The 60892-nt window shown below is 45.0% G+C and overlaps 2 protein-coding genes across 4 annotated transcripts; one reads left to right on the forward strand and one right to left on the reverse strand.

The window, feature by feature from the left end:
• Window positions 1–588: 588 nt before the first annotated feature.
• Window positions 589–32635, reverse strand: Nlrp4 (NLR family pyrin domain containing 4). Of its 3 annotated transcripts, none has more exons than XM_048426918.3 (11): window positions 32498–32635; window positions 32150–32261; window positions 19217–19517; window positions 15585–17157; window positions 12792–12950; window positions 12252–12419; window positions 10816–10983; window positions 8452–8622; window positions 6607–6777; window positions 4989–5159; window positions 589–1293 (listed from the first exon to the last, which is right to left on the reverse strand). In XM_048426918.3, exons 3-11 carry the CDS (start codon window positions 19491–19493, stop codon window positions 1155–1157), a joined length of 2997 nt encoding a protein of 998 aa, XP_048282875.1. In that variant the 5' UTR covers window positions 19494–19517; window positions 32150–32261; window positions 32498–32635; the 3' UTR covers window positions 589–1154. The 3 variants fall into 3 exon arrangements, with proteins under 3 accessions (XP_048282875.1, XP_085548416.1, XP_085548420.1); XM_085692290.2 differs by lacking the exon at window positions 32498–32635 and adding an exon at window positions 32426–32496; XM_085692294.2 differs by lacking the exons at window positions 589–1293; window positions 4989–5159; window positions 6607–6777; window positions 8452–8622; window positions 10816–10983 and having other exon boundaries at window positions 12248–12419.
• An 11443-nt stretch (window positions 32636–44078) lies between these two features.
• Window positions 44079–59681, forward strand: LOC125395460 (sulfotransferase 2A6-like). Its single transcript, XM_087909299.1, has 6 exons — window positions 44079–44536; window positions 49940–50148; window positions 53686–53812; window positions 55107–55201; window positions 58074–58257; window positions 59365–59681. The coding sequence occupies exons 1-6, from the start codon at window positions 44404–44406 to the stop codon at window positions 59484–59486; spliced, it is 870 nt and encodes a 289-aa protein (XP_087765425.1). The 5' UTR covers window positions 44079–44403; the 3' UTR covers window positions 59487–59681.
• Window positions 59682–60892: the final 1211 nt, after the last annotated feature.

A 60892-nucleotide genomic window follows, 5' to 3' on the forward strand; every position in this document is an offset into this window, starting at 1 on the left:
GAAGAATCAAGTCAGATCAGCGTTTCTCGGGCTCTCAGCGTGGCCAGCATCTTTGTAAGACAGACGAGAGACTAGAGATGGCCCAGCTATTACACTCAGGCACTGCTCATGATGGTTTGAAAGAAAATGGCCCCAAAGGGAGTGGCACTATTAGTTGTGGTCTTGTTGGAGGAACTGTGCCACCATGGAGGCTGGCTTTGAGGTCTCATATATGCTCAAGTCACGCTCAGTGAGAAAGAACACTTACTGTTGCCTACAGAAGATTTAAGAACCCTCAGTTCCTTCTCCAGCTCCATGTCTGTCTGCACGCCACCACGTGTCACCATGATAATGGAGTGAATCTCTGAACTATAAAACCAGTCATGCCAACAAAATGCTTTCCTTTCTAAGAGCTGCCATGGTCATAGTTTCTCTTCATAGCACTAGAAACCCTAAGACATTGCTCTTCCAGAGGACATAAGTTCAATTCCCAGCACCATATGGGACAGTTCCTAACTCACGAGCACTTAGCCACACAGGCATATGCAACTAAGAAAACACTTGCATGTCAGCAAACTGGAATATGTAGATCAAATTCAGCTCTTAGCCTGCTTTTGTAAATAATTTTTTATTGCAACACACACAAATATTTGTAAAACAGTAAAAAAAAACATGACTATGTATGCATTAACATATGAAACTAGAAGTCAGTAGATTTGGAAAACGCCTAAATTATTATTTAACACAAAACAGAAAAAAAGCAACTGTTTCCATTAGCTGACTGTCTGGTCTAGGCCCTCTGCCAAAGGTTTCTCATGCGTAGCCAATTAAAATTTCCCCAACAACTCTCTAGGGTACCATTACTGCCTACGTAACATACCAGTGCTCCAGTAACCCAACAGGAAAATCTCATTGTGAGAGATTTCTAAAGCATTCAAAGGTAAAACACTTTATTGGGTGCTTAACATACCAGTGTGAGAAAAATGTCATTGTAAGGTAGCCATTTTAGCATGTAGCTCTTTGAATGACCTGCAAATAAAACACATCTGTCTTATGAAACACCTGGGCAGGGCGGGGCAAAGAAATCCTATCTCATTGGAATGTTAGTGATCTATTAATTTTTGTATAGAAGTGGGCCAAAAGAAGGGCCTCACTCTTTTGGAGGTTTTTTGGGGTCAGAATACATCCATGTTTCTTCTACGGAAATGATCACTCTTGACTTCCTCTTCGCTTATGATGATCAAGTAGGGATTTTTCTCCTCCTCGGCAATCAGAAACTTTTGGGTTTCCTTATCAAAGTCAGTAATTCGCAGCCTAGAAAGATACACAAAATTGACAGCTCTAATTCACTCTTAAGGTTTTCTTGTCTAGGTATATGTGTGACGAGTTTATGTACACCATTTGTGTGCAGGTACCTGTGGAGATCAGAAGAGGTCATCGGGCCCTCTGGACAGCAGTTGTGAGCTGCCATGTTGGGTGCTGGGGAACTGAAGTTGAGACCTCTGGATGAGCAGCAAATGCCCTTAACTGAGGAGTCATTCCTCAGCCCCTCACGCTTCCTTTATGTGCTTTCCAACATTTCTTTTTCCCTTCATAATTTTTCTTTTCCAAGATCATGTTCAGGCGACCTTGATGTTGCCTCTACATGGGGAGACATACCCATGATATCCAGATTTCTTCCATACAAACTGATTGGGGACTGGAGAGGTGGCTCAGTAGTTAAGAGCACTGGCTGCTGTTGTAGAGGTTCTGGGTTCAGTTCCGCACATGGCGGCCAACAACTACCTGTAACTCCATTTCCAGGGGACCTGAGACTATCTTCTGGCCTCCAAGGCTACTACATGCATGCGGTACATACACATACATGCAGGCAAAATACCCACACACATAAAGAATTTTAATTGACTTGTTGCCCATGTTTGTGTGTGCATGCATGCACCAGCCAGAGGTCAATGTCAGGTGTCTTCAATTGTTTACCACCATAGTTTTTGGAGACAGGGTCTCTTGCTAAACCTGCCAGTCATGGACTTCAGAGAGGTCCCTATCTCCACCCTTCTCTCAGCAGCAGGGCTACAGCATGAGACCACAGTCAACTTCTGAATGTATCGGAACTCAGGTCCTCATGTTTCTGCTGAGAGTACCTTACTTGACTGAGCTGCCCTTTAGTTCTCACTTGGACCGTTTCTGTGGGATGAATTCTTCAACCCAACTGTGGCCTATTTCAGTTTGATGTCAACCCCCAGAACAGTGACAGGAAGCACGGATTCCATCTAAGCCTTAGGATTTTGGATAGAAGACATGGAAAAGGCTTAGGAGCTTTCTCCCCCTTCAAGGCTCAAACAACTCCACGATTTGAGTGTCTGGTTTTAGCCCTCTGGCTGTTTGTTATGCATGTGCACACACCTACAATCACAGTCACACAGACACCACAGAGGAAAACACACACAGATGCACGCGCGTGCACGTACACACACGTACACACACACACACACACACACACACACACACACCCACCCACCCACCCACCCACCCACCCTGGTTTTGGTCTCTGTCTTGGTTCTGTGTTAATTGCTTTTCTATTATTGTTATAAAACACCATGACCAAGGCAACTCACAGCAGGAAGGGTCTATTTGGGCTTACAGTTCCAGAGGGATAAGAAGCTACCATTGTGGCAGGGAGAGTGGCGGCAGCAGCAGCAGGAAGCTGAGTACATGCCTTGGACCATAAGCAGAGAGCAGAGAAAGCACACTGGGAATGGTACAAAGCTTTGCAAGTTTAGAACCCGCAGGAGTGACGCACTTCCTCAAGCAACGCCACACCTCCTAAACCTACCCAAACAGCACAATCAACTGGGGACCAAGTACTCAAACATCCTTGCCCACGGGAGGCATTTTCATTCAAACCATCACATTTGCATATTTTATGTTCCAAGTACCTCTGTAGGAAACAGTCATGTTCCTAGGGCATATAGTAACTGCAGTACAAGTCTCTCTGAGACTTTCCAAGGTGGTGTAGAAGGACAAAAAGAAACAGCAACAATGAAAACTTACTTGGTTTTGTAATATTTACTACATTATCGGACACCTGTATATATTTGAATTTCTTGTGTCAAATAATGACTCCTACTTTGCAGATCAAAGCCTGATAATCAGAGGGACTGATACCTTGCCCTGGGGTGCAGCATAAACTTAGCTGAATTGGAATCAAATGCAGAGCTGGATGGCTCAGAACTTGATGGACAACTTACCTCTTTCTACCTCACACATTCACTCCAGCCGGGGCCACATGCAGCCAAGGACAGCTAGGAAAAGGTCTAGCACAAAATTACAAACTTACTCAAAACTGAAGATTGTTTTGTACACCAGCTGCACAGGTTTGAGTGTGAACGGTGTTTGGCCATGTTGTGACGTCAAAAGCTTGGACACTCCATAAGGGTTTGATTTTTCCAGAAAAGAGGGCCCTAACCTACCTAAAATGACCCTGATCTTGGAGTCTAGGGAAGAGTGCTCTCTCAGTGAAGGGTTTGCTACACAAACCTGAGGACCTGGGATAAACCCTCAACGCCCACATAAAAAGCAGGGACCAGCGGCACACGTCTGCGGTTCAAGAACCCAGGAAGCAGAGATTTGGCGGGTTCCTAGCGCTTGCTGGCCAGTCAGTCTAACAGAACTGGTTAGCCCCAAGTCCCAGTTATTCAAAACTAATGGAGGCAGATGGCATCTGAGGGTGGATGGCGGTGGAGGCTGTCCTCTGGCCTCCACACTCACATGTAATCCGCACACACATGTAACCTGAACTCACTTATATGCTTTTACAAGTTACCTTGATCTACATGGGTTCGAAGACCATAGGGGGGAAATGAATCACAAAGATAAATGCTGAGGGTTATGAAAATAATATACAATACATTTACAAACATCATATGCTAATATAAAGTAGTCTGAATATATTTTTGATATACATTTATGTGTTTGTCATATATTTGTATGATAATTATATAATACAAATCTTTATCTAGCAGATCATCCTAGCTTGCTTAGTCTATCTTAAATATTCTCAGAGCAGCCACATTAGGCCCCAGGTGGGCAAAAAAAATCAAATTACCTATCACAAAGCCCATCCTATATGAAAATGTTGATCTCTCATGTAACTATTGACTACTGTGTTGTAATGGCTGTAAGGGTATGCCTTCATATTGCAGAGTCGAATGATGATAAATCAGGGCTGCCTGTATACACGTAAGTTATGTTTACAAGTATATTTATATATTATTGTTAGAGCAATGATAGTACCAAATGTCACCAGTACTTGGGCACTCACTAGTCACAGGAAAAGGAAGGTTTTACACTTAATCTAATACTCTTGCAACAGCCCCCAAGTGAGAAAATATATTACTTGAATTTATTTTTAATTCAAAATTTTAAAATATTTTATGGCATCTCCTCCCCAAATGCCAATTAACTACCCAAAGTCCCTCAATTGAGACTCCTATCTGAACAATCAAGAATGATCTGAGGTTGACACCTGTCCTCAATGAGGGGCGAGATTTCACAAGATATGCCTATTGCTACAGCAGCGGCATGGTTACTATTGGTGCAACCAACTGCCTTATTATTGAACTGTTTGCGTGCGCACACACGTGCATGTGTGTGTGTAAGCATGCAGAGGACAGAGGTCAACATCAGATTATCATTCTTGATTTTTGAGACGGGGGTCCCCTCATCTGGCCTGGAACTCACTGATATGACTAGACGGGCTGGCCACTGAGCATTAAGGATCCTCCTTCCTGTTTTTACCTCTCCAGGACTGAGATTACAAGTGTAAAACTCACGTTTTTTTTCATGTACTTTCTGGGTATCAAACCCTGGTCCTCATGCTTGTGTGGCAAGGACTCTACGGACTGAGTCCTCTCCCCAGCCCTTAATTCTATATTAAATTATTATGTTATGTTATTAGAGGCATACTTCAGATCTCAGTTAAACACTTCTTAGCCCTAAGGCCAGCTCACCCAAGTATACGCTCGATATTCCTGTGCTGTTGCAGCGCCTCACACAGCATGGCCAGCCCACTGCGGTTCAAGGCATTCTCTGCCAGGTCGACTGCCCGCAGGGTCTGACTGTGGGTAAAAGTAGAAGCCAGGTCCTCACAACAGGCATCGCTTAGCTCACAGGCTTGCAACCTGCAACAAAGAAGAGCTCCATGTCAGAGTTGGAAGGCAGACGACGGACAAGAAGTGACTTGGTTGTTTAGCCTACACTTACTCCATAGCCTTTCATGTCCCTTTTAAGGACAGTCTCTTAAAAAGCCCAGTGTTCATGATGTCGCATTGTCCCGTTTGTCAGATGTGACCACAACTGCCCATTCTCTGTATCCATGTCTGTAATGAATGAACTTGCCCTCTCCACTCAACAGTCTGCTGTCCCAGCCCTTGAACCTGGGGTGAAATTTTACCCGGCACTGGGTAATACGGTGGGGGTTGGTGAGTTCTGAGCCTACACCTCAGGCGCCATGATACCTTTTGATCTGAACCCTTGAAGATTCATTTTCTATGAACTAAACTATGTCCCCTCAAAATTCATATGTTGAAGTTCAAATTCCCTGTGCCTCATGGGACTGGACCTTGAGACACAGGTTTTAGAGAGGAAACTAAGTTATAATGAGGACACTAGGGTGGGAACTAATCTTGTATAACTGAATACACAGGGAGAAGACAGCCATTTTCAGGTCAATGAGCAAAGCCTAGACTGCATGCCCTGCCTTGGTCCTCTAATGGAACCCTGCTGACAGCAAGCTCTCACTTCTAGCCTCTACAACAGCATCATCAATAAATCTCTGGTGCAAGAGTCATTCAGTCTATGTTTGTCACGGTAGCCAAAACAGTTGCCAAATCAGTTAGTCCAGACAAAAAAGTCAATGAGATGTGGGCTAGCCACACTTGTCATCGCCAGTGGACGTCCATCTGTGCATCCACATATGCACCCATCCATAAAACAGCTACCTATCACATGATTCAATCCATTAATACCATATATCTATGCCTGCAACCTTCATTCACCCATCCATTCACCCCCACCCAGGCATCCATCCAATCATCTATATACTCATCCAACCAAACATGCATCCATCCTTGTAATAACCATCCATCCCATGCATGCAACAATCAATCATCCACCCATCCTGGCGTCCACTCACCCATCCTGGCATCCACTCACCCATCCTGGCGTCCACTCACCCATCCTGGCGTCCACTCACCCATCCTGGCGTCCACCCACCCATCCTGGCGTCCACCCACCCATCCTGGCGTCCACCCACCCACCCTGGCATCCATTTACCCATCCTGGCGTCCATTTGTGTATCCATGTATCTATCCACCCATGCCCGCACCATCCACTTCTCCTGTCTCCATTCTCAACAGTGAGGTTGTCCCATTATCACAGTTCCCTAGATGATCAAGTGTTGCTGGTATGCCCAGTTGAGGTAAATCATACCTGGCTAGACTAGCGATGAGCCAGTAGTAAGGCTAACTGCTATGTTGTCCCTACGGAATTTTGATTTCTCTTTCCGCACATTAATCTCCTACCTTTTGTCACCCTCAAGGACACAGCTATGACCTCGATGACACCCACCCGAGAATCTCTAAGTGGCAGCTGGGCTGTTTGATAGCATCACACAGAACCTTCACGCCAGCGTCTTCTATCTTATTGTTGGAAATCTGAAGGCTTTTCAGGTTCTGGTTGTTGCTGAGGACTTCCGACAGATCTTGGCAGCTGCTAGCGGTGATGAGACAACGTCTCAAACTGCAGGGGAAAAATCACAATATGGTGGTTACTCCCTGTTACACAAGACTCAGTGATACCCGAAACTGCAGACAGCACTGAGCCCTTCAGATCATCTTCTCAATGGTCCACAGAGGACAAAGAAGACCAGGCACACTAAGATATTAATGATGGCGGAGCACACCAAATACAATGCGCCGTAATAAAAGTTAAAGCGGGACTGGAGAGATGGCTCAGAGGTTAAGAGCACACTGCTCTTGGAGAGGACCCAGGTTTGGCTGTCGGAACCCATGGCAGGAAGCTCACCACCTATAACTACTGTTCCAGGGGATCTTCCTGCCTCCTTGGGTACTTGCACGCCTGTGATACACACACATACACTCAGAAGCACAAACACATAAAATGAGGTAAATAAATCTTTAAAAGTTGAAACAAGCTGGGCGGTGGTGGTACACGCCTTTAATCCCAGCACTCAGGAGGCAGAGGCAGGTGATCTCAATTCTAGGCCAGCCTGGTCTACAGAGTAAGTTCCAGGACAGCCAGGGCTACACAGAGAAATTCTGCATTGAAAAAAAATTGGAACAATTATTATATTAAATTAATGCTTCTGAGCAATAATTGACTATGGGTGACCCTATGAAAATGGAGTAGGGGGTACTGACCCAAACCGTGGATAAGGCAGGAGTGGGAGCAGCTACCGTGCAGTGTGCAAGGAGACTACACTTGGCAGCAAAGAAAGATGGCGTGATGTTACAGCCTTTGCCACCCACACGGAAGAGTAGCTGACTGGGAACGCTTGAAGCCCACTCTTTTCCTGAACTATCTTCGATCCACTTGATTTTATGAAACACCAGCAGGCGAGCTTGTTTCTGAGGAGCTCATTTCTGATTTCTCAAATTCCTGTTCCCAAAGTAGAATTTTCATGCACATAAACTAAACCACACACATTTTTGAATCTTCTCGTCTATGTATTACTCTTCCTTTGGGTTTGAAATGTCTCCCTGTAGGTTGATGCATTTAAACACTTAGTCCCCAGACAGGAATACTGTTTGGGGAGGTTGTGGGACCTCTAGAATATTGGGTCTGACAGGCAGATGTGGGTCACTGGGTGTTATATCCTTATCTCTGCACTTTTGGTTCCACTCTGCTTCCTAACCCACAAAAATGTGAAGAATTTCACACACACACTGCCACCCTGAGGTGTGTAAAGTTTCACAGGCACGCATGCGCCATGAGGTACGCATGTACCATGAGGCCACGCTACCATTTCTTCCTCCACCAGCAGTAACTAGAGTATCCCATACCATAACCTACACTGAACCCCGACTCTCTTAAGCCCCCCTGTCAGGTGTTTCATCACAGTCACAGCGATAAGAACAATTACGATACCCTTCGATCCCGAATTTGGGGTTCAGTTTTTCATCTCTTGATATCTACTCACTGTCCAGTATCTACTCCAAACGTCTTAACCATTAAGACCCAAGTCATAATTCCCTTCTTTCAGTCCCTTGTGTATATTCTGAGAGGCTGCCCCGCCACATACCAACACTGCGACTCAGAGGGCAAGGTACAGGTTTGTTCTTGGGAACAGCTCATCAGCAACCTGACGTGAGTAACCCTAACCTCCGTATTCTCAGGTATAGATATTAAGGATTCCTAGGCAGGGCCTCCAAAGCCAAGTTGACAGAAACCTACTGTAGTGTCTGCAGGATACTGTTTGGAAGGCTCAGAGGCTTACAGAGAACCTTCAGTCCTTCATCCTTCAGGTCATTGGAGCTGATGTCTAGGTGTTCCAGGGTTTTGTTCTGCTTGAGAACATCAGAAAGGTAGTCCCAACACTGCTCACTGAGGGAGCAGTTAGCCAACCTGTGGACGGGAAAGAATCATGAGAATGGGAGTGTAGCATTTCCGCAATGCCACACACAGTAACAAAAGATTCAAGCAAGACAAGGAAATGCTGGCTTATCGTTTCTTCCGACTCACGTCAGTTCCAGTATCCAAACTGAATAAAATTCACTGAAAATACTTATGCTTCGAAGATCTTCCCCAATGCTAACTGAAATCATCTATATTAACAATGACTCCATCACCTGGCTTTATGATACTTTTTATAGCTACATGGTTACTGTCATGGAGACAACCACATCCACGGTGTCTTATATAACGAAGGATATGTGCTTCCATTTCGTTTCTGTTGCTGTGACAAACATATCCTCACAGAAAGCAACTCTGGGAGCCAGGCAGTGGTGGCACATACTTAATCCCAGCACCTGGGAGGCAGAGGCAAACAGATCTGTGAGTTCAAGGCCACCCTGGGTTAGTGAAACAGTTTAAAAGAGAAACAGCCAGGCGGTGGTGGCTCACACCTTCTATCCCAGTATTTAGGAATCACATGCCTTTAATCCCAGCACTGAGGAGGTGGAGACAGGAAGGGATATGACTGGGCAGAGACATGAATATCAGGTGGGAAGAGACAGGAACTTAGAGCCTTCTGTCTAGGATTCGTAGAAACAGGATCTCGGCACTTTAGGCTGAGCATTCCGAGAGGTGTAACACTAGTGGCTGGCTGCTTTGCTTCTCTGATCATTTCAGCTTTCAACCCCTAATATCTGACTCCAGGTTTTTATTAAGACTAATTAGGATTGCCTTACACCCCCCAAAGCACCAATCCGTCTGTTTTCTCCTCTGCGTCTAAAGACCCTAGTTTCCTTTCGTGTTAGCCTACCCACTTACTCTATCCATGATCACAAGAGAGGATCATTCTGTGTGGAATGAGGCTCTGGGGCTCACGGGCATTCTGCTCAGACTGTCCCAGCTTAGAGCCCACGCTGCGTGCCAGAAACAAGTTACCAACACAGGTCTCTGTCTGTTTCAGGCACTGTAATGGAACCTAACAGCTTTTGAAGTTTAGTACATTAATCCTTTGGTATTTATGGGTAGCAGGGGTGCGTATGGGAAGGCAAGAGGGCAGATTCACTGTGGATGCAAAATCACACAGGTGCTGAAGAGCTGTATGCACAGTGGTTCAGGGTGTGTCCAGACGCCGTCCACACTCTCCCGTGCACCAGCTCCAACCACCTCCAGACTTCTCACAATATGCAATACAATATAAACACCCACTGCTACGCCATGCTGACAAGGGAATAACTAGAAAAATAATCTGCAGATATTCAGGTCAAACCCAATGAAAAATTTAAACGTTCTTGTGTGTTTGTGCCATCTACGATGTGTGCGGGCGCATACCACAGTATGTGTGAGGTCACAGAACAACTTTATGGAGTTGTGTCTATGTTTTAAATCACGCGTGTGTCATGAGTGGGTTTGTCTGTCTGAGCGAGGGTGCCTGTGGAGGCCAGCAGAGGCTGTGTGATTCCTCGGGCTGGGGACAAGTGGCCTGCGTGTTCTTACGCCGCCTCTCCAAGGCCTCTCAGCTTGCCTGCGAATCTTAGGTTTAGGCTTAGAAATTTCTGCTATGGGGCTCTTTCAATGGGCAGATATTAGAACTAATTACTTTCTCCATGTGGGGTGTGAGGGGATGCCTTAGTCACCAGGCAGGACTCTGGAGAGTGGGAAAGCACAGGAAGGTACGGAGGAAAGAATGTGGGCCTGTCAAATCACCTCATGGCTGCATCCTAAACCCAAAGGGAGCTGTCCTGGCTCCTTACGGATGTAAGCACCACCCCCACCCCACTCCTGGGAAGAGTCACAGCTACCCACACAGGCGCCCGTTTTCCCACAGGAGACTGTCTGTCAAGATTAGGCTCCAGCTTCTTTCTCTACCGCCTGCCTCTCTGTGCTGACTCAGGAATCTAACAGCGTGTGCGCTGTCTGGTGGCCCTGTGGAGGCCAGCGGCTCTCGCTGCATGTCTTCCTCTGTCTCATCTGTCACCAATATGGCCGGTCCTTGAGTTTTAGGACCCACCTGTCTTCACCTCTCAGCTCTGAGGTTCAGACAGTGCACACCGTTGTCAACACGGCAGTACTCTTCCCCACTGAGCCATTTCCCAGTCACGGTTTCTCCACAGTGCCGCCACCCCCCCCCCCAGCATGGTCACTTACACTAAGTACTTGAGAACACAGTCTGGGTGGCACAGAGCCTTGCACAGTGAGGACACTCCTTTGTCCAAGCTGTTGGATGCGATATTAAGATGATCCAGCGTCTTGCTGTTGGTCAGGACGGAGGCAAGGAGCTTGCAGTCCTCAGGGGAAAGCTGGCAGCCTGCCACCCTGCAGGAGAAGAAGGTGGTCATATTTTTCTCTGGCTTCACAACACGTCCCCTTGCTAATCCCATGAAGGTTTGGGACTTCTCAGACCTTGACACTGTTCTTCAAACAAACGATGATTTGGAATGTGTATGAGTGTTTGCCTGCATGTATATATGCATGCCACATGTGTACTGACAGAGACCAGAAGGGGGCATCATATCCCTTAGAACTAGAATTGTAGGTGCTGGGACTTCAGTATGGGTTCTCTGCGCATGATCAGCAAATACTCTTAACTGCTGAGTCATCTTTCCAGCTCAGTTTTTAAAATCACATTTATTTACTGGGGTGCGTGTGTGTGCCCTTGAGCTACCAGCTGTGGTACACGCCATATTGGTAAACCGTGACGTGCCATCTGTTGAAACCGGACTGTGGGAGTGAGGAGGGTTTTCCTGCCCCAGAGTCTAGTATCTTATTGCAAATATCCTCTAAGACGCCTCCTTGTCCAGGGATGGGCTGGCCCCTCTGGGCCTGTAGGGAGAGGGGAGAGCACTCAGTGTAGAAACACTGTGTTCCCGGAACAGCTGGACCCGCTGACCCATCCTGCTGGTTAGCTGTGATCAGTGTATAAGGTGACTGAGTTTGCACAGGAACGGTAGAAAGACAAATTCAAAACTGTAGTCCTCCTGTGACAAGGTGGCTTTTTTTTTTTTGTCTTTTTAAGACCGGGTTTTTCTGAGTAACAGTCCTGGCTGGCCTGGAATTTACTTTTGCAGACCAGGCTGACCCCAAACTCACTGAGATCCACCTGTCTCTGCCCTCCCACGTGCTGGGATTAAGGCATGAGCCAGCACCACCCAGCCCTCCTGTGAGTTTTAATCGTCAACAAGACACAATCTACGATCACACAGAAAGGCATCTCAACCAGGGGTTCTCTAGATAGGGATGGCCCGTGGGCATGGCTACGGGCGGTGGTAAAACCTGTCCACCTTGGGGGGGGCACCATTCCTCGGGAAGGACAGTCCTGAGCTCTGTGCATGCAGGGAAAGTGAGCTGAGCCCTAGCAAGCACCCATTCATCTACTCTCTTTGCTCTCGACTGTGGACTGATGGGACTCTCTGCTGCCCCGACCTCCACAGCAGAGCCCTGTAAGCTGGAATTTTGAATGCAATATCCTTTTACTCTGACGTTGCTTATGCCAAGACATTTTTTTTTTTTAAATCACAGCCAGATGGACCGAACTTCGATGCCTCCTCTGCGAGGCGTGCGAGCTGGCGGACACAGGGACTCACAGCAGCTTCTCCACATTGCACTCTTCCCGGTTCAGCACCTCACACAACAGTTTCACATCGCTGTGGGAGAGGGTCGTGAGGCTGAGGTTCAAGTACCGCAGGTTTCGGTTCTGTGCCAACAGCTCAAAGAACATGTAGTTATTGCACAGGAAGGACACGTTATTTACCCTGCAGAACAAAGAGACCATCAATTCCCATCCAGCCCGACCATCTCCTCCTATGTCCCGCAATGACTGGGTATTCTAATTTTGTGACCCAGTGATACAGCTCATTGGTTCTCAAACTGGGTGATTTTCCTCCTCTCCGTGGAACTCTGAGAAATGTCTGCAAGCAAGGCTGGCTTTCAGAAGAGGGAGCACCTAGAAAGAGGAGCCCACACACACTCTCGTCATCCTCCAATCCACAGGACACCCCCAGTGAAGAATGGTCAGGAACAGACTAGACTGTAAGCCTTCATCTGTGCAGTTAGCGGGAAGGTGGCAGGGAGCTTAGTCCTTTACTTCCATGATAGGACCCGATCAAAGTTGACCTTTAACTTACTCGAGTATTTGAGGGGTACAGCTGGGATGCTTGAGATGATTATACAAAACCAAAAAGGCCGACTCGCCCAGATTCGTGTCTTTCACCTGGAGTTCCTGGACTTGCTCGCTGCTCACCAGCGTGGAACATACATCTTGCCAACAGATGAGTAGCTTTTCCCTGTAGCAGAGGAGAAAGGAATACATTCTGTTGTTGAAAAGTTAACTCAAGGGGCTGGAGAGATGGCTTGGTGGTTCAGAGCCTTTGTTGTTCTTACAGAGAACCTGAGTTCAACTTCCCAGACCTGACATGGTGACTCACAACCAACCCTAACTCCAATTCCAGGGTAATGACTCCCTCTTCTGGCCACCACGGGTACTGTATGCACACGATGGGCGTGCACACATGTAGGCAAAACATTCATACACACAAAACAAAAAATAAATGATAAAAACTGTCAGGGCTTTCAGTTCTACTCATTTGCAAAATAGTTAAGGCAAGACATCCACAGCACACAAACACAGCAAAGCGACTCCCCGAACAGTGTGAGGGTAGCCAGCTAAGTTCATGCCTGCAGTTTTTAGCCAGACACAGGGCAAGGTCTGAGTATGAGTCCATTTATAACACGTTTTTGTGTATAAATGTTTGTGAGTGCATGCACACACATGCATGTGAGTGCATGCACACATGCATGTGTGTGCATGTATGTGCTTGCATGTCTCTGCCTCCCTAGTGCTGCCCTTTTTTTAAAAATGTGGATCCTGGGGATAAAACTAGAGTTCTCATATTTGTGCAGCAACTGAGTTAACCCCACACTCCCTATAGCATTTCTCTTTGATGGTTTTTCAAGACAGGGTTTCTCTACTTAACAGTCCTAGATATTCTGAAACTCACTCTGTAGACCAGGCTGGCCTCAAACTTAAAGATCCACCTGTCTCTGTCTCCCGAGTGCTTGGATTAAAGGCGTGTGCCGCCGCCGCCACCACCACCTGGCAACATTTAACGTTTAAAAGGCCGTTTGTAGTTAGGAGATCAAGAAAGTCCGAGGAGGAGGGGAGAGGAGAACCGGAGTGCGATGCTCGTATCTTAAGAGGGGCGGGAAACGGGTCAGGGGCCATCACACTCCATCCTCACAAAACAGTGGGTTAATAGACTGCTGCTTTGATAACGAGGCCACTGTCCCCGAGGAAAGCAAAGTCCCAAGGATAAATTCCAGAGCCCCTACACAGTCAACCCAGACTGCTTACTGCTGCAGAAGGAGCAGCTCCAGGGCAGCCTGGAGAACACGATGGACGCAAGGCTAGATCACGTCTCAGAAAAGCAAGCTGGAGCCACAGTTCCTGGCAAAGTGCTAGCCCTGGATTCTAACCTCAGGATAGAAAAAAGAGCCAAGAGATTCCAAATTATACACACGTATTTCTACTGCTTTTTGTGTGTGTGTGAGGAAGACAGGATCTCACTCTTTAGATCAGACTGACCTGGAAGCCATTATGTATGTAGTCCAGATGAGTTTAAAATGCTCAGAGGTCCTCTTACCTCAGTTTCCCGAGTGCTGGGGCTACAAATATGAGACGTGGCTCAGCTTGGCTAATATTTTTTATTCTTTAGATATTATCTTATGTATTCTAGGCTTACCTAGAATACCTGTACTTACTATATAACCAAGGATCAGCCTGAGTTTCTGACTGACCTCCACTACCTGAGTGGCTTGGATTACAGGCATGCACCACTATACTCAGGTTTTATATGATGCTGGGGAGCAAATCCAGGGCCTGCACATTATCATAGGCACTATCAGCCCCGTATGTCAGAACTGATACACTACTGTTACTCTAGAACTATGCACAACTAGTTAACAAAAAGGCACAGCAGCACATGCCTGCAGTCCAGTGCTCTGGAGATAGGCAGATCTGAGTACCAGGCTTGCCCTAGCTACTTGTCCAAAAAAAAATTAATAAAGTTGAATAGTAATAAAATCAAATAGCATATCTTTTAAAGAAGATTTATTACGTATACATGTATGCCTACACATCAGAAGAGGGCACCAGATCTCATTATAGATAATTGTGAGCCTCCATGTGGTTGCTGGGAATTGAACCCTGATCCTCTGGAAGAGCAGTCAGTGCTCTTAACCTCTGAGCCATCTCTTCAGCCCCCCAACTGGCATATCTTTAAGTGAGTCAATCCAGGACTTAAAATGGAGCCTATTGGACTGGAGAGAGTTCAGTGATTATTTAAGAAAGCTTATATTTCTTCAGAGAATAAGAATTTGAATCCCAGAACCCACATGAGGGTAGTTTACTAATCATCTATAATTCCAGCTCCAGGGGATCAGAAGCCCCCTTCTGGCCACAGAGATAATCTCCACATCCATGCATATCAACACAGTCACATGCACATAAAATTAAAATAAATCTTAAAAAAGTGCAAGCCATTGACAGGAAGTGAATTTTTGCATTTCTCCCCCTTTTTAAAATTTTGATTTTGTCTTAAAATTTATTTTTAAGATATAATTAAAATAGAATTCTATCACTTTCCCTTTCCCATTTGCCATGCCCCAACCCTCAAATTGGTAGCCTTTTTATTATATCTATGCATGCATGAACATATATATACACACACGTGTGTGTGTGTGTACATATATATATATGTACACAATATGCTGAGTCTGTTTTGATTGTGTGCATGTGACTTCTGGGCTGGACACTCAGCATTGGACAACAGGATGAGTTTTGAACCAGGAGTCTATGTAAATCGGCAACACACAGGGCAGAGTCTGAGGAGACAGAGAAGAGAGACAGTGAGTGGACTCACATATAGCTGTGTTCTTGTTCAAACTGCAGGACATCTTGCATTGAAAAGGAGAGTTTCTTCAGCGTAGAACAGTACTTTAAGCAGTAGGCAGCAACCATCAGATCTGAAAAATCCTTCACCACGAACTTCACCTGCTGCAGGAAGTTCATCACCTGTACCGCAAAGGCCTCGTCGTCCATCTCAAACAGACAGTAAAACAACTTCATGCTATCCACTTGTTCCTGAAGGTCCTCATTGGCACTGACTGTTTCCAGGCACCGGTACAACTTCTGCTTCACCTCCTGGGACAACTGGTAGCCAAAAAATGCCTCTAGCTTTTCTTGTTCGGATTGGTGTAAAAGGCCAAAGATAAAACAGCCCCCCAAAATCCACTGTACGTTGACTTTCTTTAGAAATGTAAACAGGAATGTCTCTATACACCGGACGTCTTTACTAGGGTGGTCGGTGTGGTTCCTCACCAGATAAAAGACTGCAGCACAGAACTCCTGGACGGACGGGTGGAGGAACGTGTAGAAATTCCTGAAGTCCCTGCTCTTCAGAAAGATCTTGATGTTCAGCAGCATGGGGATGTCCGAACTGACGATGCCATTTTTCCTGAGATCCTCCTCACTAAATGCAAACCTGTCTGTCCACATGCCCTCTGCGGCCAGGGAACACAGGCCCTGCAGCAGGTCTTGGCTTTTCTTACTTGGACTACGGGCGCTCTTGGGAATGAGCAGGTTTAAGATGTACGTGGTATACATGGAGGTGGTGCGTCGGCAGGCGGGAGCCGGGTCTCTTCCCTTGTCTATCTCGTTTTTCAGACACGTAGCCAGCACCCAGCAGAGCAAAGGGACCTGACACAGAGTGAACACCTGCTCGTTTTCTCTCACCAACCTGAAGGCTTCCTGGGCTCTGTTCTTATCCGGGAACAAGTCCCGGAAACACATTCTCCTGCTGCTCTCGTCGAATCCCAGCATGGCTTTCATTTCTGTGTAGTCGATCCTGTCCTCCAGCTTATCCAATGTCTCCAGGGTGCCTGTGATGAGGAGAGAGGACTCTGGGAGGATCTTCCTCCTGAGCAAACTGCTCAGCAGTATGTGCACCGGCCGCTTCTCGATCCAGTTATCACACAGCTCCAATTCCGGTTCAGTCAAATCACAATTCAGTCTTTCCAGGCTGTCAATGATAAACAGGAGTTTCTCAGGTTGGGATATTATCTCCATGATGGGAGCCGAGGGGCTGGGCCACTCTCTGGACATCAGTTCGGTCAGGCTTGCTGTCTTCAGCTGCGTCACTTCCTGACAGCAGAAGTAGAAGATGTAGGAGAATTTGTTCTGAAATATCAGGCCTTCTGACCAGGCCAGCATTAACCTTGCCAAAGTCAGTGTCTTGCCGATTCCTGCCATTCCTTTCAGGATCACCGTGTGTGGCTTCTTCTCGGCTGCCTTTGATATGAAAAGATGCTCGAATTGACTGTATTCATCCTGGCTGACTTTCTGCTTCACGAAATCCTGAATTGGGAAGTCAAATTTTCTGGACCAATCCTGGGTCAGCTTCTTCTTCAAATGAGCTTGATATAGTTTTGTGTATCCTGAGGTCAGTGAGCACAGGAGAAAAAAAATCCACAATGCATCAAAGTTAAGCATTCACTCATCTATGACCTGACCTTGATATTTTAATTCTCAGGAGGTACCCTTCAAAAAAACAATATTTTAAATTATGTGTGTGTTAGTGCACTCTCAGGGAGGTCAGAGGTGTGGAACCCCCACCTCCTGGAGCTGGAGTTACAGCTGGCCATGAGCCAGCCACATGGGTGCTGGGAATGGAGTGCTGGCAGCTGAACTCAGGTCCTCTCCAAGAGCAGGGCATGCTCGTAACCACGGAGCCATTTCTTTAGCCTGTTTATGATGGATGTCTTTAGGAATCGGTAAACTGTGGGCCAGTGTTAGCATCCAGGCACACTTGGCCCTGCCCTTGGGAACCTGGCACAGTATGTCACCCCTCTGTGCATGGCAACCCTTTCCTTGGCTGTAGTACACAGGCGCAAAGGTCTCTAGGAGACAAGTCTGCCTACTCCCTCTTCTCGCTGTTCTGAAGAGGCAAGCGGGTCTTTCCCTCTCTTCCCCCCTCCTTCTGTCTCTCTCCCTCTCTGCCCTCCTTTACCGTTCTCTCGGTAATTGCACCATGGGATGGGGCCCACTGGGGTCCACTTAAGGTCCCACCTCATGCTGTAACCATAACACCCAGAACAATATGCTGGTTAATGGGAGATTTTCACTGGTCCTTGAGCACAGCTTGCGTGTGTGCGTGTGTGTTGTGTGAATGTTATAGTGTCATGGGCTATTTCAGAGGCTGGCACCAGAAGTTCGGGGCTCCCTCTCCCCCATTTCAGCCCAAACTGGGTTTTAAAAAGATTCTTTAAAATGTTCAACAAGTACAACTTCCCACATATATGGCATAAATGCATGAAGGAGTCTATTTAGGGGATCAGAGGGAATTAGTGGGGGGGAGGGTCACAGTGGGGGAATACCATGAGCAAAGCACCATGACACACATACACAGGCGTGCGTGAAAATTTTAACTGAAACTCATTTTGTATGCCAAGTATAATAATTTTTAAACGGTGTTCAATAAAAGTAAAAGGCTGGACAATCAAGGCGGGGAGGGGACTGAGGATAACCAAGGCAAACTGCATTTTATAAAATGTCTTAAATTTAAAACTCAAAGGATGAGGGCCAGTGAGGCGCCCCAGGAGGTAGAGACACTTGCCACTAAGCCTGATGAACTGAGTGTGGTCCCCAAGACTCAGATGACAGAAGCAGAATTAACTATCAAAAGTTGTCCTCTGATCTCTACTTGTGTACCATGGTGTGCAGGTGTATGTGCACATAGACAGAAATAATTATGTCAAAAGAAAAGCCAATAGGTGAACGTGTAGTTAATTAGGAGGAGCTAAAGAGGAAACGAAAGAATTAAGGACAGTTAGAAACAAAAGTTAACCGAAAGTACAAAAACAAAAAGACAGAGAGATACACACAAGACATCACATGAAGATCTTTAACACAAGGCTCAAGATATGGCTCAGTGGTTAAGACTTGGGTTCAGTTCCAAGCATCCACATGGCTGTCTAGTACCAGAAAATCTAAATGCCCTCTTATGGCTTCTGCTTCTTGAGTGTTATCTCATTTTTTGAGCTAAGTTTCTTTCCAGCTGTCTAGAACTTGCCACACTGAAGGGCCAGCTTGCTACAGTGCCTGGCTTTCATGTGGTTGCTGAAGTCAGATTCTCACGCTTACACAGAGGGAGCCGTCTCCCTGCCAACCGTGATGTGATCTATAAGCAGATGTTTTCAGTTGATGCTAGCCCAAATCCACGGAGCTACCACTTCTCTCTAGAGTTAAGTTCCCCAGTTTCGATGCGAGGGTAAATTATTGATGTCCTAGGTAGAAGTTTAACAATTTAGGCAGGTTAGAGCACAAAATCCTACACATTTGACGACACAGATCAGAGCTAACCTGCCTACATGAATCTGCCTCCTTCCTCAAGAAGAAAAACGTCCCCGACATCTGCTGGTCCATGATATGAGGAAGAGTCAAGTCATCAAAACCATGTCACCATCCTCACCAGAAAAGCAACTTAAACCAACTCACCAGCAATTTCTCTCGCTGCCCGCTCACTGAGATCCTTCCTATTGATCTTCTGGAAGATTCTGAAGGTCACATCCCAGGCTTTCTTCTCCTCGTAATATTTGACCAGTAAGTTGGCAAGGTCTTCCCGAGATGCCTTCTTCACTTCGGTCCAAGGAATCTGTTTCAGCCCACACTGCACAATGTCCTCCTTGAGGAGCTCTTTGAACTTCATGAATTCCTTCTTGTTCAGTTCTTCCAGGTACCACATAAGGCCATAGTCAGAAAAGAAAGACGCCATTCTGTCTTAAGAACAGATGGGAATCTGTGGGGAAATCAGGCAAGCAGCGAGTTATTAAAAAAAATGATATCAGTGACCTAGACCCTCTGAATGTGGGTGACAGTTATGTGGCTTGATCTGTTTTGGGGGGCCCTGGAAGTGGCACCAGGGCCTATCCCAGGTGTATGAACTGGCTTTTTGGAGTCCATTCCCTATGGTGGGATACCTTGCTCAGCCTCGATACATGGGGAAGGGCTTAGTCCTGTCTTAAGTTGGTATGCCAGACTTTGTTGACTTCCCAAGGAAGGTCCTAACCCCACTGAGGTGAGAGCTGAGGGGGGCAGACCAGGCTCTCCTAGAAGCCTGACAGAAATCTAAGCCTTGTTTCAGTTCACTATAATGGGACAGAGTTAAACAGACAGATCTCAGAAAAATCAGCCTTCTGCTGGCTTAGCAAGCCACCAAAGCCCCTTTGCTGTCTCAGCAGATCCCCCCCCCCATCTCCTGATAACTAAGGATATCTTTCCCTACCCTGCTGCTGGAAAGAAAGTCCCTAACCACTAGGATCTCCCACCAATCAGCCCCAGATTAATCCCTTCTCTCTGGAATTCCCCAACTCTGCTTTAAAGGAGCTTGCGACCGTCTTTGGGGTCACAAAGTGCCACCCCAGTGTTGAAATTAATAAAGTACTCTTTATTGCATATGTGGCTGTTGGTCTTCTTTGGGGACCTCTCTCAGACCCTAACAATTGGTGTGTTGTCCTGGAAGCCCCCCAGAGAGCCCCACCATGTTGAATGCCTGATAACCCAGCCAGCCAGTAAGTGAAGTGAATGCTCTTTGTCTTGGTCTGTGGTTTTCTTCCCCACTTGGAGGCTCAAGCTAACTGAATCTGGAGGCCAAGGTTTGCCTGGCAGACACACTAGAGGCATCTCCACCACATGGGCCAGGAGACATCTTTGATTCACCTGGTAGGGAAACTGGGTCCCATTGGCTGAACTGGGACAGAGGGTCCCTTTTGGTTGAAGGGGGAACACAGGTTGTGTCTGTTGCAAAATGGAACTCCCCAGGGAGACAAACCATTAGCCTGTTCTGGTTCCTGGTTTCTTTTTTGTGTGCCCTACTGGTACATTCCTGTCCGTGTTCTTTTCGGGTCTTCCTGTCTGCTGGTAATGTTACCTCATCACTTCTCTTCAGAACGGGGCCCGCCAAACTCAACTTCCTCCCTTGAGTCTTATTTTGGACCATTCCAAGGACTTTTAAACCCAAGCTGTTGACTTGCAGCTTATTGTCTGGAGGGTGGGGACACGCTTGATAATGACATGGCGGGACGTTGGGTACCTGGCAGAAAACCTGCAGCTGATCATTGTGGTGGCCTGTATGGGGAGTCTGACAATCTTTATTGTGTGCGTGTATGTGCAGGATACTGACTAGCTGCTGTACACCCAGTCCCTTCCTTCCTGAGCCCAATTCTTCACTGTGGACCAAGGTCCTTGCTGCCATTTCACCCTCCTTTCCTGTTCTGACACTGCCTAGGAAGAATTATGCTTTTGTTTCCACAAAAAGTGTGGTTTTTGTTCATTAATATCCAGTGGGCTATAAATATCTGCCATCATTTAGAGGGGTTGGTTACAAATTATCACTGGTTAGGGTAAGAGAAAAAAAAACTGCTGGTCTCAGGTGTCGCTGCAGGTTTTTATGTGGAGTTATTTCTGTTACAGTATCTGCATGTTTCTGTTCTTGTTTAAAGTGTTATAGGCACACAAGACTCGAGACTACTAAAGGAAACCACAGGAAGAACTTTGATAAAAGTTTTTACGTTGTCTGAAAAAAATGCAGGAGACTAAAATAAGGAAGAGAAGAGAAACGCGAAGGCTGTCTGAGTAAGAATGTCTGGCTGCAGCAGAGGGGCAGAGACAGGAACTGAGGAGTATAGCAAACTGTAGAAGGCCAGAGGAGGTAAGAGAGTTGATCATGCTATGCGAATTCTGGGTGGTTTTCTTCATTAAAAAGCAAAGCTGATGATTCCCTACAAAATGTTTGTGTTGGGAACAGGGTCGTTCTCTTTAAAGGAGAGGCCACCACCTACTGCACCCCTGTACTGTTTTTCCTTCTCCAGACGGGTTGGAGGACTTCTTTTCTGTCCCACCACCTTACCCCCAGGTGCCCCAGGATGAGAGGTCCTGGAGGGCAGAGGGGGAGGATGGAGGAGCCCCCCACATATGCATGCATTCTCGGAGGAAGGAGCTGTCAGCTGGGGCTCACTCCTTTGTGGGCTAACCTGATGCTGAGGGCAGGCAGCAGCTAGTCCATTGGTCCTTTGCTACTAGCAACCTTTAAAATTAGAAATTACAAAATTCTAAGTTTTCTGAGAAATCTGCAGGGCTAGTAGACCTGTTGGATTCTGTCCTTTTCACTCACCAGACCACATGGGATGATTGTTTCCAACTACCCCAGGTCCTCTTCACTACTGAGGAGAGGGACCGGATCGGAACAGACTTGGAAATTGGTTCCAGGCCCAGATGGAAGACTGGCCACCAATGTAGACCTCATAAACGTTGGATTTCCTGTGATGTGTCCCTATTGGGATTCTAACATGGAGAAAGGTAGGGAGGGGCTGAACATCTACCACCAGACCTAATTGGGGAGTTTCTGGGCTGCCGCGAGGTGGCCCACAAATTTGTCCAAAGTTAGTCAGATATACCAGGGGCCTGAAGAAACACCAGGAGCATTCCTAGAAAGGCTGATAGAAGCTTTTGAGACATACACACCCTCGAATCTAGAAGCACCAGAGAATTGATCTGCAGCTGGCCTGGCTTTTGTCAACCAGTCAGCACCAGCGATTGGCCTTAAGTTGCCGAGACTAGATGGTTTCAAAGGCAAGAGGCTGACTGAACTCATTGTGGTTGCTGAGAAAGTATTCAATCCCAGAAGACAGACTAAGGGGCTTACAACAGCTTTAAAAAGACAGATACATGGGGCTCACCAAAGTCCTTCTAGCTGTGTTAGGCATCCCAGAGGTTAGAAAACAGGCACTGGTCTTTGGACACTCACCACGTAAAGGGAAAAGCCCAAAGCAGGGACTGCACAATAGGCCTAGTCTGCAAAAAAAATCAAGGTGCCTATTGTAGGAAGTTGGGTCACTGAAAAATAAATGCTCTGACCAGGGCTCAAAAGTAAAGGTACTGAAAATAGGAGAAATAAGGGATTGAAGGGGGCAGGGCTCGGGGCCCCTCCCCGAGTCTTGAGTAACCCTAAAGGTGGAGGGGAAAGCCATAGATTTTCTGGGGGACACAGGAGCACAACACCCATTTTAAAACAACCCCTAGGCAAAACATCACCAAAGCAATCCAGGGTGCAAGGGGCTAAGGGATGAACTGGGACTCGTGAACTACTCGAAGATCAGTGGACATAGGAAAGGGCCGAGTAATCCACTCTTTTATGGCCATCCCTGATTGCCCACACCCACTGTTTGGAAGAGACTTATTAACTAAGATGGGGGCCCACATCCATTTTGAAAAAATGGTTTACAGACCCTCCAAACCAAAGCAGCAATAGAGACCTGCTTCAAAATTGACTCCAAGAAATTCCCCAAGTAGGGGAATCACTCCCCATATTAAGCGCCTCAGAGACCTGGGTATTTTGGTCCCTTGCCAGTCGGCCTGGAACACGCCCCGTTGATGTGGATGGCCTCCTGATAGCAGCGGACACCTTGGAAGCCTGCAGAGCACTAAAGGACTGCTTAGAACTGTGGGAGACTTGGGGTATCGTGTATCAGTAAAGGTGGCTCAACTTGGCCAGACTGAGGAAACTTACTTAGGGTACATACTCAAGAGGGGGGGGACTGTCAAAAGCAAGGAAAGAGGCCATCTGGAATATCTCCAGACCCAGCAAATGCTGAGAGATGAGGACTTCCTGGGGTCTGCTGGGTTATGTAGCTCTGAATCCCTGGGTTTGCTGAATTCACTCGGCTTCTATATAAGGTCATGGTGGGGGGTGATTCCCCTCAACTGGGCCTCGCAGGTGGAAAAGGCACGCAATGAAATTAAGGCGGCTCTACTGAATGCACCTGTTCTGGCACTACCAGATCTACCAGACATCACCGAACCCTTCCACATGTATGTGGATGAGAAGAAGGGAATGGCTGAAGGGGTACTGTAGTAGACCCTGGAGCCATGGAAAAGGCCGGTAGCCTACTTGTCCAAAAAACTGGATCCAGGGGCTACTGGTTGACCTCCTTGCCTCTGCATAATCACAGCAACAGCTTTTTAGTTAAAGACCCAGACAAACTAACTTTGTTTAGTTTGGGGCAAGCTCTTAAAGTGGCCACCCCCATGCTATAGAGGGGGTCCTTAAACATCCTCCTGAGAGATGGCTTCCTAACGCTCGGCTGACTCATGATCAGGCTTTGCTCTTAACCCACCCAGGATCAATACACCCACAGCAGTGCCTTCGAACCCTGTGGCCCTGCTCCCAGACCGGGACCTGGATCAGCCTCTCCACGATTGTCTGGACATCCTCAGCCATCTCCACGGGATCAGACCGACCTCAAGGATGTCCCTTTGTCAAGGGCTGAGGTAGCATTGTATACAGATGGCAGTAGCTTCATCAACATGGTATCAGTATGCAAAGGCAGCGGTTACAACTGAGGAAGAAGTCATAAGGACAGAGGCTCCACCTCCTGGGACATCAGCCCACAGGGCTGAGCTGACAGCTCTAACACAGGCACTGCAGTTGGGAAAAGGAAAAAGACTTAATGTCTATATTGATAGCTGGTATGCGTTTCCCATGATACATGTCCATGGTGCCATCTACAGGGAGAGGGGATTGCTGAGCACAGAAGGAAAGACAAACAGGAGATTTTAGGCCTTTTACAGGCCATATGGCTGCCCTAGGAGATAGCTTTCATACACTGCCCTGGACACCAGAAAGGAGAGGACCCAATCTCAAGGGGAAATAGCGGAACAGACAGCCCTCCAGACAGCAGCCATTCTGCTGGCCACACCAAAGATGGTTGGCCATGTTGTCAGAATGTCCAGCTTACACTGATGCAAACCTAAGCCTTAGTTTTGGTTCACTAAAATGGGACAGAGTTAAACAGGCAGTCCTCAGGAAAACCACAGCCTTCTGCTGGCTCAGCAGACCCCAACGGCCCCTTCTGCTGGCTCAGCAGGCATGCCCAATCTCCTGATAACTAAGGATAGCTTTCCCTACCCTGCTGCTGGGAAGAAAGTCCCTAACACTAGGATCTCCCACCAGTCAGCCCCTATACTAATCTTTCCTCCACCAAACAGGCCCAGATTAATCCCCCTCTCTGGAATTCCTCCAACTCTGCTTTAAAGGAGCTTGTGACCTTCTCTGGGGGTCACCAGATACCACCCCAACATTGAAATTAATAAAGTACTCTTGTTATTGCGGACGTGGCTGTTGGTCTTCTTTGGGGGCTTCTCTCGGATCCTCACAATGGAGGGTGGGAAGGGGAAACTGGGGTCGGTATGTAAAATGAAAAGTAAATCTTTTAAATAAAAAATAAGAAAACAATGGCGTCAAGGGGCTGGGGAGATGGTTGAGCTGGTGCGGTGTTTGCTGCACAAGTTTAAGGACACGTGTTTGGCTCCTCAGCACTTGCGTAAGAAGCAGGGTGTGGTGGCAAAGCCCTGTAATCCTAGCACTGGAACAGCTAGAGGCAGGAGGACTGGGGGCCTGCTGACCAGTTAATCTAACCAAGAACCAGACTGGGTTCCCAGTACCCACACCAGGGTGTGTGTGTGTGTGTGTGTGTGTGTGGTGTCTCACAGCTTCCTGTAACTTTAGCTTCAGGGCATTTATAGACTACGCAGGCATGACACACATGTGGTGGGCATACATACACTCAAGCAACCCATACACAAAAATAAATCTTAAGAGAGTTACTGTCATCTCTGGCTCTGGTGATACTGAGTGCGAGGTTAGTATTTATGATAATGGTATAAAATACATCTCAGGCATATACCAGTTATTAATGTAAACCAGATGAGTACAGTGACATGGGCCTGGAGCCCCAACTACTTCAGAGGCGGAGACAAGGTCAGGGTCTGCCTACAAAACACAGTGAAGTCAAGGCAAGCAACTTAATGAAACTCTGTCTCAAAAGAAAAAGCAGGGCTGGAGAGATTGCTCAGTGGTTAGGAGCACTGACTTTTTCCAGAGGATCTGGGTTCAATTCCCAGTAACCACATGGTGGCTCACAACAAGGGTAGGAGCTTGGAGTTAAAGGAGGTAGGTGCAGCTAAGGAGTTAAAGGTACTTGCTTACCAAACCAAAACAACAACAAAAAAAGTGCCGGGTGGTGATGCACATCTTTAATCTCAGAGCTCAGAAGGCAGAGGCAGGCAGATCTACGTTCGAGGCCAGCCTGGTCTACAGAGTTCTAGGACATGCTCTAAAGCTACATGGAGAAACCCAAAGAATCAAAAATCTAAAGAAACCCCCAAAACAAAGAGTACCTGTTGGCCCTGTAACTCTATTTCTAAAGCACCCGGTACCTCCCTCTGGCCTCCGTAGACACCCGGCACGTGTGTGATGCACAGATAAACACACACACACACACACACACACACACACACACACACAATAAAGATAGAATTTTTAAAGTATATAAAAATAACAAAGAGGCTGGGTTATGGATCAGTGGTAGAGTGTTTGCGTGGTGTGTGCATTGTACTAGGTTCAGTCTTCAGTACTGCAGAAAAAGAAAACCAAACCAAAGCAAAAAACCCCAAACTAAAGCAAAATCAGATATGCCAAAACCATCCAAAGGAAGGTTTAATAGAATTATGATGTCTAAGACTTTCAGCTCTAAGACAAAAGTACAGAAAGGATAACTATCACCAGATATTACATGCAGAAATATAGCAAGGAAATAAGAGAATCTTAACCTGTGTTCACCAAGAGTATCTACAATCTAAAACAAACAGATTTATCCATAGTAGTGGACAGTTACAAGGAGGAGTGTCTTTTCCCCAGATGGTGCTACAACAGCACAGTCTACGTGCAAAACAGAAGATGAACTGGAACCCAAGAATGATTCTGGAGGTTGTTTTCTGGTCCCCACAGACAAAGCACTTGCATTCTCACACACACATGCGCATGCGTGCGCACACACACACACACACACACACACACACACAAGCATCCATGCTCCCATTAACGAAAAGATGATGAACATTTTATCATTAATAAAATAAAAATGAGCTAGCCTCATACACCTATGGAAACGACCGAGGGATTGCGGCCATGGCTCAGGTGGTAGAGGACTTGGTTATACTCTCGCACCACATCCACACTCAATGAATGAATGATCGATTCCTGGATTGTCTTAGGATTCAGATCGTGGACACAGTGGAAAGAGAAAAACCAACTTGTAAAAGCAGGCCTCTGACTTCACAGACACTACATGGCATGTGTGCATCCCCACACATGTATCTACACATACACAAATGTAATAAAAATTAAAATTACACATGCATTTTCAACTTATAATTCTTTCCATCTCCATTGGACTAAGCTATGACGTCAGTGTAAGTTGAGAAATGTACGTATTTGAAAAGATCACTGCTGGGTCCTTTGAAATGACTATGTGGTGATGAAATCATCAATCGACTATATGGAGAAGCCCAAGGGGGGAAATGAACCCACATCTTGGCTTGTAACAGGGAAGCTGAGAAACCAAGACACAGAAAAAAAAAAAACAGAGAGGATTCCAGAGTTCTAAGTAGGCCAAGTGGATGGTAGACATTCCTCTGAAAGGTAACATTAGATGGTCAGCCTGAGGCAGGGCAAGAAGATATGGAATCAGGGTGATGTGGGGGAAGAGGGGCTTGTGGAGGATACTGTTCCAGACCCAGTCTGCTGCTCTGACTGCTGAAAAGACGCACATCAGAGCCCACAGACAAAGACCCCACTGACACTGTCTCGTCTAAGATGAGAACTGAACTGCAATTATTCAGGGGCAGGTGATGATTTCCCGAAGACGTCTCCACCAAGGACAACAGACAAGGATCAGGCTGTGTTTACTCCTGGCTAAAATAATATATAATCTTGGTTTTCTATCACTCTTCACACCTGTTCTGGAAGATGGCCCTCAAAGAGCCAGCTGTGCTGAGAAAAAGCCTTTAACATTTAATCTTGTTACAAATAACATTCTTTTAAAGGCATTTTGAAATCCCGTTGTGTGTCTGTGCTGTGACATGATGTGTGTGTGCATGCATGTGTCTGTGTAACATGACTCTCTGTGTGTGTGTGTGCACATGCATGCGTGTGATCATGCAGTTGTCTGCAGAGGCCAGAAGAGGGCATCAGATACTCTGAAGCTGGAGTTACAGGTGGTTGTGAGACATGCATGTGGGAACCAGACATGGATCCTCTGGAAGAGCAGCAAGCATTCTTAATCACTGAGCCATCTCTCCAGCCCACAAATTACACTCTTTGGACAATGTTAGAAAGAAGGGGTATGGGGTACTTTTTAGCAACTTGAGAGCCACCAAGAGCCTATGAATACCCACTGAAAGAAACCCGAGTCTCCTTTGAGAAGCCTATGTCCTGTCTGGTGTGTCCCACCCGCTTCTTGAGCACTTCTCTAGTTTAAACAAACCCAACTTTCTACCTCATTTGGCTTGCTCTGTCACAGATCCTGGTCTTGCCTGGGTGTTGGGGGCCTCTGAGAAGAGTTCCTCAGACAGCTGCTGCTGTGGTATGGAGCTGTGTTCCTATGGTTAGTGACAATCCAATGGGATCAGACATTGGAGGGAGAGGTAACTTAGAATCGAGACCAGAGTCCTGCTCAGGTGGCCACACGGGCAGCAGTCCTTCCTCTTGCATGGACACTGTGAGAAATCACTAGGGTCTATTTTCAGTATGCTGCCAACTGAGAGATCATCTGAAAAAATTGAAACTAGGGGGCCCTGCTCCCCCTTCTAACTGGTGGCTGGGATTCTGCATGCAAAGTCACAGGGAGTCTTTCCTGTGATCAAACCATGGGGCAGTCTCATGCCCCTTAGATGAGGCTTTGCTCCCTGAAATACGATGCTGGGGGACTTGGGAAAGAATGCAAAGGCCAGGGAGCTGTGCAATGCGGGCTCCTGGGCATGCGCTTGTTACTTGCACAAACACAGCAGCTGTGCTGGTTGCCAGAACAAGTTCAAGCCAGACATTCTAGCGGGGATGGGAGAGGGGGTGATGTCGTCCTACCCCTAACTGAAGAGCCCTTGACAGCTACTGAGAAGGAGACTCATTTGTCCTTGGGGTGGGGTGGCCTTTGGTAGGTTGCCCATGTTCAAGGGAGTGACCCCAGAGCTGTGCACATATGGGCGACACTAACTGTCCTACACTTAGCTTGAAGTTTCAGGAGCAAACTATATACTTTCAGTGAGAAACAACAGGCCAACCAAAATCAGAAGAAAACAATGAATAAGGTTGAGAGAGAGCGAGAGAAAGAAAGGGGGAGAGGGAGGGAGAGAGACTGACTCAAAGTTAGTAGATTCTTTGAAAACACCCTACAGGTCTAATTAAAAAAAATAGATCAGGTAGTGGTGTTGCACACCTTTAATTTCAGCACTTGGGAGACAGAGGCAGGAAGATCTGAGTTTGAACTCAGCCTAGTCTATGGAGCAAGTTCCAGGACTGAAGGCGTAAGTCACAGACAATCCCACACCAGTTTGGAATTATGATTAATATAATGGTTATTTATTCAAAGGGGAAAAAACTTACAGATTGCCGTCCCAGACAACAGCCCCTCCGCGCGAACAGGAAAGGAGTCCAGGGGCCGGAAACGGAGCCAGAAGACAAAGAGAAAGTGGAGGACAGCCGCTGCTTTTTTTAAAGGGAGAGACCACGCCCCAATGGGCTGGTAACTCAGCGGCGATTGGCTGAAGGAGCTGAAGGAACTCCCACAGCACAGGACTGCCAAGGCTACACATAGTAACCCTGTCTCAAAAAAAAACCCAATAAAGAGGCAAAGGTAGTAGATTGAGAGGTTCCAAATAGTCTAATTAAGAATAAATAAGGCCAGGTGGTGCTGGTACATGCCTTTAATCCCAACACTTGGGAGGCAGAGACAGGTGGATCTGAGTTTGAGGTCAGTCTGGTCTACAGAGCAAGTTCCAGGTCAGGCTCCAAAGCTACATAGAGAACCCTGTCTAGAGAAACAAAGTACTCGGGAGGCAGAGGCAGATTTCTGTGAATTTGAACCCAGCCTGGTCTACATACAGAGTGAGTTCCAGGACAGCCAATGCTACACAGAGAAACCCTGTCCCAAAAAAACAAAATAAATAAGTAAATAAGGTTACTATGGTGTCACACACCTTTAATCCCATCACTCAGGAGGTTCAGGCAGAGGCAGGAGGATCTTCAAGTCTGAAGCAGGCCAGGGTTGCAAAATGAAATCCTGTTTTCTCCAAACAAATAATAAATAAATAAATAGGCATGAATGAAAGATAAAAAAGGAAAAGAATAATAAACAGGCATCAGCCAGCTTCCAGAAACCTCACCACCTGCCCTGCAGGAATTAGAAGCAGGGGCCGCCATAATTTTCAATTCGATCAAATGGGATGATTTTGTCCCAGTATGTGGGTTCTTAGAAAACGACCATCCTCACCTTATTTCTTTTTATTTAAAGGGTTTTTGGTTCCAGCTTTGGAGATCTAACCCAGGTGTTTGAGCAGGAGAGGCAAGCCTGCTCTCCACTAAGCTAAACCTTCAACCCCTGACAATGGAACGGTTGAAAAGATAACTTTAACAGGTGAAACAGATTCCTCCCTAAGACTTCAGATTCCAACATCTTCAATGAGTTGGGTCAAAACAAATCTACTTAATGCCATGCAGAGCTTAGTATACACCCACACCCATGCACACAACTCAGAGACCACACACACGCATACGCATGCATGCGCATGCATACACACACACAACTGAGTACCTGAACACCAACCATTTGAGGCACAGGCTGCATGCTGGAAGTGTTAGTCTTTAAATGTAAAAACACTTATGAAAACACACGTGACCATTTAAGAATGATAACTATAAGCATTAAGAAGTATTTTGTTCTCTCTCTCTCTTTCTCTTTGGAGTCAGGGTCTTACTACATAGCCCCAGCGGGCCTGGAACTCACAAAGCCCGCTCCCAAGTGCTTATACTTATTCTTTTTTTTTTTGGTTTCCAAGACAAGGTTGCTCCATATAACAGCCCTGGCTGGCCTCGAACTCACAGAGTTCTGCCTCCCTCTGCCTCCCGAGGGCTGGGATTAAAGGCTTGTGCCACCAAAGCCCAGCAACTTTTTTCCTCATTCACTATTTTATCTGGTTTCAGGTGCTGGGATCCAGGGCATGCGCCACAGCGTCAGGCTAAAATAAGATTTTGACATTGGCCAATGGTACCCTGCCTGTTAGTTTCCTGACTTTGATAGACTGTGGCTCTGAAAATCAGCCTTTTTTATTTTCAGAACATAAGCCTTGAAGTATCTGTGATAAATAGCAGAGGATTAAAACTACAGAAATCCGGTAAGAGATGTGGGCTGATTGACAGAATGCTTGCTGGGCCCTGGGTTCCACCCCAGCAACACAGAAACTCAGGTGTGGTGGGGCACACCTGTAATCCCAGAACGTGGGAGGTGGAAGCAGGGGGTTAGAGGTTCTGGGTTGTCTGTGGCTATGCTGCGATTTAGGGGCTAGCCCACAGTACTCGAAACCCTGTCTAAAAAGCCAACTCCAACAACAACAAACATTAAGAATTGTATTGCTTCATGGTGTGTGAGGCTACAGCTTCAAAGCCAGGAGTCATCCAGGAGGTGGTGGCGCAAGCCTTTAACCCCAGCACTCTGGAGGCAGAAGCAGGTGGATCTCTGTGAGTTCAAGGCTAGCCTGGTCTACAAAGTGAGTTAGGAATAGCCAGGGCTGTTGCAGAGAAACCCTGTCTCAGAAAAACAAAATAAAACAAAACAAAAAGTTTTACAAAGTCAGGAGTCAGCAGGATCACCCTCCCTCCCACTGGGCACCCCAGGCCTGCTTCTTCTGGCCTTTAAGTGTGTTGAAAATCTTTGTCTTTCTCTGCAGCTACTTAACTCCAGTATCTGCCCTGATTACCACATTGCTTGGAGAGAATGCAATGGTGCCCCACAAGGTTACCCTTAGGGCGACTAATTAAACCCACAACAATCTTTCTGCCACCTTTGATGTATTAGAGGTCAGATGTATTTGTTTAGCCCAGAAGTTACAACTGTAAAGCCAACAGTAAAGACCAGACCAGCTTTATTGATATGCAAAACAGTCTTAGCCCAAGCTTTTACCTCTGTAGCAAAAAAAAAAAGGAAAGAAAAAGAGAAAAAGAAAAGGCAAGTCTTTGAAGGATTATGCCAGGTGAATGGAACATCAAAAGACCTTTCTGCCCTACCAGAGAGAACTCATGCGAACCGCTTAGGTACACCAACAGGGTTTGTCCATACCCGCCTGCTTCTCTATGGGTTCTCGGCCTCACATCCACGAAAACAAATAATATAAACAGATCTCCACCCTCTAAATTCTCAGGTATCCAACCTTCACCATGCCTACGCAGGCTATTATTTCCCCTTTGTATCTCGGAGGCCTCACGTGCACCCGCTCCTCCGGTCCCTAGCTTGGCTAGCAATCTCTTGGGGTCCCTCTACTTACTTCGAAATCGGTGGGGGTGGGGGAAAAGCCAGATTAACTTCGGTGGGAGAGTCGGTGGATCCAGCCGGATCAAGTTTTGGAGGGTTTGGTCTAGTAACGAGTTTTGTTTTTCCTTAAAAAGAAAAAGAAAAAAAATTAAATGTAAGTACCGCAAAGTGTCTTGGCTATCCCTGCTAAATAAGTCCAAAATAGCTAAGGCATAGGACACCAACTGGTTCTGGTGGGTCAAGGTGCGAGGGAGGAAAAAGGAGAGAAAAAAGGCGAAGCTTGCAATACCTCCTTCCCAAATAACAGAAGAAAATAAACGCATACAAGAGAAAAGCGGCCCCACAAGATTTGCTGACTCACCGCCCCGGGGCGTCTAGGTTACTCCTCAATATAAGGCAGCTGGAACTGGGCAGAAAGTCTGTGGTGCCATGTGATTGGCCAATGTGTCACTCCCTCTCATTGGTCCAGGGGCTTTTGGCGAAAGGAAGAAGGATATGATTGATGTTGGATGCTGGGTGTGGCTCTGAGCCCTCGGTTCCTGGTATTGTACAGGGCAGCGGATATTGCTGTGAATCTGGGAATAGGATCCCGGATGAGCTCCGGATGTGGGATCTCCGGGGTTCTGACTGTACGAAATCCCTTCAGCAGCTCCCAAAGGGAAGCTGAGATAGATCTCTTCATCATCTTTGTGTGTTGTTACTATTTTATGTGTATGTCATCACTATCTAGCATTTAGATGTGTATCAATGAGGGTAGGCAGTCTCTCCACATGCCCCCTACACACTGCATAGACTAGGCTGGCCTTGAACTTGTGTTCTTCCTGCCCCAGCCTCCTGAGAGCTAGGACTGTAGGTGTGTACAATCACTTACAGCTACATTTCAAGTTCTAACTATCGTTACTAGGGCTCTTCCTTCTCCCGGCTTAGGCTGCTCTATGCCAACTGAGGTTTGAAAATATTATGCGGGGGAGGGGACAGCAGTGAGACGAGTCAGCGGTTGGAACTTGATGTCAAACCTTGACGACGGGGGATTCAGTCCCTGAGACCCACATGGTGGAAGGAGAAAACTGACTCCTCCAAGTTGTCCTCTGATCCACTCACCCATGCACAATATACAAATGAATAAATACATGTAGGAAATAAAAAAAAACCTAAATGGTAAATCCCAGAAATAAATTCTTAGTAGTAAATGACTGTACTGTGTATAATTAATGTTGTTCTATTTTATTGTTATTATTATCAATCATTTGTTATGCATAATGTATAGTTTAAGTTTCTATAGATGTATAAATGAAATATATGTGTGTATCTCTCTATCTACACACACACACACACACACACACACACACAGAGTTCCATTCTGAGTCGCACACATCCACTGGGCAGCTCCGAATGGACATAGGAGACCAATGTTAATATATTTTATGGGAAGATGGTCAGGTTTTTATATTAACTTTATATTGTTCAAACTGTCTTATATCTTTTTGTTTTAGTCATGCTGGATGTGGAACAAACATCGGCCTCAAGCAAGCCAGGCAAGTGCTCCACCTCTGAGCAAGTGCTCCACCACTGAGCAAGTGCTCCACCTCTGAGCAAGTGCTCCACCTCTGAGCAAGTGCTCCACCACTGAGCTACCCCGTCTCTGCCCTGTCACGGCACTGTTGTACTGTGGCACTCCCTCCCCGTGAAAAGCTGCTTTGATTCTTCATAGTTTTTCTATAGGTTGAGAGAATTTACACAGACTTTCAAATGATCTCAAATAGTAAATACTATTGCTTCAGATCCTGTCTCCTTTGGCTGCACATTGAGTACTGTGCTGACTGTCAGTGAAATGAGAGGGCACGGTCATCTCCTGTTCTTTAAGAATGGCGTCTTGGGCTGGCGAGAGGGCTCAGCAGGTAAAGGCACAGGGCTGCCAAGGCTGAGGACCTGAGTTTGATCCCCGGCACTCACTTGGTGGAAGGAGGGAACTGACCCTTTGGTGTTGTACTCTGCCTCTCACAGATGAACAGATGGACACACACACACACACACACACACACACACACTTTAAAAAAAACAAAGGGTATCATTTTAAATGATCTTTTCTTTCATCATGAGGTTTTTTGATGTTTTTATTTTGAACCACTTTCTTGGGTTATTTCCTAATTGACAAAGACCCGGGAGCACGCATAGATGTTGCGTCTTTTTTATCTCCCCCTTCTAGGTCTACCAAGAGGACCACCATTCCTCTTGTGTTGTGTATGGTGGGAGAGTTCCAGTCCCCAGTGGTACCCAGAACACGTGGCTGATTTCAGCAGATGGCTGCAGGTGGGGTGAGGGCCTCTCCACAGATACCCAGGTGATTCTAGCCTGCTGAATTGTAAGGATCTAGAGCACGGCTTCTCAACCTTCCAGTTGCTGCAACCCTTTAATATAGTTCCTCATGTTGTGGGGATTACCCCCCCCCCCCCGAACATAAGATTATTTTCACTACTACTTCATCATTGTAATTTTGTTACTGTTATGAATCATAATGGAAATATCTGATATGCAGAATATCTGACATGTGAAGTCATTTGACACCCCCTAATGGGGTTGAGACCCACAGGTTGAGAACTGTTGATCTACCAAGTACTTCTACACCTGTTCCCCTGCAGTGATCCCACACATTCCACAAGTATTTGATTTTAAAACGTATCTACTTATTTCTTTATTTAGTGTACAGGAGAGAGCAGTCTGCGGGAATCTGTTCTCGCCTTCCACTGTGTTGGTCCCTGGGATTGAACTCAGGTCATCGGGCTTATGGTACACACTTTTGCCTGGCAAGTCATCTCTCTGGCCCTTTACAAGCATTTATGACATCACTTGGATTTGCATGGGACCTCAGTAGGAAACATAGTTTCCCTGTGGAGCTGATCACACCCTTAGCTATGTGACATGGAGACAGGTGGAGCAGTTCCTCGTCTTGGGTACTCTTCAGATCTCTTGCACGATGCCCCAAGAGTTCTGACAGCATCAGCTGGGGGTGGACCAGCTCTTAATCAGTAGATCCTGTGAAAAACCTGCAAGGAGCAAGACTTCTGGGACTTTCCAGGCTGGGTCAGAAGTACACAGGTGTGTCAGTCTTCTCTGTGAGGAGTTACTGTGACCTTGGAGTTGTGTCCCGTCTGTGTCCTGAAGGCTGCATGCACCTAGGGGTGACTTGTGAATGTGACCCAGTACAAAAGTGTACTTACACAGACACACACACACACACACACACACACACACACACACTCACTCACTCATAGAAAATAAACATTTAAAAAGGAATATGGAGGAAAATAGAAAAAAATAAAGAAATACAGTCTGAAAGCTTTCTGATATTAGACAACTGATTATCAAACTGGAACCTTGAGTAGGAAAAAAATAAACATAACACTCTCATATACAAATCAATTGAGTCCAAAGATATTAGAGAAAATATTGAAAGTCATTTAGGAAAATGACAATGAGGGCTGGAATATATTCTAGTTATTACTTAGTTGGAGTGAGTAAAAATCATTGAAAATAAAAATTTGAAATCCCTGTATCAAGCCTGGATGAGGCAACCCAATTGGAGGAAAAGTGTCCCAAGAACAGGCAAAAGAGCCAGGGACATCTCTATTTCCACTGTTAGGGGTCCCACAAAACTCCAAGCTAAACAATCACAGCATGCATGCAGGGGTCCGAGCGCAGACCCATGCAGGCACTGTGATTGTTACTTCAGTCTCTGTGAGCCCCCACTGGCCCTGCTTAGTTGGTTCTGTAAGTCACGTTCTCCTGGTGTCTTTGACCCCTCTGGCGTCTATAGTCCTTCCTCCCCCTCTTCCGTGGGGTTCCCCAAGCACCACCTAATGTTTGACTGTGGGTCTCTGCATCTGCTCCCATCAGTTGCTGGAAGAAAGCCTCTCTGATGAAGATTGGGCTAGGCTCTGATCTATGAGTATAGCAGAATAGCATTAGGGATCATTTCATTGGCTTTTTATTTTTTTGTCAGTCATGTTTGGTTCTACCCTAGGTCTTCGAGCTACCCAGCTTCCAGATCCTGACCATCTAGACTGCATTGGGCATGGGCTCCCTCTAACTCAGGTTAGATCAGTCATTGGTTGGCCACACTCACAAGCTCTGAGACACCATTGCCGCAGCACATCTTGCAGGCAAGGCAGGTTGTGGTTCCAAGGTTTTGTGGCTGGGTTGGTGTCCCAGTTCCACCACTGGGAGCCTTGCCTGGTTACAGAAGATGACTGGTACTCTCCTAGTACTCTCTCCGCCTCCCCGACCTGGTCCCTTCCCCAGTCCACCCACAAGATCTCTTCTCTTTCCCCTTCCCAGGGAGATCCATTCATCTCCTCCCCCCCCCCCCCAGCCCTCCTCGTTACTCATCCTCTCTGGCTCTGTGGATTGTAGCATGATTATCATTGACTTCACAGCTAATATCCACTCATAAGTGAGTGCACACCATGTTTGTCTTTCTTGGTCTGGGTTGACTCACTCAGGATGATTTTTTTTTCTAGTTCCATCCATTTGCCTGCAAATTTCTTGACGTCATTGTTTTTAACAACTGAGTAACACTTCACTGTGTAAATGTACCACATTTTCCCTATCCCTCAGCTGAAGGACAGCTAGGCTGTTTCCAGTTTCTGGCTGTTATGAGTAAACGGAGGAATATTTCCCTTGCTCCACATCCTTGCCACTTGTCACGTGTGTTAGTGACTGGTCACAGTCATTCTGACAGGTTATGTCTAGCCTCATTGCATCTTGTTATGCCATGTTTGGTTGATATCCCTGGGAGACCTGATATTTTCTGAAGAGCAGAAAACAGAGTAGCAGTGAATCGGGGTGGGGTGGGGTAGGGTGGGATAACGGGAAGTAGGGGAGGGAGGGGAGGCTGGAGCTGGGAGGTATTGTATGAGAGAAAAATAAAGAAAAAGAAAAAAATGAGACCAAAATTGACAAGAATTAAAAAACTTACATATTATTAAAATATTTTTGCACTTGGGTCTTATCCATAAGTCACTATGTGTAGATTTCATGTAAGGCGTTTGGACATGCAGAGACAAGAATTTGTTCTCAAAGCTGGCAGAGCACGGACTAATGATGAGTTAGTAAAACAACTTCTCCACAAAAAACTGAAACCCCAGATGACACTGGCGAAGGGGAACTTGTCTATAGAAGGGCCACCGTATGCCTTCATTAGAAATCTAGCCCCCTCTATTGCTTTCTCATTCTTTGATATGTATAGAATTTCTAGTCACGTTTCTTCCTTTATTTCCCAGAGCCTGTGTAATCGCTGTCGTCACTTTTTTTTTTACTTTTATCCTCTTCCCCGTTTTAATTTAGCTACATTTATTACATTGATCTTTTAAAATATTTTGGGTTTCTATTTGTTGCTTTCCTATTTCACTCGCTGAAAAGTTGTTTCAAGATAGGCTCTCGCGTGGCAAGGCTGCCCTTGAGCTCTCAGCACAGCCAAGATGACGTTGAACTGATTCTCCTTCCTCTCATTAAGTGTTGGGATTGCAGACCTACAGCGAGTGTTTATGCCCCACTCGGGCTTTGAACTCAGGACCTCATGCATGCTGGCAAGCCCTCTGCTGAGGTACATCCCAGCTTCCCAGGTTTTATTCTACTTCTTCACTACTTTTTGTTTATTCTTCTCTCATGTACTACATCCCGACTGCAGTTCCCCTCCCTTCTCTCCTCCCATTCCATCTCTCTCCCTCCTCCCCTCTCTCCCAGATCCACTCCTCCATTTCTCTTCAGAAAAGAGCAGACCTCCAGGGGCATCGACCAAACATGGCATAACAAGTTACAATAAGACTAGATACACCCCTCATATCAAGGTTGGCTGAGGCAACCCGGCAGGAGGAATAGGATCCCAAAAGAAGGTAAAAGAGTCAGAGATAGTCCCCGCCCCCACTGTTAGGGGTCCCACAAGAAGACCAAGCTACACAACCATAATTAACATGCAGAGGACCTAGGTCCACCAATACAGGCTCCCTGATGGCCAGCCGATTCTGTAAGCCATTTCCTTGTGGAGTTCTTGGCCCCTCTGGCCCCGACACTCCTTCCTCCCCTTCTGCAGAATTCCCTGAACTCAGCTGTGGGTCTCTGCATCTGCTCCCACCAGTTGCTGAATGGAGCCTCTCTGATGACGAATAGGCTAGGCTCTGGTCTTCAAGCACAGCAGAAAATCATCAAGAATCATTTCGCTGACCTTTGTTTCTCCACTCGTGTTTGGTTCCAGCCTAGGTCTCTGGGCTACCCAGACCCTGGTTCCTGGCCGTCCATGCTGCATCAGGTGTGGGCTCCCTCTTGTGACACGGGTCTCAACTTGGGCCAGTCATTGGTTGGCCACTTCAAAAAATTCTGTGCTATTAATCTTTATTTATTTCTATTTACTCATTTATAATCTTTGATTATTAAAATAGCTTTCATTGTTATGTCCATTGTACTTGGCTGTGTTACAAAGGGACACAGTTTCCCTTTCCTTCTCTTTCTTCTCTTGCGTTTTGTTTTCGTGCAATCACATAGCACATTAAACATTTTCTCTCCCATACTGCCTTACCCTCTCCATTGTTGCCCCTCCCTAATTTTTCTCAGCGTTTTTGAAATAGTTTTTGAGTTTTTAAAATTTTGTGTGCATGGGTGTTTTCCCCTGTCTCTGTATCCCTTGCATGCAGTTCCTGTAGAGACCACAAGAGGGCATTTGGAGACCCTGGGACAGGAGCTTCCTATATGGTTGTCCGTGTGGGGGCTGGGAATCAAATCCTGGTCCTCTGTGAAAGCAGCAAGTGCTATTAACTTCGGAGCCATCTCTCCAGCCCCAGGACTTAAAAAAATATTTATTTTATTATTTCTGTGTATGTGTGTATGTATGCATGTGTGTGTGAGGGGTGTTCGAACACTCGTGTGGGGGCCTGCACAGGCTAGAAGACAGCATCGAATTCTCTGGAGCTGCTCTTACAGGTGTGAGCAGCCGAGATGGATTTTGAGGGCTGAAACCTGATGCTCTGCAAGAACATCAAATTCTCCTAACTTTTGAGCCTTCTCCCTGGCCCTTTAAAGTAAATGTTTTAGTTAACATCCTAATACTGGGCTTCATTACAGCATTTTATACACGTGTGTCATGATCCTTTGTTTTGTTCATCTTCCTCCCCAATCCCTCCTCCTTGCCACATGCTGTCTCTTTCTGGTCACTTCATTTACTCCAAAGACCACCTCCTGCTTGCTTACTCTCTCCCTCTTGCCCATCCCTCTTTTCTTCCCCTCCCCTCCCCTCCCCTCCCCTCCCCTCCCCTCCCCTCCCCTCCACTCCCCTCCCCTCTCCTCTCCTCCTCCTCTTCCTCCCCTCTCTCTCTTTTTCCCTCCCTCCATTTCTTTCTTTTTCCCTTTTATTGAAAAGAATTGTTTATCTCACATAACATATCCTGATTATGGTTTCTCTCCCTTTACTTCTCCCAGCTCCCCTCCCACCTGGATCCACTCTGTTTTAAAGGATAATAGTAAGGTATACAAAATAAAATATACTAAGATTAGAGAAAGAACCTATCAGAGCTGTTACACTGAGAAACTGTGTCTTCAAAAACAAGCAAGCAAGCAAACAAATGAAGAAAAAGAAAAAAAAAAGAAAAAGTGACACTCTGTAAGATATACTGGGGCAATGATGCCTCAGAACTGGCAGGAATGGCCAATGGATGTTTGGTTCAACTTGAGACCATGCCACAAGAGGAAGCCCACAAGCAGCCACGAACCCTCTGATCTACAATGGTGTCCTACCTGCAAAATACGCTATGGCAATGGTGTCACAAAGTTTGTAGGAGTAACCAACCAATAACTGATAGACTTAAGGCCCACTCCACTAATATGGAACTCTCACCCAACTCCACTTGGGTGACTAAGTACCCAAGACTAGATAACTTGGTGGCTAGGGGAAAGCCAGAATAATACTAGTCCAAAAAATTAGCAACACAGTGACTCCTAATGACATTCTAATATATGCCTCGACCATCATCAGAGAAGCTTCCTACTGTACCAGAAGGAAATAAACGCAGAGACCCACAGCAGACATTATGAGGAGAGTGAGAGACCTTGAAACACTCAGCCCCAAATGGGACGTCTCTATTAGATCCCTCCCTGCCAGGGCTCAGGGAAACTTTAGGATGAGGAGGTGGAAAGAGTGTAAGAGCCAGAGGGGATGGGGGACCCCAGAAAACAAGGTCCTTTAAATCATTATGAGCAAAGCTCATATGAACTCACAGAGGCTGAGGCAGCACACATAGGTCCTGTGTAGGTCTGCACCAGACCCTCTGCGTATCTATTATGGTTTGCAGTTAAGTGTTTTAATGGGGTTCCTGAGTGTGTGAACAAGTGGGCCTCTGATTTTTTTTGCCTTCTCTTGGGTTCTTTTCCTTCTTTTGCTTATCTTGTCCAACTGTTATGCGATAGTCCCCCCGCCCAGGCTGTGTGGCCTTTGCTGTCCTGGAACTCACTCTGTAGGCCATGCTAGTCTCAATTCACAGCACCGTTCATTGGGGATGCTGCCTTTTCCCAGCATGGTTCTGGTTTCTTTATGAAAAATCAGATGTCCATAGGTGTGTGGATTTATGTCAGAGTTTTCATTTTGATGCTATTGATCACTATATTTAGTCCCTCGTCTTTTCTCTCTGCCTCTCTGCTGCTGCCCTGCCCTTCCCTTTCTGCCCCCTACACCGCTCCCTCTGCTCTCTTGCTCTCTTCCTTCTCCCTCTCTGACTCCTAGCTCTGTGCTGTCTCTTCTCTCACAGCCCGACTCCAGACAATTCTAGGCTGCTTTTCAGGGTCCTACCCAAACTCAAAACATAAGTTCAGTCATATAGTTTCTCTCACGCCACAAATGTCACAATGTCTCATGCACGTAGCTCAAGGTCGGTGAGGGATCCTAGACAGAAATTAACATTGGAAATCAAGACTTAACAATAGCAATTAGTTAGCTGGACCTTGAGCCTGAGGCTGGGACTACGTGCAGACCTAAAGTTGTATCAAGCTCTGGCTTTGAATCAGCACAACACCTGGGAGAATGACCTTGTGTATTTGTCTCTAGGGTAAAGCCGCCTGCATGGAATTCTCTCTGAAGTCTGAAGTTATCTTGTCTGTGTGAAAGACGTTCTTTGTGACTGAGAACGCTATGCCAGTCTGAGCAATGTAAGATATCCTCGTGCTATTCCTGTTCATCAATATTTCACACCTTAAGCAGAGAATCATCTTCTGGCCGTCCACAGCCATATGTGTGCCCAACAAGTATAAAACACACCACCAAAGGACTGTGCAAAGAGCCCCACAGCTGTTCTTATTAGGGAGGCAGAGCAGTGGTACCCAAGAAAGTTACGGGAACAGCCAGTCATTCCATCAACAAGCCCACGGCTTTGCTAAGTAGGGCCCCCAGCGATGCCCGGTGAGGCGGCTTCGCCAGGTAGGACTCTCCGACAGTGGCTTGTTAAACACTGGTTCTCACTGCTGTACAGTTCCACGGCCCTCAGCAAAGACTATTAATTTCTTCAGCCCCCAGTTGTCACACTGTCCTACCAACCCTAACTCCCCTACCTTTCCTGGCTTGTCATCTACTCTATCCAACCCTTTCACAGGTGACCCATTGTGTTAAGCCAAACAAGTGGCCATTCATACTCCTCATTCCCTGCAGACAGGGCCTGCCCTCAGGATCTTAGGTGAGACAACTTCTTTGCAACCCTTGGTCTCCATTGGGTCCCAAAAAGAGCATATTTGAAGGAAGCACCCCCATTAGCTCATCCAGAAGATGAGATTTTGTTCACGATGCTGCCAACTCAACTGGCTACAATTGCCACATCATAGGGCTACAAGGCAGTCAAAAGACCACCTAATGACAGAGACATCCTCCCTGCCACCATGGGAACACCAGACCCTCCCTTCATCCAAGATGACAGTAATATTATCTAGCTATAAGCTTGCCTGAAGAGGATGAGAGCCTCATGAAGAAGAGAAGTTATATACTGTGGAGAAATTATAGAAGAGATTTTCTCCTCATGGTTGGACATGAAGGACAAACTTTCCAATTCAGACCTTCTACTAAGGGAACCCGAGGCCCACAAGGGGAGGGATAGCCCTTCAGATCAAAAGAATTAAAGTTGTGATATATTGAGACAATGGATTTCTTCTGTCAGAGGACAGAGAAATTTACAACAGAGACAAAATCTTATAACTCACAGATGATGCCAGCCTCCCCCAGCCCCTGGGCTGTGGCACTAGTGCCCCGTGAGGGCCACACAAATAGACGAGGTGGAGTCCATGAAGCCCCCCCATTACCCTCAGAAGATATGTTAACACTCTGGCTGCGCCTGGAGCTCCCCTCATAGAATCCAGAAGGAAGAAAAAGAACCATTGAAAAAGGGGCTACTGGAAACCAGGAGGGCTGGCTGGTTGTCACAAGAGGAAGCAGTAATTCCTGAGATTTGACAAGGTCGAGGGCCAACCCATCTGGAAAAACTGCCCTACAAGAATTATTGCTGACATACTTGGTGGCCTAGACATTGCCAACACTGACCAAATGAGTTGGCAAAGCCTGTCAGCATTGTGCTTGGAACGACCCCAAGCAGGGACCCAAGGCCCATAAGCTGATACAAAAACAGGGGTCCTTCCTACCCATCAAGACATCTAGCAGTGGTTTCACTGACATCCCACCCAGCAGAGGGGCTGGTACTTGCTGGCTTGGCATGCGCTTCTCAGCTGAGTAGGAGCCTTTCCTACCACACAGAGGATTGACTTGGACTTGTGCTCATGATTCTGCCCCATCATTAGGATGGGTTGAGAGAAAAAGTATAGCTTTGAAACGACACTGATTAGAGCAGCCTCTGAAACTGGCCATCTCCAAATAGCCTCACAATGGGGACGATGACTCAGGTCCCAGTCTGCCTCCTGATGGCCTCCTGATTCTGTGGATGTGCACCTGTGCAGTCCCCACTTAGCCTCTGACCCTGCCACAGAAATTAGGCTGGAGAACAACCTTGTCCCTGGGCATCTCCAATTCCTGAACAGTCATCAGTGTAACTTACTGCCCCTTAGAGGGGTTCCGTCTTGTCTCCTCCATGACGTACTACTGGGGAAGACGCCAGCCATTTACCATCCACAGACCGCATCATACTGTGCACCAAAACAGACTGTGATGTCTTTTGGAGATGGCCCTAGCCGGTGACAGTTTATAGACAGGTGGCCAGGGGACAAAAGATCAATTTCAGGGAAACCTATTGTTCAGGAAAGCAAAGTCACTGTGCAGAATCAGGTCAATTCATGAACAGCAATGTCCCTCCAAAGCCATAGAGGCCTTGATAACAGCTGAAAGGGAGGCAGAGCCATGGTTTTAAAAGCAGAATGCTGATCAGTCAGAAATAGTATGAGAAAATGCCCAAAAAGTTACAGTAAAGATTAAGGCTTGAGGTCCAATTGAGAGACAATGAAGTACAGTATGGACATCGTGGGGACCCTGATGGCTCTGCTACTGTGGCCTCTTATGATGGATGACACTAGGACTCCTGTAAGGACCACGCCTCCTAACACCTGTCCAGGTTCATCAGAATTAGAATAAAAACAGGAAAGCCGTAGATGACGAACCAGGGTGTCAACCTTTCCTTCAAGCAAAATTCGTAAGGTGTTATGAAGATAAAGAGATAAAATGAAGCAGAATGAGGTAGAAAAGCCGAACAATTAGATGTTAATCTATTGGATTATTTTATTAGTTACTTAAAACTCTGCTTGTATTGCCCATGTTCCAAAATGACTTCAAGTGGAACAAAATGACCTGGAATTGTGATTGTAAGAAACATGGGTCATTGCCCTGAGTGACCTGTGACCTCCACGCAGCTCCTGTGAAATCTTGCTTGCTTGGCTGCTCCAGCTTGTGGTCTAGAGTATAAAAAGGGAAAGCCAACTAGACTTGGGGCCAAAGTCTTTCAAGGTTTTTTCTGGCTTCGGTCCACTGGGAATTCTCCTGTGTTCCACCCCATTTGCTGGTGGAGTGCCCCAACACCGCTTTGTCAAATTTAATTCTGTCAAAATCCCAGTCGTCTCAATTCCCACACCTGTGTAAGTTCTGTTCTTCCGGCATCTCCAGAGGACTGTGCATTGCCCTGTGCTCTGCATTGCCAGGTGGGCTCTTAGCCACCTCCTCTGGAACATACACAGGCCACTTACAGGCAACACTTGGGTGAGCGCGGTGACGTGGGGCGCCTCACTGAAGCCCACGGCTGTGTCAAGATGACTGACAGTACCTTCTTGTTCAAGGGGATTCCAATGCAGGCTGATTTCGTTAGTGTGGAATCTCTGTTGTTTGCTCAGAATTTTTTGGTGAAAGATGATGATGTCATCATAGTGAGCTACCCTAGATCAGGTAAGAATAGTGTGTGTGTGTGTGTGTGTGTGTGTGTGTGTGTGTGTGTGTGTCACTTGGGGGGGTTAATCTATGTCTTAGTTACTGTTCTTTTGATGTTAATAGACACCATGGATAAGGCAACTAATAAAGGAAGATATTTATTTGGAGACTCGCTTACAATTTCAGAGCATGAGCACATAATCATCATGGTAGAGGACACTGTGACAGACCAGCAGGCATGACACTGTGGCAGAAGCTGAGCGCTCACATCTGATCACAAATTTCAGGGAGACAAAGAGAGAGGGAGAGGGTGAGGAAGTGGAGGGGGGATTGGCCTTGGGTGGACTTTTGAAATGTCAAAGCCCATCTCCAGTGATACCCTTCCTCCAACAAGGCCCACATGTCCTCCAGCAAAACCATGCTTCCTAATTCATGCCATACAGCTAACTAGAGATCAAGAATTCAAACATAGGCCATTCTCATCCAAATTACCACAATCTGTATACTTTTTCCCATGCTAGTTGCACCATTTTATATATCTTCCAAAAATGCTTATGAAATTTTCAACAAATTCAGTTCCTTAAACCCCATTCTTTCAGGTTCTTAGCAGACATAAATAGGAATGATGGATTAAAATATTAGTCTAAATAAGTTATATGTTTAAAATTATGAAAGAATAAAAATAAAAACCACATAGCTTAAAAATATTGACTATTTGTGACCAACTTAATCCTTGGCCTGCCTCCTCTGTCCAGAGGTTAGGGAGTGGGGCTGAAAATACAAATCCTCTAGTTCTGACGTAGGGATTTAGGTGACCAGTACATCCCTGGGGTACTTATGGAAAATGGCCACTTCTTTTACACACAGAAAACTTCTGCTCTACAGAGATTACATGATAGTAGCAGTTTTGTGCTAGGAAACTTGAAGATAGACTCTATCTATCTATCTATCAATCATCTATCTATCTATCCATCCTCTATCTATCTATCTGTCTGTCTTTCTGTCTGTCTATCCATCTATCTATCCATTATGTATGTATGTATGAATCTATCTATCCATCTATCTATTATCTATCCATTCATCCATCTATTATCTATCACTATATCTATTTATCTATCTATCTATCTATCCATCTATCTATCTATCGCTATATTTTCGTCTAACAACTCATGTACCTACTTCTCTATCTATCTTGGTCTAAGACTGAGCCTGGGGCACAGATTCTTACATCAAGCAAATGTGTAACTGAGAAGATATCCTCACATTGCTATTCTGTCATTGCTAATTCGTTCAGTCCATCCTGTTTTAGGACTGTGTCTCCCAAATGTACCCCTGGCTTGTAGGTTTCCACTTGCTCTCATCAGTCTCTAAATCTAGGGCTGTTCTCAAGAAACACACAGTTTCTCCTTTCCAAAGACCCGGGGATGGGAAATGTTGAGAAGGGGCAGGCGATGAGGTTGGCTCAGGGCTCACTAACTGTCAGACACGGAGATGGTCAGCCCTGAGCACGGCTTGATTTCCAATGGACTCTGCCCTTTCCAGGTGTGTGAGCTGGAGCACACTCCATCTTCTAGGTCACCTTATTTTCAGACAATAATTATTTGTACTTCAAGAGTTAGTATCTTCCCCAGTTTCAATTCTTTTCCTGTGATAATAAACAACTTTGAGAAAAGAGTTAACTGAAGTAGAAAACCGCAGGCTTCAGTCTATCATTGAGAGGAAGTCAAGACTGAAAAGCATGCAAGCTTAGCCACACCACATCCACAGTTAAGGGAAACGAATGAACAGTCTCCACCAACAGAATGGCCCACCAACGTGGTCTGAAACGTTTGGGACTGATGCCCGCCACATACTTTGGGTTCAGATGCTCATGTGCCTACTCAGGGTTGGGAGGAAAGTAGCTGAGACCATGCCTGCAGCTCAGTGCTCCCCACCATGGCAGGAGCTGGATCAAGTCTGCTAGGAGTGCACAGGCAGGAGAGCATGGCGGATTCCAATCTCCATACACAGAGATATTCCCAGGCCATGCAGTTTGCTGCATGGCATATTGAACTATTACTCAGATAAAAAGGGTTTATGTGCTGCACACTCCTGCTCAAAGTTAAAGCTGTGAGTGCAGAAGGTTTTAACTTTTACATAGTCAAATTACATAGAACAAAACAGGTATCAAGCAAGAATTACAGTCACAATATTTATATCTACTTTATCTTTTATCATAACTAAGGAAAACTATAATTATAATTATCTATTATTCAACTCCATCAAAGATCACAGAGGGATATAACATTACCTAAGTAAACAAGAAGTGCATTATAAGCAACTTCCAAAATTCTAGAATCGACAGAGACATTCCACTTCCTGGACAGTCACCCAAAGTTCTTCTGTAACATTGGGGCATTCAGTCTTTAGCCTACAGGCCCACAGTATTCAGCAGACTTTTCCATGAAGCTGCAAATTTCAAAGATAGTTCAAAATATTGGCAGTTTGTCAGTCACTTTCTTCTGTGTCCTGCAGAATGTCTGGCAGACTCTTTCATGAAGCAGGAAACCTGAAGGAACATCTCACCTTTTGGGCAGTTCTGAAGTCATTTTTCTGTGGGTCCTGCATATTCAGTTCATACAACATAACAGCAAGCAGCCCAGCCAAGAGCAATTTCTTGCCCAAATGGCTAACCAGTTCCACAGGAGCCTCTTCAATAGCCATCATCCTCTTGAAGGAAATTGGTGCTGCCAGGAGCAAATGTGCCTCATTGTCATGGAAAGTTCTAAGTTCTTAAAACATTTTAAATCTCATATGCTGTTAAGTTTTTGAAAGGTTTGAAGTATATCTATCTAACTGAAATACATCCCTGTAATTCTAGAAAACCTAACTAACATGACTAGAAGCTTGACTATTACAGATGATTATCTATTAACCTATATTTCTTAACTAATATTACACATTTAAACGAGCCACACAAACACAGTAACTTAATTAAGAGCAGAAATACATATATAAGAAAACTGACCTTAAATTTTTTATCAAGAAACCAAGATTCATACCAATGTAAAGTATTCATCTCTATAGCATATTACCTTTTAAATGTAAACAAACATTTATAAACAATATTTGGTAATTTGGTCTTAGTTCTCCTCAAACTGCTTCCTGCTTTCTGTTGGGTGAATTAATTTTAGGCCTCGAGGAGACCTTGTGTGAGTCTTGGACCATCAAACCACATTAATCTGGAAGGATTCCACAGGTTCTCATCCTTTGTGGAAACAAAAGCTGAACCTCTTTTCCAAAGACACATATCCTTAGACCCAAATTTTAAGTTAAGATACCTTTAAAACATAAATGTTGGTTTATCTTAGAGGACCCCAGAATAAAATATCTCTCTGTAGTCAAAAAATTCAAAGAAAACACAATAATGTACATAATCCAGACTCTCTGTGTATATTACATCTTTATTCCTTTAATCTATGACTGTCAGTGCTCTGTCTCTTTAAAGACTTTACTTTTTAAAAAAAAACATTTGCTTCATTTTATAACTATTTCCTCTCTCTCCCAAGCCTACATACATTTATCCAACACTGTGACCAATTTAGAGATCTTTTTCATTTGAATCAGTCTTTAATACGTGTCTGTAGTTACTTTCTGACCAGGAGAGCTTTTTAAAAAATGCTTAGTTGGTGTGGCTAGGACTAACTCCATGGTCCTGCCTGCTTGCTCTGCCTAGCCCAACATGGTAGAGGCATGTTCACTGCCTCTGAGAGCCTTGCACTCCAGGGTTGCAGCTGCTCTGTGTTACCACTAAGCAATTTATAACATGCTGCTCACAGACCCCGTTTAAGTGTTCAGTCTCCTGGAAGAGCCAGAGCTGTTCTGTAACTAGCATGAACCAGGAATCTGCCATTTTGAAACCATGCAGTTTTCTGCTGCTAATGCAGATCAGGAAGACTTTTTCTAAAGGAGCTGTGGTGACCCTGCTCGATGCCAGCAAATAGAGCGCATCTCAAAAAAAAAAAAGTCGGTTTCCAAGAAGCTGTGATGAACTCTATTCTTTTGTGTCCAGAATTCCTTTCCAAGCTTTCTGAGGTTTTATGTGGATGTAGCTGACCCCACGTTGGTACGCCAAATTGTGATCAGAGGCTGCTTGTTTGCTCCTGGCTGCCCAGACCCAAATAATCACTCTGAAACTCTATTAATTACAACACTGCTTGGCTGCTTGGCTAATGACTCTAGTGTATTCCTAGCTAGCTCTTACATCTTAATTTACCTATTTCTATTAATCTGTGTATCACCGTGTGGTTGTGACCTACTGGTAAGGTTCTGCCCAGCATCTGGCATCCAGCATATGTTCTTGCAGTGGCTACATGGCTTCTCTCTGACTCCATCTACTCTTTCTTTACATCTCTGTTTGAATATTCCACCTTGCCATATTTTGCACAGCATCAGCCCAAAGTAGCTTCTTTATTAACCAATGGTAATTCACAGTGTACAAAGGGGACTCCTATATCAGAAAAGGCAGATATATTTAAAATGCTACAAATTTAATGCAATGTCTACATTACATTCTGCTACTGTATTTATACATTCTTTACTATGTCAGTTAAATTTGATGTGAGTGGAGAACATAAGAACTAAGGTAAGGCAGGGCTGGAGAGATGACTGCACCATTAAGAGTGTCTGCTCTTGCAGAGACCTGGGATCAGTGGCTACATATGGTGGCTCATAACCGTCTGTAACTCTGATGTAAGTTTTTGACTTTGGGAGTCAAGGCAGTATCTCAAACAGGGCAGGAACCTCGAGGCAGGAACTGAAGCAGAGGCCATTGAGAGATGCTGCTTACTGACTTTCTCCTCTTGTTTTACTCAGTCTACTTTTGTCTCTTATACATTCTACAACTGCTTGCCCATGGTTGAACTGTCCACACTGGGCTGGTCCCTCCTATATCATTAATCAAGACTGTATCCATAGGCTTCCCTATAGGCCAATTTGATGGTGGCATTTTCTCAATTGCAGTTTTCTTTTCCCAGGTTACTCTAGCTTATGTCAAGTCGACAAAAGCAGTCAAGCAAGCAAGAAAACAAACGTATAAATAACCAGCCATGGTGGGGGGGGTTAAAAGTGGAGGACATAATAGAACAAAGGCAAAAGGAAAGTATAGAGGGGTAAAACTGTGGGTGAAAAGATTTAAACAGGGATGTGGATGTGAGGATTAGGGATAAGAGGGGAGATGGGAATAGAGGAATGGAGGAAGGATCAACCAGAATTAAAAAGTATAATGAAGCCATGTGGCTTGTATCCCAACAGAAAACAGAGAAAGGGAAACATAAGAATAAAGCCAAATAAAAATACCTTCATCATTCAACATATGAAACATTTTCCTTACTATGTTAATGTAATACAAAATTTGATTGTTTCCCATTGTCCCACAACCAGGAACACACTGGATGATTGAGATAGTCAGTCTGATAGTCTCCAAAGGGAACCCTACTTGGGTCCAAACTGTCAAAAATTATGCCAGGTGTCCAGGGCTCGATTCTAAAGATTGGCAGAAACTATTGCTGGACCAGGATGGACCACGTCTCATGGCTACACATCTGCCCATACAACTGTTTCCCAAGTCTTACTTCACATCCAAGGCTAAGGTGAGTGGATGCTGGTCTCTGTGATGAAACCTTAGGAGGACCCTCTTTCATTTGATAAACTGGCACACACAAGGGCATGTCCAAATCCATGACCTGTATGGCCATGTTCCTAATATTCACATGTATGGAAACATAGCTGAACCCAGTGCTTCATTAACTGGGCAATGAATGATTAATGTTGACAAATGTTTGTTAAGTCAGGAGTTTGCTTTCAGTTTTGCTTTTTCTTTTTTTCTTTCCCTTTTTCATGTTTGTATATGTGGTGTGCAATGTGTGCATATGTAGTGCGCAATGTGTGTATATGTGGTATGTATATGTGTAAATGTGGTGTGCATGTGTGTATATGTGGTGTGCAATGTGTGTATATGTAGTGTGCCTGTGTGTATATGTGATGTGTCGGCACAAGAGTGTGGAGTGCACACACACTTGTGGATGGTTGCATGTGGAGGCCCAAGGTTGATGTCTGGAACCATTCTCAATCACTCATTGGTAAAGGCATACATCATCAGATTATAAAATAGAAAAGATCAGCACAAAACAGTTTTATAAAGAGAATCTTTGAAGATGCTTTGGCATGGGTACAAGGACTTTTGTTCCCTCATATTCCATTAAGTCAGCCCTTTTTTCTTGTTATTAGAGAGACCACTGTTCTTGAGTTAGCCCACCTTTATCAGCTTGTACCAGGTGGCTGGCTGGGCTCAGCTAAGTGACCTTGTGTGTCTGGGTGAGAAAGAAGAAGGCTACTATCTTCCTGGAAAAACTTTCTGAGACTCATTTTGTACCCTTAATCTCAACTCCTTTCCCTTCCCAACTCTCAGGGTCAGATGTTGTAATTAGCCTAGGTTTTCTGGCCATAAGGAAGGTTGCATAGGCCTCCTGTTAAGTTGTACATAAATGCCTAATGCTGTTTTCCTGTAGAAGGCTTCTAAGGTTTTTTATGCTAAGATTAACTCCTTTTATTCCACATCATCAAGGAATCCTAATCAATTGTCCTAATGATGATTCTGGCAATTCCCAGAACTGGCTACTTTTTTAAGGCTTTAATTAATAGTGGAGCAGAATTCAAAAATGTCCTCAGCAGTCGTGTTTATATCCACAACTGCCTGGAATAGTCTGATCTGTTAGCAATATGTAAGGATCACAAAGAACACACAGACAAGGGAAAAGACACACATTATGGCTCCAAGGACAGCGAAGTCGAGTCAGTACAAATGGCGACTCAGGTGGCATTATACCACAACTGATTGCCAAGGGACCGCCTGAAACACACAGCTCTGAGAAGCACGAATCCCAATCCTTCCGGCAATATTTGCCTGCCCAGTCAGCATTTCTGCTAAACTGGCGTGACAGCCGTGGATGTAGCAGATTTGCATTTCCCTGATGGCTAAGGATGTTGAACATTTTCTTAAATATCTTTTGGCCATTTGAGATTCTTCTATTGAGAATTCTTTGTTTAGTTCAGTACCCCATTTTTTAATTAGGTTATTTAGAATATTAATGTCTAATTTCTTGAATTCATTTTATATTTTGGAAATCTATGTCTGATGTGGGATTGGTGAAAATCATTTCCCATTTGGTAGGGTGCAAAGAGGCAGTCAGGGTTCCCTGGCCTGTGGAAAGTCCAAGGTCCTCCCCCTTCCATCCAGGAAGGTGAGTATCCAAACAGACTAGGCTTCCACAAAGCCAGTACATGCAGTAGAATCAAACCCTTCACCAGCACAACTCAAAGAAGGGAAACACACAAACTCTACCACCAAAAAAGATGAAAAAATAATCGGAGTTACCAACCACTGGTCATTAATATCACTTAATATCAATGGACTCAATTCACCTAGAAAAAGGCACAGGCTAAGAGATTGGATGTGAAAACAGGATCCAACATTCTGCTGTTTACAAGAAACTCACCTCAACCACAAAGAAAGACCCTTTACTCAGAGTTAAGTGTTGGGAAAATGTTTTTTCAATCAAATGGACCTAAGAAACAAGTGGGTGTGGCCATACTAATTTCTAACAAAATTGACTTCAAACTAAAATCAATCAGAAGAGATGGAGATGGACATTTCATACTCATAACAGGAACAATTCATCAGAATGAAGTCTCAGTCCTGAATACCTATGCCCCTAATATTAAAGCACCAACTTATGTAAAAGAAACATTACTAGAACTCAAGGCACACATCAAACCACACACACTAATAGTAGAAGACTTCTACACTCCTCTCTCACCAATGGACAGGTCAATCAGACAGAATCCTTATCCATTCTTTGGTTGAGGGACATTCAGGTTGTTTCTAGGTTCTGGTTATGACAAACAATGCTGCTATGAACATAGTTAAGCACATGTTCTTGTGGGTTCTTGGGACAACTTGGTTTCCACCTGCAATATGTAAAATGTTTAATTATGGAAGGAATGTGGAAAACATGTTTTTAACCTCTATTAACTGTAATCATTCACTTGAAAATTGGAATGAAACCACATTGTAATTTTTATATTGCTGGAAAGATTTTGGTCGAGGTATATAACTTGTAAGGTAAAAAATAAAGTAAGTTAGTAGAAAAGAATCAAGAATGAGTGAGTTAGAAGGAAAACATTCCAGAGACATAAAAGAAAAACATCAAGAATGAGAGAAGAAAAACACCAGGAAAGAGGTACAGGAAGAATACACAAGAGTAAGGAAGAAGTCAGAAGGAGACCATCAAGAGTTTGTGTGTGTCTTTTCTCCTCTCCCTCAGATAAAAGGTCACAGTAAGACTCCATGGATCCTTTTGAGTCCTGCACTGCTGGAGATTGGCCCTCATGGTAGCAGTGTGTGTCTTCTGCCAGATCATAGATGTGCCCTCCATTTATGGATTGTAATTCATTCCAGATATATCCAAGTTGACAAGCAAGAATAGCCATTACATGTGGGTTTCTGAGGATTCAAACTTCAATTTTCATTTCCTTTTTGGCAGCAATCATTTTAAGCAAGTAGTTCTCAACCTTCCTAATGCTGGGATCCTTTAATTCAGTTCCTCATGTTGTGGTGAACCCCAGTCATGAGAATATTTTCTCTATACTTCATAACTACAATTTTGCTCCTATTATAAATCACAATACACAGATACACATATATACATGTATGTATGTATGTATGTATGTATGTATGTATGTGTGTGTGTATGCGTTTGTGTGTATTCTCTGATGGCCTTAGGGCACCCCAGGTTGAGAATCACTGCTGTAACAACAGACATTTCTGCAGCCCCTTAACTTTTCTTGCAGCAGTGAACCATGCATGCCTGGTTCAGCTAATTAAATTCCCCAGATGGAAGAACAACTTAACATCCTTTATCTCAGAGTTAAGGAAATGGTGGAACAGAAGGTAACCTAACATCAAGACAGTTATGAATGTAGGGAACAAATGCAGGTCATCCTATGACCTCCACATGTGTGCTGTGGCTTAGTGTAAAGACTTAGGATGTTTGATTTAGGGTGTGTGGAAATATGAAATGATGAAATGAAGACAGACATTTCTAATAAACTTTATCTCTTTATTTTAGATTATTTATGTCATCAGGAATCCAAAAGATGTTATTACATCTGGTTATTATATAGGAAAACATTTGTCCCTTTTGAATAATCAACAGACTTTTGGAGAATATCTTCATGCATTTATCCAAGGTGATGGTGAGTGGAACCAGGGCCATCAATTTCATAGTTTGAAATCAAGCCAAGACTGTAGATTTGTGTTGCATGTTTAAAAACTAAATCTGTGGATCACATTGTTTCAAATTTACTCAGTGTGCGACTAGAAAGATGGGTTAGCTGTCAAGAATGTGTGTTTCTCTTGTAGATGTTCAAGATTGGGTGCTAGCATGCATGTCAGATTGCTCTCAACTGCTTGTAACTCTAGTTCCAGGGGTCTAGCACCTTCTTCTGGCATCCCCCCAAATTGCACTCATGTATACACATAATCACACACAGATATATATGAATACAATTTAAAACAACAAAAATAAATACTTCAAAATTTTATACTTTGTGATGTCAAAAGTTCTATAGATAGCCATCTATAATCTGATTTTTATTTAATACACTTTACTTAGAAAATCTATTCTGGTATGATATACCACTTAGGTATGAATGATCATTTATCTTTTATTTTTATATTTTTCAGTTGATGATTTTCAAATATTATATTAATTCATTTAGTGTGTATGTATATGGGGTTACACACATGTCATAGTACATGTGTGAATGTCTGAAACAACTTGTGGGAGTCATTTCTCTCCTTCCACTATGTGGCTTTGAGGGATCAAACTCACATCATCAGGTTTGGGGTCAAGTGTCTTTACCCACTGAGCCATTTCATCAGTTCTTGGTGTTTTATTCATGATGAAGTATTATTTAATAAACATATGATTACTTCATAAAATAGTTCTTACAGGTATTTGGATTTTATCCTGCTGTTTTACATACTTTTCTAGGCCAAATTCAAAGAAGTAGGCCTGGAGAGGTGGTTCAGTGGTTAAGTCTTCTTTCTGCTTTTTAAGAGTACCCAGGTTCAGTTCCCAGCACCCATATGATGGTTTACAACCACTTGTAATTCTACTTCCAAGAGATCCTATGACTTCTTCTTGTCTCTGAGAACATGCACCATATAGTGCACATATATGTAGTATATGTAGTGCACATACAGACATTCACTCCAACAAACACTCATACACATGAAATGAAGTTTAAAAAATTCTTTTCTTAGAAATGTAGGTAGTAAGCTTGTATAGTTTTTTTCCGTCTAAAAAACACCACGTGTGAGCTTTCTTCACCAATGTCATAATTACATTATAGACCTCTAGAGGTAGAAATTTGACATCCCTTACATTCCTCAAAGTAAATGCCATCTTCCAATCAGGGACAAGAATCAATATCCATGAGGTATAAAATTTCAGTAGTTGTTTCCTTTTCCTCCCCACCTCCATAATGACTTGGGGATCCTGGTTTGATCACACCATTGGATGGCTAACAAGGAGAGACACAGCGAACTTCCTCCTCATGTCCTATGAGGAGCTACAGAGGGTAATTCTCTTCCACTGTGCTCCCACATTCCCATATCTGCCTTTCTTTCTTTTCTCTCTTTTCTGAGGGGTAACCAGTCAGGTAAATGAGTGGGAGACCATCATGGGTGACCATCACAGTCAGCATCTGCTGTCAACTGGACACAGCTGGGAGAGGGACGATCAATGCAGACACTGCCTCTGTGGGAGCATTTTCTCGGTTAATGGTTAATGTAGGGCACCTACTCACTCTGGGGACGATATCCATGGGCGGGTGGGCTTGAGATATCTAAGAAAGGCACCTGAGCGGCCTGGGGGAGAAGTCAGTGAGTAGCACTCCTTGTGCTACCCCTTATTCTCAAAGGTGCGAGAAGAAATTTCCTAGCAGAATGTTTTCCCAGGAATATAGTGGCCTTCCCCTCTCCCACCTGGGAGATTCCAAGTACAAGGTCTCTTAACCCATCCTGCCAGCCACCTGGTGATAAAGAAAACAAAAAAAAGCTGACTTAGCAGGATGGGAGGGAGCAAAAGTTCTTGCACCTGTGCCAAAGAGGTTTCAAAAAGCCGCTTTGTAGTTACACTTTTAAAAGACTAACCCGGCAGAGGAAACACAACTCCTCTCTCTACCTTGCTGCAACGAGGTGTTGGATACAACACTTTGCTGTGGTCTCTGCTTCAGTTCCTGCCTCTAGCTCCTGCCCTGGCTTCCCTCAGTGATGCTCAAAACCTATCAGCTGAATAAACCCCAGGTTGTTATTGGTCAGTATTTTATCACGGCAACAGAGAAACAAACTAACTCAGGGAAGGTGTATAAAACCCAGCCTTTAATTGTCTACATAACCTCAGCAAGTTATTGTTGTTGTTGTTATTATTATTATTATTATTATTTTGATTTTTTTGAGGCAGGGTTTCTCTGTAGCTTTGGAGCCTGTCCTGGAACCAACTCTTGTAGACCAGGCTGGCTTCGAACTCACAGAGATTTGCCTGCCTCTGCCTCCCAAGTGCTGGGATTAAAGGTGTGCGTCACCACTGCCCGGTATAGCAAGTTCTAAACCACCCCGAGACTCATTGTTCTCCTGAAACTGCAAAAACAGCACTACTCAGCTAACATGGAAAATGACAAATATCTAGAGTAGGGAAGGTCATGCTGTGTGTGGTTGGTAAGTGTTAGCCATGTCTTATTAAACACATGTGCCCTGTCGAAATGTTCTTTTAGTTATAGGGTAAGACTTGGATGGCTTTTGTTGAGGATACCAGCCTGACACATGCTCTGAGTTCAAGCTCAGCATCCTTAGCACACGGAAGTTGTTACAGTGGATCCCACACTGGTAACCTGACCACATCAACACATTTGATGCAGGCACCTTGACAGCTTCACACTGGAGTCCAGGGACAACCAAAAGGGCCATGGAACGTAAAACTTAGGGCCAGGACCTTCCATATAGACTTTCAGAGAATGTTCCAGGCTTGAGTTCTAAGTCAGAACTAAGGACTGGCCATCAAAAATCTCATCACTGCAAATTTTATATTATATGCAGCAATTAATGCCCCAAAGAGTAGTGATTTTTCATATAACTCTCTCTTTTCCAAATGTACTTCTATTGGATGATTTAATCCAGGTGACCATTGAAATTTCGATTTCTTTCTGTGGTATACAGTGTTTTAAAGCAAGTGCCTGTTCATTTACCACCTCCAGTTTTCAACCAAATTTAGATCCAGTTGGATTCATGAGTCTTGTTTTTTTCCAATAAAATTTGCCAGTGGAAAGCTGGTAGCCAGGAGTAATGATGAGCGTAATGGGGGGAGCAGAAAAAATGACTTGTATGTTTCTATGAAATCTAGATGAGCTGTGTGTGGGGTACACAGGTGCGGGGAGGAGGAGGAGGAGGGGTGAGGTGCACAGCAAAACATGATGGGTGATGAGGTGAATATGAATTCAATATAATGATACACATGTATAAAAGTGGTATCATGAAATCCTACATTTTATACACTTAGAATTGATTTCTGTTTTGAAAAAGAAAAGCCAGAACTTGAGGTTGGCTCAGCAGTTCAGAGAATTTGCTGCTCTTCCAGAGGACCTGAGTTTGGCTCCCAAACCCATAGCAGTTAGCTCACAACTGCTTCTAACAATAGCTTCAGGGGACTCTGAACCCTCTTCCAGTCTCCATGAAACCTAAAACACAAGTGCGCGTGTGTGCACACACACACACACATACACACCCACGCACCCCCTCACCCCCCATAACTTTTTTCCCCAAGCTCATGACTGGCAGGCAGACTTGACAAAGGAATGGGTTTTCTTTTCAAGACTCCTTCATCCCTTCACAATGTAAGACAGGTTATGAAAATTGGGGAAGGTGGGGCTGGAGCAATGTCTCAGTGGTTAAGAGTACGTGCTGCTTTTTATGAAGACCTGGATTCAATACCCAGCATTCACATGGTGGCTTCTAGCCACCATCAGTGCCAACTCAATGGGGTCCAATGTCATTATCTGTCCTCAGTGGGCACTGAGTGTACGTGCTTCATATATATATATATGTTTATATATACATATGCAAATTTATACATATATTTATTATAAATTTATATTTTCATAGTACAGTACATATTATTATATAGTATACACATATTATATAACTTGTAAACAATATAAATATACACTATAAATTTACAAATGTGTATTTGTGCATATTAGTATATATTATATATAAATACACATGTGATGTAGGATATTGGAAAAATAGCAGGTCACACACTAAGGAAGTGTTCACCTTGATGAGCAATCAAGGGCTCTGTCTCCATCAGTGCTGGTATCCACTCTCTCCTGATCACTCCATCTCCGTCAGTCCTAGTATCCACTCTCTCTTGATCACTTTTTTTCCCACCCACAGGACCTTAGAGGCAACATGCAAAAAGTGTGTCAATTTTTGGGCAAACCTCTGAGTCCAGAACAATTCGATTCTGCTGTCCAACACTCATCCTTCTCAGCCATGAAAGAGAATGCAATGTCCAACAGTATAATGCTAAGAAATCCGGAAGATGACACGGTCCACAATATACCATTGCTGAGAAAGGGTGAGACAGGTCACGTTTTGTACTGTAGAAATGGGTAGGTTTCCAGCTTTTGCTAAGGCATGAGACATGGAAACAGATGTGCTCGGAAGCTAGAGTCATATCCCATCATATTCTCTGAGAACAGTCGCTGGCCACAGATCCATTACTGAGAGTTCACCAGAGGAGGAATGAGAGGTGCCTGTGTCCTGCTGCTGGGCAGTGGATAAGTCTATACAGTTAGACCACTCAGTCATAGTGACATTGTCCAAGTCTGTAAGAAACCAGAGATACAGTCACAGTAACAAGACTGTCCAGTTCAGAGGGTGCTATGATTACAACAGACAACCCCTGCAGACATCCATGTGTCTATAAGACAGAATGATCGTTCGTCAGTAATAGAATCTGCTCACACATGCAGCAACTTGGATGGATTCCGGGGGCTTTATGCTGAGCGACAAAAGTCATCAACATAAATCTGCACACGCTATATCTATGTAACATTCATAAAATAGAAGGCAATTGGAGAGGCAGAGAATATATTGCTGGTGTTCAGGGATCCAGGGTGCTGGGACTTGATCGTTCATATTTGACTAAAGGTTGTAGTGTTGGGAGATGTTTGTGGCAGTGGACTATCTATGCATTTCAGTGGAAATAGATTGCAAAAATCCCACATGGAAAAAAGTGATGTAGAGCACACTATTTTTCTAGTGGAGATCTTTCTGATCATAGCGCTGTGTGAACATTTCCTCAACTAGAATACAACCTTGGTTGAAGGACACACACTTTGTTGCCAATTCTGTAGCCTGCTACTCTATCACATGGTTGACAGTTTTCCCACATGGAGGGGTGAACTGAAGTTCAGTTGTGAGAACTTCCTCAGTTTTCCCTTCACAATTTCAAGACTGGGATTTTCCACGTGACATTTCAGGTGCTCACAGCCACCAACCTCAAATCCCTTTCGTGCTCACGTGGTTTTGACAGAGGGTACAGAGCAGGAAGTTGTAGGATGACTCCTTTTGGTCTTGAGAGAGACACCAACTGGATCGATGAGGTCAGGGGGAGACAGGCTTGGCTGCTCACATGCGGTGCTCACTCATTTCCCTGCTGCTTTCCCTTCTGGTTTGACAGGCACTTGTGGCGACTGGAAGAATGTCTTCACTGTGGCCCAGAGTGAAGCCTTTGACACTGTCTATCAGGAGAAGATATCGAGGCTCCATCCTGGTCTCTTTCCCTGGTCAGAATACTGCTGACTGATTCCCCGCCCTCTCCCAGACAGGGTTCTCAGTGCAGTCCTGGCTGTGCTGGAACTAGCTCTGTAGACAGGCAGGCCTTGAACTCAAAGATCTCCCTGTCTCTGCTTCCTATGTGCTGGGATTAAAGGACTGCATCTCCACAGCCTGATTGTCTGTTTGGAAGACTGTAAATAAACCTTTCAAGAACTCTGAGTGTTAGCTACTCATATTAAAAAAAAATCTGTACTTCTTTCTTTTTTTCTTTTCTTTCTTTTTCTTTTTCTATTTATAAAAGTTTATTAATTTATAAAAGTTTCCATTTCCTCCCCTCTTCCCAACACCCTCCCAATCCCCTCACTCCCTCTCCTCCTCCCTCCCCATCCCTAAGAGCAGTCAGGGTTTCCTGCCCTGTGGGAAGTTCAAGATCATCCCCCCTCCCTCCAGGTCCAGGAAGGTGAGCATCCAAACAGACTGGATCCCAAAAATCCAGTATATGCAGAGGAAGCAAGTCCCAGTATCATTGTCAATGGCTTTTCAGAAAGACCCCGTGCCAGCCACATTCAGAGAACCTGGTTGGATCCCGTGCTCGTTCAGTCCCAGTCCAACTGGCCTTGGTGAACTCTCATTAGATCAGTCCCCTTGTATCAGTGGGTGAACGCACTCCTCATGGTCCTGCCTTTCTTGTTCATGTTCTCCCTCCTTCTGCTCCTCATTTAGACCTTGGGGGCTCAGTCCAGTGCTCCAATGTGGGTCTCTGTCTCAATCTCCATCCGTCAACTGGTGAAGGTTCCCTCGGCTCTTGCCTTCTTTGCTCACATTCTCTTTCCTTCTGCTTCTCATTTGGACCTAGAGAGTTAAGTCCAGTATTCCAATGTGGGTCTCTGTCTCAATCTCCATCCATTGCCAGATGAAGGTTCTATGGTGATAAGCAAAATATTCATCAGTATGGTTATGGGCCAAGGCCGGTTCAGGCACCCTCTCCTCTGTTTAGAGAACAATCTGGGTATCTCTCCTTGGACCTGGGATCCCCTTTATAATCAAGTCTCTTGTAAACCCTAAAATGACTCCCTTAGTTGAGATATATACTTCCCTGATCCCATATCCATCCTTCCTCCCTCCCCCCCATCCCAATCCCCCGAGCTTTCCCCATTCTTCCCCTACTCCCTTCTCTCTAACCCTGTCCCCTTCCAACAATCCCCCCACCCCCCCGTGCACCCAAGGTTGCCTGGCACTCTTGTCTACTTCCAATCTCCAGGAGGATAACAACATGATTTTCTTCAGGTTCACTTTCTTATTTAGCTTCTCTAGGATCACGAATAATAGGCTCAAAGACCTTTAATTATGGCTAGAATCCACTTATGAGTGAATACATACCATATTCCTCTTTTTGGGTCTGGGTTACCTCACTCAGTAAAGCGTTTTCT

This window comes from Myodes glareolus, chromosome 1, assembly GCF_982192425.1.
Source record: "Myodes glareolus chromosome 1, mMyoGla1.1, whole genome shotgun sequence".
In the NCBI taxonomy this organism is placed as follows: Eukaryota; Metazoa; Chordata; class Mammalia; order Rodentia; family Cricetidae; genus Myodes; species Myodes glareolus.

Bases quoted from the DNA above. Each gene is read 5' to 3' on its own strand.
- Nlrp4 (XM_048426918.3), bottom strand. From the start codon at position 19,493: ATGGCGTCTTTCTTTTCTGACTATGGCCTTATGTGGTACCTGGAAGAA. The intron at 8,623-10,815 runs GTAAGTGACCAT...TCCCGTCCACAG, and splicing joins TGTGTTCTCAAGTACTTAGT to GTTGGCTAACTGCTCCCTCA. The intron at 1,294-4,988 runs GTGAGCTGGCCT...GTATCTTTCTAG, and splicing joins AATATCGAGCGTATACTTGG to GCTGCGAATTACTGACTTTG.
- LOC125395460 (XM_087909299.1), top strand. From the start codon at position 44,404: ATGACTGACAGTACCTTCTTGTTCAAGGGGATTCCAATGCAGGCTGAT. The intron at 55,202-58,073 runs GTAATTCTCTTC...TCCCACCCACAG, and splicing joins CCTATGAGGAGCTACAGAGG to GACCTTAGAGGCAACATGCA. The intron at 58,258-59,364 runs GTGAGACAGGTC...CTGGTTTGACAG, and splicing joins TATACCATTGCTGAGAAAGG to GCACTTGTGGCGACTGGAAG.